Here is a 72,089-nt window from a genome sequence, read left to right as displayed (position 1 = left end):
TTTTCTGTATGTTTGTATATATTTGTGGTTTGTGCTTGTTGTGCATACATTTACATGTCGCTTAGGTACATGTGTGCTTGTGGTGTTTATGTTTGTGTGCACGTGGGAGAGTTATGTCTGGAATCTTCTTGATTGTTCTTCTACCTTCTTCATTGAAGCAGGGTCTCTCAATCAAACTCAACAACAGGGCCAGTTTTGCTATCTAGTTTGTCAAGGGAATCCCCTGTCTCATTCTGAAGCAGGAATCATATTTCAATCACATGACATTTACAAATGTTCTAGAGATTCTAATTTGTGACCTCATGGTACTGCAGCAAGCACTTTAACCCCTAAGCCGTCCACTCAGCTTAAATGGCTATGTTTGTGAATTGAAAATTAATGTGTATAACCTGTTTTGAAATCTCAGAAAGGAACCAGGACAAGGTCAAATAGGAAGAGGACAGCTTAATAAACATTACGTGACACATGATTGAACTATCTGAGAGTGGCCACTGTGACTTGAGTTTTTGTACTTCCTTTATGTATTTTCTTCCATTTGTGTGTGTGTGTGTTTGTTTGTGTGTGTGTGTGTGTATGTGTATGTATGTATATATATATATATATATGTTTTTACCTTTGTGTGCATATATGTGCATAGATTCCTGTGCACACATGGGCACATAAATGTAAACCTGAGGTCGATGTCAGAAATCATTCTCTGTACCTCTGCTACTTTATTCATTGGGGTGGCATCTCTCAATCAAACCTAAAGTCCACCCTCATGGCTAGTCTTGCTAGTTGGTTTACTCTGTGTTCCTCTTCCCAGGGTGCACTTACAGGAGTGCTGCCATGCAAACCCAACAATCACAAAGTGGTTCTGTGGATTCAAACCCCCACTCTAAAGCTTATGCAACAAATATTGAACCACTGACCTGTATCCCAGCCCTACTTCCCTTTTATTTCAATCACTTTTCGCAACTAAGCAAATAGATTCAGGCTTCCCTAAGTCATTGCTTTTTTGTTCTTCTGCAGACTTAATGTAGGAAACAAAAACTCATTTCTAAAGGAGATAAAATGATTCACACTAATGTGTTTTGGTGCCCGTTTAAATTGCATATGCATATCATGTTTTTGTTAGGAATTTTCAGATTCTAATTTAATATGATTTCACATCTTTTATCATGGCTCCCAAAACATATCTTAATATATTGTTTCCCTGTACTCCAGGTCAAATAATAAAGAAAATTTATTAGATATTAGCTTAGTTTGCTCATCTGTGTAACTATGCAAGAAAATTTTAATAATAAAGAAGTAACTGATGTAAGAATGTGATGAATCACTTTCTTACAGTGTAATATAAACCTTAACTGGGTTGATGAATGTTCCTGCATCACGGGGAAAGCTGGGATAGTAAAAATGGGTTAAATATGTGCTTTCTGATAAATGAAGACATTTGTCCACAAATATTCTAGACAAGGCGTGATATTACTTTCATACCGAGGTAAAAACTGGTTTTCACAGGATAAAATGACTTAAAGGAAGCTTTTTGTAAAAGAGAATATACATATGAGAACATTGGATGCCACCAGTGTGTTTTGTACAAACATCTTTAGAAAAATGTTTTGTTTGGGGTCTTTTAATCATTCCTTAATTTATTATTAATTGGTTTTCAAAATTATTCCTTAATGCTAATTTTCAGGACTGGTAGTGAAAGAAGGCCATTAACAACTGAAATCCCTGGGGTTGAGAATTCATTAACACATTGCACACATCTAAGTATTTTCTGAGCATACCTCACAAGGGTAGGAACAAATGACAAATAGACCAGTGGAAGGGTCACAGTGTTCACAGTGTTTATGTGTAAGGTCCATGGTAACACTGTACTGGGATCATATAAAACACAGGCAATGAACTAGAAGATTCAGATCCTGTTAGGAGACATTTTGTCTTCTCCATGGAAACTGAATTTCTTGTGTTCCTTTAATGGCATTTCATTTCATTAGCTTACTAACTTGTGATTTTTATTATTAATGCAACTTCTTATTTGATTTTTCCTTTGTTCTATCTTCTCAAATTACTTGAACCATAGGTTTAGGTCATGTATGCTTAATATTTTTCTGTTATTCTCATATGAATTTAAAATCTGGAATGTTTTTCTGAATGCTACTTTGTTTTTCTCTTTTATTACCCTAATTTGTAAATGTCTAAGTCATTTGCAAGCTCCAAATAATGCTTGATGCTGACGATACATCCTTTGCTCCAGCTTATTTACAGATTTATGCATGCCAAAAACCTTTTCAATTATCATGGTTTGTTCTACCTTAATTCTTCATCACTTAATTTTTCTTGATTTAATTATTTAGTCTATGGTATTTATTCTTTAAGATGACATTTGGATTATTCCTTTCAGCTTACAATAGATAGTTCCTTTGCTGAATGTTTCATATGCTTAAAATTATGTTTTATTTTCCCAGCTGTAGTACTATATTGTATTCCTAACAATTTGAGGTGAAGGTAAGGGGGCATTTGAGGGTAGCAAATATACAAACCAGTATAGCATAAATTATGTGCATAAATTAATATAGCATAAATTATAATGACAATGCAAGTTACTTTATATTTATGAATTACGTATTTTAATTTATAAATTTTGGTACAGTGACTCATATAGCACTATGAAGCTGAGGATAATCTTGAACTCCTGATCCTTCTCCTTCTACCATGGGAGTCTTGGAATTATAGGTGTGTGACATCATGTCTTATTTGTTTGGTGTTGGACGTTGGTACCAGGACTCTATGAAAGCTAAGCAAGCACTCTACTAATTGATATACATCCTAAGTCCCATATTAAACTTCTTAAGAAAATATATTTTTTAGTAACCTAATTCTACATTGAAGTATCACCACAAATTTGGTGTTACAAACAGCACATATTTCTTACCTTACAATTGTTGTAGGTGAAGAATCCATGCCAAGTTTGACTTCTCTCTTTCAGAGTCTCACAAGGGTGCGATGAAGGTTTTGTCCAAGCCCATGGACTTAACGTTATGCTCATCAATGAAGGATGTAATTTGGACACTTGCAACCTATTGAACCAAAGTCCAATTTTTTTCAGGTTGTGGGTAAAAGCCACAGTGTAACCTCCTGCACTGGGCATCGCAAATAATGGCTCCGCCAAAGCCAGTGAGGGAAAGAGGCTCCTAGCAGATGAGCGTAGCAATCTAGCACAACTCAGGAATTACATGGTCATGTCACAGCCTTTGTTTTGCCTTTTTTGAGAGGTCATATCCACCTATCCAAGGCAATTAAGACTAAAACATGAGGATCCTGGATAGGCCCTTAGATTTCTTTTTCCACAAAATGTTCCATAATTAAGAACATTTTGCATTCCTTTGAATCTTAAAAATAAAAGGAATTATGAGAGAATAAATGGCCTTGGGAAAGTACTCATTTAGACTAAACAGTCTGTGAAGGCTATTAAATGCCTAATGTGGCCCGTGAGAAGTTTAGGAAAGCTTATTCTTACATGATCTTGCCAGTGTGATATGACTTCCTTAAGATACTGTTGAGAACTTCTCTAGACTATTCTTCAGTATTATTAAAGACATTCACTGGAAATGAAAGTCTATTTTTAAAACACAAAGCAAAACTTATCAGTGAATACATACAATGTGTGTGAGGTGTTTTGCAAAACGAGGGATGGGGAACTGTTGGTAGCCACCAGAAAGTCCCAAATGCCAGGAAAACAAGAGGCTCCCAGGACCCAACACAGATGACATTAGCTGAAGTACTCAACAAAGGTGAGAGAGAACTTGTAGAGACCATAATCAAGAAGTTAAGCAGGGTCCTCAGCTGAGGGATGGGTTCACCCACTGATCTACAAAATTTTAACACAGAATTGCTACTGTCTAAAGGAAATACAGGAACAAAGAGAAGAGCAGAGACTGAAGAAAAGGCCATCTAAAGACTGCCACACCTGGGGATCCATCGCATATGCAGACACCATACTCAAATACTATTGCTGATGGGAAGAAGTGCTTACTGACAGAAGCCAGATATAGCTGTCTCCTGAGAGGATATGCCTGAGCCTGACAAATACAGAGGCAGATGCTCGCAGTCAACCACTAGACCGAGAAAGGGGTCCCCAGTGGAGGAGTTAGAGAAAGGACTAAAGTAGCTGAAAGGGTTTGCCACCCCATAGGAAGAACAACATCAACCAACCAGACACCCTAGAGCTTCCAGGGACTAAACTACCAACCAAAGAGTACACATGGAGGGACCCATGTCTCCAGCTGCATATATATCAGAGGATGGCTCTATCTGGCATCAATGGGAGTGAAGGCCTTTATTCCTGTGAAGGCTCAATGTCACAGTATAGGGGAATGCTACTGCAGTGAGGTGAGAGTGGGTGGGGGAAAACCCTCACAGAAGCAGGGGGAGTAGGGAATGGATAGGGGTCTGCAGAGGGGAAACCGGGAAAGGGGATAACATTTGAAATATAAATAAACTAAATGATGATGATGATGATGATGATGATGATGATGATGATAAACAAAGCAAAACAAATAGCACAAAAAATTTTGCAAGCTCGGAAACCACAGCTGTGGAAAAAAATAAGCTCTGATTGAAGAAAGTGAGTAGCTAGTTTACAGAAAGACTTCCTGCCTTGATTTCAACACTGTCTACTTCTGCAAAGGAAGACTTCAAGGCATCAATTCCTGATTACTCGATATTGAGATATGTTGTAGTTAACTAGGTAAGTCTGGATAGCAAAATTAATCCTGAAATAACACCTCAAGTTTGCTTTGCTGTGTGGTTCTGCCAAGAACACAGTAGTCTTGTGATGCCTACACCTCTTTTTAGTGAGCATGAAATGCCATCCTGATTTCGTGGGAGCTTTCTTGAAGCTTCAGCCTTTCAGCAGGTTCATACTTTTCCCACTGTGTACTTCAAGCAGACAAATTTTCAAGATTTTGTCATTTATAGGAAAAAAAAAGTCGTCTGGATGGTCAAATTTATACCCTCTACTATCATTACGTGGCTGTGCGATTTAAGCCTTTTTTAAGAAAAAAATCTACTGTTTTCTTTATAGTTTAGAGAAGATAATATACATGCAATGATAGAATGATATAGGTATGTAGTTGCAATAGAGAAGCTGCATGTATGTACTCACTGTGGTTTTACAGTATGCATAAGGCCTGCGGCAACTCAAACAAACCAAAATCTTAATGTAAGTATAGAGTGCGTGGTGGATCTTAGAATAAATGAGGTGTGGAAAACAATATGAACAGAATGCAATGTATGAATTCCTCAAGGAAATAACAAAAATACAAATAAAAAGACAGAATTAGTATCTATTCAGAAGTGATCTAAATGAGGTCTATAGTTGTGAGTCTGACAATTGCTATTCAATATTCCATATTCAGCAAATAATAATTGAGTTCATTAAATATTTATTGGAAACCTAACTTATTTTGCTGAAAATTAAGAATGAAGGCTTGGAGTAAAACTGGTGGAGGGCCTAACCTCTCGTTTGATAATTATTCTGACCCTGGGCAAGTTACATAATTATCTGTGCCTCAGTTTCATCATCTTTGAAAGTGAGGATAATAATATTATTCTTCAAATAGAGTTGTTTAAGGGATTAAACTAATTAATTACTATCATGCATTTACATGGCTCTGTCCAACATGTTTAACAAGTATAGGCTATTTTCATAATAAGTCTATGCAATAGAAATAGATTAAAGAGAGGCAAACTATGGCCTTTGAAAATTAAATAAGATTATGAAATGAAGACATTCTTGCACATTTAAATATAATTAGACATCATGAATTATTGCTTAGAATTTCCATGTTATCAGCTCCTTAATAATTTACAAAATATACAGAAAACTAGCCAGTTTCCATGTGTGTCTAGACTACAGTGTTGTTTATTCTTAATGAGAACCTGGGATGGAATTAAAATGTAAGAAAAGAGGTGCTTTTTGTAAATTTTGAAGGTAACTTGCTAATGAATGGAGCCTTTGCCGTTCAGTATAATTAATACATTACCCCCTTTTGATCCAAAAGCAATGATCACTTTTGGTAAATAATCCCTCCTGCCAACATGTGTCAAACATTTCACGTTAAATTGCTATCATTCAGATTACAGATGTCTGTAATTCGCAAGCCTTCCCTGGTGTTTTCCCAGCAGCAATATGCAACCAAATCAGAAGAGAACATGAGGATTTGGAAGAAGTAATTTGAATGTATTAGAAGACATTTCACAAAAGTCCTAGTTTACATTCGTGCTCTGGCTTGTGCTATGCTAATACATCGCCCAGACTCCAAAAAGCTATTCCCTTCCTTTCCCCTTCCCTTTGTATGTGGGAATTTATGGATGAAACCTTTTACATTGACTGATGGTGAGAGAGCTTCACAATTAAACCTCAGCTTGAGGGATGGGAGCTTTCTACAACACTTTCCAAATCTGCAGTTCCCTAGACCATCACAGGACCTTTTAACTTGTCCTTTGCATGCTAATTGCTACAACGGTATGGAAAGTATTGATACCAAAGGCCTTGGGCCTCACACATATTTTTGATAAGAACTGGTAAGTTATTATTATCTTCCAGGAGATGCGATGCCATCCACTTTCCTTGCTGTGCCAGTCTTTGTTTTAGAGATAAGGACAAAGCATTGTATAGTTTGAAAACTCAGAAGCTCAGAAAGCATTTAAGAAGGATGAAGGTAGTCTTTGGTACAGCAGACAGAGAGGGCATGATCACTAACCCATAACTTTAGACAACAGAGACCTCTGCTAAGGCTAAGGTATTCAATTCAGAGTGTTCTTACCTTATATCCCCTCTTCTCAGTGCCTGCTACCTGAAATGCACATTAAGTTGATACATCTGTTTATCTGTTATGTTAACACCCTTGTCTCAGTTACTAGAAACACATGCAGGCGTGCGCGCGCGTAAACACACACACACACACACACACACACACACACACACACACACACACACACATAGAGTTTGACAGTACATTGTGCATGTCCAACTGAAAATAAGAGAGGAGATAAATTTGAGAATGATAACAGAACACTTCTTTTCCAGAATGCCTTAGCTTGGGCTGGAGAGAAGTCTGAGCCGTTAATGGCTAGACTTAGCTCCCAGAATGTCTTACCTTTAATATGGTAAAGTGATACAGGATCAGTACATGCTGAATTAGGATTCAACTATCTGATATAATATCCCAGACTATTTATGGTATTTAGTGTCTTGGTTCTCAGCTTTTCATCCTTAAAATTTTAATAATGATGCATCTATCATAAAAGTACCATGAAAATTAAATTAATTGATAATTAAAGAGTAGCATCCTAATAAATAATTGGTTAGATGAAGCAACAATGTGTATGTGAAAAACAATAATGAGATTGAGACCATATTTTCCCAAGGCCTGTGAAAATTTATATATATGTATATCAAAATACTTCAAATCACAAGTTATTTTTATACCACTCCTAAAAATTAAAATACAACATTTTGTTTGTTTCAGTGCACATCTTTTATTTGACTTATCATAGTTGGAGCCATAATCTATACATGATAGAAAATATGCTATGGAAATGCTCTCAGCTGCATTGATTGGGAGGAAGTTTGCTTATGAGAACTTAATGCTTCAGTTTGTGTTCGAGTCACACATTCATTCTGGCAGAGATTGCCTGGCTTTGCATGCAGGCCCTTTCCAGAGAGCCATATTTGCCCCCTGCCAGGACGTGCATGTAGAAAGAGATTTTTATAATTAGCAATTCAGGTGCAATTCTATTATTACAACCTTTCTAATAAATTTGCCTCTGTTTTTACCTCATGAATATCATGCTTTCTCAAGGCCTTTTACAATGAAGAAAAGAAATCATCTATCTCTGCTTTTATTAAGACAAACAAAACCCCCAAAATATTAAAACCATAGGATAAAATGTACAATGTGATACATTAGGCAAAAATACTATTATTCTCTTAAAAATTAGGTTGACTTTATAGAGAGATAACATACTACAATTTCATTTAAGTGTAGATAATTCTATTTGTATAGCTAATTTTCATTGAGCTCTGTGGAGCAATAAAGAATGTTCTTAGGAGTACCTGTCTAATGACCCAGAAATTCTGTGAAGAAGGTAAAAGTGTAATTCTAGGGCTTTGTTTTGTCTGTTAACTTTGCAGTGGTAAGTTCCTCTGAATTTGGTGCATGCATGGTAGTCTACCACTGAGATACTTTTAAATTTGAAATGTTGTCTCACTAATTCGCACAGGACATCTTAGAATTTACTCTGCTGCCCAGGGAGAATTAGAACTAGTGATCTTCCTGCATCGGTCTCTCAAACAGCTGCTTAAGGAAGCCCAGAACATTCCTAGATTTACACATAAAACAGTGGAGGCCTTGAAGGGATTAGCAGTCCAACAATATCTTATTTGTTATAGTGCTACATTGGAGTTTGGATACTTGTAGTCTTGTTCTAAACCTTGTCAGTCGCTCTGTTAAGCAAACCTTATTCCGCCATCCAATACAACAGTTAACATTGTCTTTACACTTCCTATTCACTGAGTTTTTTTTTTAATTTGGGTGAAATAATTTGAGTTGCTATACCAGTTACTTTCTGTTACTGTTAAGAAACATCATGGCCAAGGCAACCTACAGAAGGTCTTACAGTCCAGAGAGATAACAGGATCTGGCATGATGGTTGGGATAGCCAGCTGAGGGCTCATATCTTGAACCAAAACCATGAACCAGTGACATCGCTTCAGTCTCTAACCTCACAAAGCCTACCTCCAGTGATATATTTCCTTCAGGAAGACCATGTCTCTCAAACCTCCCAAACAGTTCCATTAACTTGGAAAATTGATTAAAATGTCAAAAACTGTGGGAGATAGATACCAATTGTTTGTTTTGCTATACAAATGAATGAATGAATGAATGAATGAATGAATGAATGAATAAATAAATAAATAAATAAGAAAGCAGCGAGGGCTTAGAACCAGGGAATTAGGAGACTGTCTAGACTGACAATTACGTGTTCTGTTGAATGGAAACATGGCTCAGTTTTACCTGAAAGTTATTTTTCTGCTTGGACCACATTTCATATAGATAATAGACTTGATTCTTCTAGAAACATATTGTCTTCCATTTTCTATTCTCTTTACCATGACTCATGTCAATGTGCCTTATTACAGTGATTGTACAGCAAGGATTATGGTTCTCAAGCTGTGGGTCATGACCTCCTTTGGCAAACCAAATATATTTACATTATGATTAATAACAGTAACAAAATTATAGCTATGAAGTAGTAATAAATATTTTTATTTATAATATTTTATTAAAATGAGAAAATAATTTACAGCGTATCATTCAATTTAAGAACCTTAATCTAGTTAACAGTGAAATATTTTCAGGATACTGATTGTTTATTGAAAACTATTCATTATATTTTTAAGCTACATAACTGTCAGAGTCTGTTGCATTTTAGAAAAATACTATTTCTCTATAGATTGATACAAAGTGGTTGAATTAATGTCTTCAATCAGACATTTGCCCACTAAATATGTGCTGGGAACTTTTGTTTTAAACATTATACTGTTTACCGGGATTATGAAAATGAAGATACAGACATGATTCTTCCTCTTCCTGTCCATGGACAGTATTAAAGGAGATAAAGTCCAAGATCAATGTGGACGATGTGGAGTGCTTTGGTACCATGTTGGAAGGCAGCGAACCCTTACATTAGGGAACTAAGAGCCAAGCTGGGACTAGGCAAACAAATAGAAGCCTAATGATTACAGACATATTTGCTCTAGGAAAAGTTGCTGACAGGATGATGGCTAAGGCATAGGAAGGTTTTTGGGTATTAAACAAAGTGTCATACCTGGAACATTTCTGTGAGAAAGAAGGTGAGTGGTAGGAGCAGGAAGCAAGAGATGGAGCCAAAAACATTATCACAGAGAAAGCTCTGTGGTCTGTGTATAACCCTTTCTGTTCAACAAGCAGCAACGCCCCCATCTATTTTTTCATCTTTATTAAATTGTGTATTTCTTATTTACATTTCAAATGTTATTCGCTTTCCCTGTTTCCAAGCCTACATCCCCCTAACCCCTCCCCATCCCCTTCACTATGAGTGTTCCCCTCCCCAGCCTCCCCCCATTACCACCCTCCCCCCAAGAATCCCGTTCACTAGCGGTCCAGCCTTGGCAGGACGAAGGGCTTCCCCTTCCACTGGTGCTCTTACTAGGCTATTTATTGGCTACCTACGTAGTTGGAGCCCAGGGTCAGTCCATGTGCAGTCTTTGAGTAGTGGCTTAGTCCCTGGAAGCTCTGGTTGGTTGGCATTGTTGTTCATATGGGGTCTCAAGCCCCTTCACCTTGAGGCTTGAAGTTCTTATCATACAGATCTTTCACTTGCTTGGTTAAAGTCACACCGAGGTATTTTATATTATTTGAGACTATAATGAAGGGTGTCGTTTCCCTAATTTCTTTCTCAGCTTGTTTCTCTTTTGTGTAGAGGAGGGTTACTGATTTATTTGACTTAATTTCATACCCTGCCACTTTGCTGAAGGTGTTTATCAGGTTTAGTAGTTCTCTGGTGGCACTTTTAGGATCACTTAAATATACTATCATATCATCTGCAAATAGTAATATTTTGACTTCTTCCTTTCCAATATGTATCCCTTTGATCTCCTTTTGTTGTCTGATTGCTCTGGCTAGAACTTCAAGAACTATATTGAATAAATAGGGAGAGAGTGGGCAGCCTTGTCTAGTCCCTGATTTTAGTGGGACTGCTTCAAGTTTCTGTCCATTTAGTTTAATGTTAGCGACTGGTTTGCTGTAAATGGTTTTTACTATGTTTAGGTGTGGACCTTGAATTCCTGTTCTTTCAAGTACTTTTATCATGAAGGGGTGTTGAATTTTTGTCAAATACATTCTCAGCATCTAATGAAATGATCATGTGGTTTTTATCTTTCAGTTTGTTTACGTAGTGGATTACATGAATGGTTTTCTGTATATTAAACCCTCCCTGCATACCTGGGATGAAGCCTACTAGATCATCATGGATGGTTGTTTTGATATATTCTTGGATTCGGTTTGCAAGAATTTTATTGAGTATTTTTGCATCGATATTCATAAGTGAAATTGGTCTGAAGTTCTCTTTCTTTGTGTGGCCTTTTCGTGTTGTAGGTATAAGAGTAATTGTAACTTCATAGAAGGAATTCAGTAGTGCTCCGTCTGCTTCAATTTTGTGGAATAGTTTGGACAGTATTGGTATGAGGTGTTCTATGAAGGTCTGATAGAATTTTACACTGAACCCATCTGAACCTGGGCTCTATTTGGTTGGGAGACCTTTAATGACTGCTTCTATTTCCTTAGGAGTTATGCAGTTGTTTAAATGGTTTATCTGTTCCTGATTTAACTTCGATACCTGGTATCTGTCTAGGAAATTGTCCATTTCCTCTAGATTTTCAAGTTTTGTTGAATATAGGCTTTTGTAGTAGGATCTGATGATTTTTTGAATTTCCTCTGATTCTGTTGCTATGTCTCCCTTTTCATTTTTGATTTTGTTAATTTGGACACACTCTCTGTGTCCTCTCATTAGTTTGGCTAAGGGTTTATCTGTCTTGTTGATTTTCTCAAAGAACCAGCTTTTGGTTCTGTTGATTCTTTGTATAGTCCTTTTTGTTTCTACTTGGTTGATTTCAGCTCTGAGTTTGATTATTTCCTGCCTTCTTTTTCTCCTGGGTGTATTTGATTCTTTTTATTCTAGAGCTTTTAGGTGTTCTGTCAAGCTGATGACATATGCTCTCTCCTGTTTCTTTCTTCAGGCACTCAGAGCTATGAGTTTTCCTCTTAGAACAGTTTTCATTGTGTCCCAAAAATTTGAAATGTTGTACCTTAATTTTCATTAAATTCTAAGAAGTATTTAATTTCTTTCTTTATTTCATCCTTGACCAGGTTATCATTGAGTAGAGCATTGTTCAACTTTCATGTATATGTGGGAGTTTTTCCCTTATTGTTATTGAGGACTAGCTTTAGCCCGTGGTCTGATAGTCGGATGCATGGGATTATTTCTATCTTTCATTATCTGTTGAGGCCTGTTTTGTGCCTGATTATATGGTCAATTTTGGGGAAAATACCATGAGGTACTGAGAAGAAGGTATATCCTTTTCTATTGGTCTGTCTGTGTCTCTGTTTAATTTCTGTTTCCATGATCTGTCTATTGATGAGAGTGGGGTGTTGAAATCTCCTACAATTATTGTGTGAGGTACAATGTGTGCTTTGAACTTTAGTAAGGTGTCTTTTGTGTATGTAGGTTCCCTTGTATTTGGATCATAGATATTTAGGATTGAGAATTCATCTTAGTGGGTTTTTCTTTTGATGAATATGAGGTGTCCTTCCTTATCTTTTTTGATGACTTTTGGTTGAAAATCGATTTTATTCGATATTAGAATGGCTTCTCGAGCTTGCTTCTTTGGACCATTTGCTTGGAAAGCTGTTTTCCAGCCTTTTACTCTGAGGCAGTGTCTGTCTTTGTCTCTGAGGTGTGTTTCCTGTAGTCAGCAAAATGCTGGGTCCTCAATGTGTATCCAGTTTTTTTTTATTTATTCATTTATTATATATAAGTACACTGTAGCTGTCTTCAGATACACCATAAGAGGGCATCAGATTTCTTTACAGATGGTTGTGAGCCACCATGTGGTTGCTGGGAATTGAACTCATGACCTCTGGAAGAGCAGTCTGGTGCTCTTAACCACTGAGCCATCTCTCCAGCCCCGTGTATCCAGTTTTTTAATCTGTGTTTTTTTATTGGGGAATTGAGTCCATTGTTGTTGACAGATATTAAGGAATAGTGATTGTTGTTTCCTGTTATCTTTGTATTTGGAGGTGAGATTATGTTTGTGTGCTTGTCTTCTCTTTGTTTTGTTGCAAAACGATTAGTTTCTTGCTTTTTCTAGGGTGTAGCTTTCCACCTTGTGTTGGGCTTTACCATTTATTATCCTTTCTAGGGCTGGATTTGTAGAAAGATATTGTATAAATGTGTTTTTGTCATGGAATATCTTGGTTTCTCCCATCGATTTTAATAGAGATTTTTGCTGGATATAGTAACCTGGGCTGTCATTTGTGTTCTCTTACAGTCTGTATGACATCTGTTCATCATATTCTGGCTTTCATAGTCTCTGCTAAGAAGTCTGGTGTAATTTGGATAGGTCTGCCTTTTTTTGTTACTTGACTTTTTATCTTACTACTTTTAATATTCTTACTTTGTTTTGTGCATTCGGTGTTTTGACTGTTAGCTGACAGGAGGAGTTTCTTTTCTTGTCTAGTCTATTTGGAGTTCTGTAGGCTTCTTGCATGTTTATGGGCATCTTTTTCTTTAGGTTACAGAAGTTTTCTTCAATGATTTTGCTGAAGATATTTACTTTTCCTTTGAGCTGGGAGTCACTCTCTTCTATACCTATTATTCTTCTCATTGTTTCCTGGATTTCCTGTATGTTTTGGGCCGGTAGTTTTTCCAGTTTTACATTATCTTTGATAGTTGTGTCGATGATGTCTATGGAATCTTCTGCTCCTGAGATTCTCTTTTCTATCTCTTGTATTCTGTTGGTGATGCTTGTATCTATGGCTCCTTGTCTCTTCCTTTGGTTTTTTATATCCAGGGTCGTCTCCCTTTGTGCTTTCTTTGTTGTTTCTATTTCCATTTTCAATTCCTTTACCTGTTTGATTGTGTTTTCCTGGAATTCTTTCAGGGATTTTTGCATTTACTCTCTATAGGCTTCTTCTTGTGTTTTCTTGCATTTCTCTAAGGGAGTTCTTTATGTCTTTCTTGAAGTCCTCCATCATCATGATCTAATGTGATTTAAAAATCTAGATCTTGTTTATTGGTGTGTTTGGATTTTCAGTGTTTGCTTTGGTGGGAGAACTGGGGTCCGAAGATGTGATGTAGTCTTGGTTTCTGTTGCTTGAGTTCCTGCACTTGCCTCTCGCCATCAGGTTGTCTCTGATGCTACCTTGTTCTGCTATTTCTGGCAGTGTCTTGACTGTCCTATAGATTTGTGTGTCAGGAGTGCTGTAGACCTGTTTTCCTGTTTTCTTTCAGTCAGTTATGGGATCAGAGTGTTCTTCTTTCAGGCATGTAGTCATTACTGTCTACTGGCTTTTAGCTGTTCCTGTGGCCGTGTATCCTGAGTCCACAGGCAGGTCACTTGGAGGAGAAAAGTTTGTCTTACCTTGGTCTCAGGCCTGATGTCACTCCTCAGGGCTAGGTTTCAGCTCTTCATGAGGGCAGCAACCAGAAGGGCCTGCCCCTACTTCTGGTTCCCTGTGCACAGAGGGCCCTGATGGAGATAGGTGTTTTCCTCTAGAGTCAGAAATGTGAGCAGAGAGTAGTCTCCTCTGATTTCCCAGGCATGTCTGCCCCTCTGAAGGTCTAGCTCTCCCTCCAACTGGATTTGGGTGCAGCGAGCTGTTTGACCAGGTCCTTTTAGATCCAGGCACATTCTGGACTGCAGGGCTCCTGCAACTTGAGTGCCCCATCTTCCTGTTCCCAGAGGCCCTATACAGTTTCTTCTTAGGCCAGGGATGAGGGCAAAGGTGGGCAGAAGTGGCGGTGTCTCCTGCCCTGAAGTCTTAGGAGTGCCCACAGGTATGGGCAATCAGCTCTCTCTCTCCCCAGTGGTTTGGGAGCAGAGAGCTGTGGGCCGGGATAAGTGAAGTTCAAGTGCTAGCTAGAAACCGGAAGTGTCTGGCCCCAGAGGAATTTTGCCTTTGTGTGTCCTGAGTCCACCAGCAATGCCCCCATCTTATGCTGTCTTCTGACTGTCCACATCTCCCCTAGCACATATCACACACTTTTATCTCACCAGGAGGTGGTGTTGTCATTTCTTTTAGAAACAGTGAAGGCATCACCTATGCTTAGAACTAAAAGTCTCTGTCATACAGCACTGGATGAAAGACATGAAGAAAATTCTCTTCATTTCCTATACATTGTTCCCTCTTAAATTCTTTTCTTTCCTGAATGGCACTGATATACTAGGTACTTTTAGACTTGTACCAAGAAATACGTTGAGTCATCCTGATTGGCTAGTTTTCACAGTACTGAAAGGTGTGATGCTAGCAGCTGGGGAGAAAAAAATGTTAATGGTCTATCACTCTTGCATTTTTAGAACACTGCCCTGCAGGGAAAGATGTGCAATAGTGGCAGGACTGTAGGGAGGTTAACCAACTGCTTTCCTGATTGGCTTTGAGCCTTGCTCCATGGGAGAGAGCTCATAACTGTACTGTAATATAAACATGTTTAAAACCATTGCAAGATAAGTTATAGGTAGAAAGGCTGCATCTACTGATGTTGCTCTGCTAAACGGCCCCATATCAAATTGCCTTCTAAGTATTTTTGTTTTTATCTACAGGCTTTTGTTGTTCCAATTTTGATCGTAGAGGCCTTTTTTTGCTGTTGGTAAAATAATTTTATAGTTGGAGGACACCATAATATGAGGTGTATTAAACTGTTGCAGTATTTGAAAGGTTGTGAACCACTGCAGGCTAAAAGAGGACATTGAATTCCTTGCAGCAGAGTTATAAGTGCTGATGTGCTCCATGGTATACGTTATAGGAACTGAAAGCCAGTGCTGTGCAAAAGCTGCAAACATAACCCAAAAATCATCTCTATCATAGAACATCTTTTCACAAGACAAAACAATGTCAAAACAAAATAAAATGAATCAAGGAGAACACAAAAATGCTCTTTAGTTTTTTTTGTTTTAGCCAACTATTTGTTTTTGTATTTGTGTTTCTATCAGTCTCTCTCTCTCTCTCTCTCTCTCTCTCTCTCTCTCTCTCCCTCTTTTCCCTTCATTCTTTCTGAAAGAGATAAAAAATAACATGGATATTGAAGTGGGGAAGATTTGGGAGGAGCTAGGGAAGGAAAAAACATGAACCAATATTGTAAGGAAAAAGATATTTTAAATAAGAAGGAAACAAAAAATGCAGAATCATGACTATCATTAAAGTAGTTGCATGATAAATATTTTATTCAAACTGCTTCTAAAGGCAGGAACCAACAACATGTTCAGAAAAGTTCAAACAAGGTTGCACTGTAGAGAGGTAGTCTCACCTTTAGGCAGCAGAACCTGTTAGAAGAAGCAGGTCCCAGAATTCCAAACATCACAGAGTCACAGAAACTATGTGCAGCTGAAAAACCATGCCTCTGCTGAAGCACTAGGCAAATTATAGCCACCTGCTTTGAAGCAGTCCATAGCCTAACACCTAGCATTAAAACAAACCATATGTATATAATATTTTGTGGTTTTTAAAGAAGCCAAAATTTCAAAATTCTCATTACACAGGAGCTAGCCCTTTCCTTCATCTCCCTTTACTACCATTTCGTTTCCTCACTCCTGGCCCTTCTTCCTTTTTTTCTGATCTTCTTGAACAAGGCATTCTTAAGTAGTTAGAATTGCACAAAGGGAACATGTCTCAAAGATTTTGAAAGGCCAAAACAACACAGAGGAGGGAGTCAAGAAAGGTACTCAGGGAGGCATGATTCACAGTGATAAAAGAGAGGAGAATGTCTATGCTGAACAGTGACCTGGAGAATACCTAGGTTGGGGTGGTAATATTGATGATACTAAAGAGAAGGAAATATTGTCATATCAGGTGAGGTGACCATTGTCATGGAGCATAGGTTGGCAGAAGAGACAAGCTATAACTTACATATTTCATATTAATCTAAGCAGTAAATCAATTAAGAACCTTGGAATACAATTTTCTCAATAAATGAGGATACAAATAGTGAAAACTGATTCCAAAAATTATTTTCTCCCAAATGTTGTGAAACTGTCAGGAGGACACAAGAAAGTTTGACACAAAAGAGCATCAAAAAGCAAAATCATAAAACTAATAAAAGCTAAAGAAAAACCAAAACCCCAAACAGCAACTGATTGGAAATAACTGAATGAAATAGAAAACCATGAACCCATGTAAATATAAATAGATGGCCGGTTTAAATATGAGAATTTTTTTTATAAAATTTTACTTCCCAACAAAGTAATTAGTAGCTATGAAATAAAATGTACTTAGCTTTACAATGGAGAAAGTTGAACTATGGAGAGATAGCTAAGTAGGTAAATTGTTGTGCAAGGATAAAAACCTTATTTAGGATGCCTAACTTATGAAAAGACTGACACAGCAGCCTTATGCATGCCTAAAATCTCAATATTCTTAGAGGGAGATGGGAGTGGACACAGGAGAACCTCCAAAGCTCATTGGCCAGCAAGTCTGACATACACAACAATGATCAAAAGACCCTGCCTCAAGTAACGTAGATGATGAAGGCTGACGCCCAAGGCTGTCTTCTGATCCCTATATTCACACCTGTTCTCACAAATGTGAACACACACACACACACACACACACACACACACACGAATTAAAAGGTTAAAATCTGAATTTAATCATCAACAATAACAATCAAAATGAGAAACAACACGGCAGCTGAAGATGCACAGGAGGGACCCCTGAATCATTTTAGAATCATCAACTAAGAGTGGTCCTTAGACGCTGCTGCACAAACTCTAACTAAGGGATGGTTGTGATGGTAGCTTGGCTATGATTCTCAAAAGTGACAAGTCATAAATTAAATAGACAGAAAAGCTGCCCCAAGCCACAGATGTTAAAGAGAAACCAGAAAGAGTATGCTTGGTGTTTAAGAATGGAGGTCTTTGGCAGCAAAGGACATTGGCAAAATAGTCAGTGAACTTTGAATGCAATTTGATGACCCACATGGAAGAAATTCTAATTTCGAATTCTAATTCTAGCTCTAATTTCTTGATTGCACTGTGCCAATGTAGGGGTGTGTCTGTTTTTAAAGGCTGCTGGGTAGTAGTATGAAGATGAGTCAGAAATTTATGTTGAGATGGTTTAGGAAAAAGTTTTCTATTAGTATAATTATGGTTTTTATTTTTAATAATTCTTCCAAATTTTTTTGGCTATCAAAACCTGTCCTGTGCTATACCTGTTCTCTGTCAAGGTACTATAGCCACAGACCCTATCCCAATTGTTTTCAAGGATGCTGTTTCTTCTTTGCTTTTAGATAGTGTCTGATTCCCAACTGCCCTGAAACTAGCAAAAGCAATTTGGTTTCAAACTAACATGGATCTGTCTGCCTGCATCCCCCCAATGCTGGGATCAAATCGGTGTGCCAGTGTAGATAATTATATGTATATATACATATTATTATTTATATGTATGGGTTATTCATATGAGTGACCAAAGCCAATGGAACCTTGGGAATGAGAGTTTCAGGGCAGTTCAGAACTCCCAAAAGTAGTTTGGCAATTGAATTGTTGAGACATTTCTTTTGTACATGCTCCAATTAACAAATAAACAAGCAAACAAACAAATAACAAATGTTCACATTTCACACGTTCCCCAGAATACAACATATTTTATTATAGTGCCTGATTTCAGGCTCTAAAGAGACTGATTTCTTTGTCAATATCTGTATTCAAATGAATGTCATAGATCTTTTACTTTTGGTCAACTTTCATATGGATTTTGTCATAGATTTTTGCTCCCTTCGAGAATACCTATGTAACTCTATTATTTCTCTGCTCACTGTATATTTCACTGTGATCTATGTACACACCGTACCTTGAGACCTGAGGATAATATGGAAAATCAATTGTTTAGAAAATGGCATACAAGTCCTGAGCATACGCCATTCTCGCATTAGGTTTCAAATGTTCTGACTTAATTCTATTTTAGAGTAAAATCAGATAAAGCTAAAATTCTATTAATAATACCAAAGTAAACTGAGCCTCTAAAGTGATTAGCCACAAAGAAATTGTAATTAGTTTGATCAAATCTGCCTTTTAAGCAGTTGGGAATTTGGAGATCCAAGAAAATGTTGTCTTTAAGCTGCTTTGTCTGAGAGGAACGCAGGAGAAGCTCCCTGCCAGGAAAACACAATTTGTATGCAACTGTGTGTTCGTCCACAGTTATCTCCATCTTTGTGTGTGTGTGTGTGTGTGTGTGTGTGTGTGTGTGTGTGTTCACTAAGTTCAGCTAAGATAGACAGGATACTGAAAAGTGAATAATGGTATTAAGGCAAACAATATGGATTATGAACACTTTATTTTACATAAGCCTCATAAAACAATGGGTACTGCATAGCCAGTTTGTGCTGGAAAGGCACAGGCTTATCGAGTTACCATGGATTGGTGTGAGTTTAATTTTGCAAGCAGGGTACTGACTGCGGTTGGGAGCCAAGTTCTTTTCTAACTGTGTCTATGTGGAGACTTCATTTCAGGCACCTTGGGCTGGAGCAGCATGTAAATTGTCAGGAAAAAATATTGCTAGCCTGAAGCGACCGATAGAGCCAGTTGTACAGCCAAATGTGAAGATTTGGCAAACCAGCTGTTTTCTCTGCTTGAGAAATGATTGTGCTGTGTTCCTGCTAAAGCAAATTCAGCTAACATTCACATCTGAGCTCACACTGCAATGCAACCAGAGGCTTTTGTAGAAGTTTAAACAAAGGCTATTCAGTCTATTGTATGGTCTTTTGATAATAATTTTTCACCTGTTCCTTATGCACAATTTCCAAATATTGAGGACAAGGAAACACAAAGCCAACTCCCTTGTCCTTGTATCTAACTATTTTAAAATGGAGAGAAAAAAGAGAAGAATGAGAAGGTAATAAGAATAGTAGTAGGTCATTTATTATGTTTCTCAAACACAAGGTTGGCAAATACAGAAGCCCAATGTATTTCTGACGTATTTAGTTCACTACTTTTGCTTTCACCAGTCTGTAGAAAGGTGCTCAACAAATACCTGTCTTTAAAAGTGTCCGTGCATATAGTATCTCCATACTCCATGAACCAATTCATGGGTTAAAGCAATTACTCTTAACTTGGTTAAAGGCTCATCAAGTTAGGCTGGGAACCTGGGAAAGGAGAATGGAAATCCTCTGTCTTTATGACTCCTTTAAGAAAAGGGCTTTCATTGCATCTCAGCCTTTTGACTAAGATCAAATGAACAAAAGGGCTTTCAAGTTCATTTTCCAGTCATATCAAAAGAAAATCCAAACCAAGTGCTTCTTAGATTATCATTAATTCTTCTTTCTCCGTTAATTTTGCATTGTGTAAAAAATGGTAAGATATGATGGAAATATGACCACCAAGAAAGAACATTCCGGTCTCAAGGGTTATCTTGAGTATATTATTCTGTCGGGTGTTGCTATAGCAAAAGACCTGAGGCTGAGTGACGAATAAAAAATTAGTACTATCTGGCTCATGACTGTCTTGTCTTTAGGGTAAAAGTATCATAGCTATATCTTAGTGAGGGGTTACTCAAGCTGCATCACAACATAACAGGGAAGTAGAACAAGAACTGGCCAGATATAAGGAAGATCTATGTCCTTAGAGTGTCACTTTGTAACAATCTGTTATTTTTTGGGTATTTCTTATTTACATTTCGATTGTTATTCCCTTTCCTAGTTTCCGGGCCAACATCCCCCTAGCCCCTCCCCCTCCCCTTCTATATGTGTATTCCCTTCCCCATCCTCCCCCCATTACCGCCCTCCCCCCAAAAATCACGTTCACTGGGGGGTAGCAATCTGTTATTGAGCATCAGGTCACTCACCTGAAACCAAAACTTATCTGAGATTAACATTAATCCATGACCCAACTATCACTCTTCTTTGAAAGATTTTCTGCTGATTATCAACACACAGTGGGGGTGGGGGGGCATCTTTCTGAAGAAGAACTTGTCAGAAATAAATTGCATCCAGAGTGTAAACTGTACAGTAAATGCTAATCAATTAATTAATTAATTAATGTATTTATTAGAGAGGATATAGGGGTGTGTGTGTGTGTTTGTGTGTGTGTGTGTGTGTGTGTATTTGTGTACACATAGCCACGATGGTGAGTCTCAATTTTTCCATATTTTACTTTTTGAAATACAGTCTCTTGTGATTCTGGAGCTTACTTATGTATTTAGGCTGGTTGGCCATTGAGTCTCACAAATCCTCTTATTTCTGTCTCTCTAGCATTAGTGTTACAGATGCATAGAGTCCTACCCAGTCTGTTACATGGGCAATAGGAGTCTGAACTCAGGTCCAGAGCCTTCTCCCTGACACCCAGATAACTACTGTAAAATTTGAAGTCAGATATGCGTATTTTGACTTAAGTGGTCTAGGACTTAAAGAGAAGCAGACATCTATGGAAACTGTCCAATCATGAATCAGATAAAGGTGAGAAATCTGAATAGTGATGCTGCTCTGAGGATTAAAGCCCTCAGATGTGCTGGGGATGGAGACGGTTTCTGTATGTGAGTCATCAGTCTGTGATAACTGCCATGCTCTTTGTCTTCTGCCTGCCTGGAATCTTACTAATAAAAGCTCGTTTTGTGAAATTACCATTGCACTGGGCTAAGTGTTTCCTACACATGGCCCCATTAATCTTTTATAAAACATGCTGGCAGCTAGATATTTCTAGTCCTGCAATATGCAAAATGAAATATGGGATGGGAGTGCTTAAAGGTTAACTGTTTGTTTAGTGAGATTCAGACTCAGGTTCGTCTGTGCCCTGTGATTTTCAATATTAAACAAATGATATGGAAAAGTGACCTATTTTATTCTAGCTGTCTTAATACCAATGATTGCCTTAAAAACAATAATTAGTGTATTTTGCAATTTTTCAACCTTAGTAGTCTTTTTTGATTACTGTACTGCCCTTGTGGCCAATGAGCAGTAAGCTATTAAGTCATACCTGTTATTTTGTTGAACGTAAGAATCAAGTTAAATGGAACTTTCTGACTATCAAGATCTGCTAAGTGATAACAATGCACTAAGTGAGACTTTTACTAAAACAGCCAGTTAATTCTGATGCAATTGGACCATGCATGCATAGACATATTCATTAGACTATTTCGGTAGTCTTCAGAGTTACTCACACAGTGAGAAAGGAATCCTGCTTTGCCTGGGGTCTATTTAATAGCACAGGCACAAATATGTTAATCCACTTTAAGTCAAGCTTTTTAGACCAAAGTTAATGCAGTGTGTGCCTAAAATCATAGCACACAGAAGTGGCTAGAAAAGAAGCCAAGAGTTTGAGGACAGCCTATACTACAAGCTAGACTTTGTCACAAAACAACAAACAAACAGGATTTAGGAAGAATTTACTGAGTACTTATTTCTTTTCTTTTTATATTGGCTTACAAAATGATGGGATGTCATTTTGTAGCCCAGATTAGCCTCAGAGTCTATTTGTGATAAAGGATGATCTTTAACATCTGTCTCCACATTTAAGTGTGTACACCATGACTATTTTAAATTATTATACCTACACGTATTTACTGAATAACTACTGTGAGACAGATGTTAGCAAGGGGATTAAAATGGGGAGTAACTTAGTCCAAGCACCTGCTTACATAGAGCTTAAATATAGTCATGAAACCAAACTTTAACAAAAAATGTCAAGAAAACTGACAAGCATGATGTAGAATGCTTTATGAGGAGGGAATTCTTTTGATTGCGTTGTCAGAAAACAAAACAAAACAAAAACCTGGTTGGAAGAGGTGTCACTGAAGTAGAGTTCAATACAAGAATCCAGTCAAAGAAAGGGCCAGAAAGAATAGCAGATGGACACAAGGTTGGAAATGTGCTTCCCATTTATCAACATGGGATGTACTCAGTGTGTTTGAGGAAGGCACCAGGGAGAGCGGAAAGATAAAGACAGGGGAGATGGTGTGGGGTAAGGAGGAGAGAGAAGAAGGGAGAAGGAGAGGGAGAGGGAGAAAGTGAGAGAGGAAGAGAGGGAGAGAGGGAGATATGAGAGAGAGAGAGAGAGAGAGAGAGAGAGAGAGAGAGAGAGAGAGAGAGAGGGAGAGGGAGAGGGAGAGGGAGAGGGAGAGGGAGAGAGAGAGAGGAGTAATGTCAGAGAGCAGCAACAAGATTAACATTATCTAAATGTAAAGGACAGTGGAGAATTCAAAGCAGAGCAGCCATGTGTCTACCCTTGAAATAATGTAAAATAAATTACAGAAGGGTTTACTGTGTTGTCCAGCAGTGTAAGTCATCGTCATGTTCAAGGAGGTGGTGAGTTTATTTTCCTCTGTGCCTTTCTTACAGATCAGGTTGGTCTATTTCTTTCACTGATATAAAGTCCCAAAGCCTTCCCACATTGTTCTTGGCTTCGTTCTAATGCATCCGGAATTCAAATTCCCATTTCTAGAATTTGGGGATTTTTGTGTTGTATATGCAGTTCATAAGTCCATGGCTATCAACTGTGATAACTGACCTTCTGAGACTAATCCAAGTCATATATTTTGCTACCTGAATGTTTCTATGTGCACAAAACTACTATTGACTTTCTCTGATCTACAGGAAGGTGATTATTGGAAGTTTTTTTATGTCGATGACCTTGCTGTGCAAACCTGGGGCGGCCACACCAGGTTGTGGGACTAGTTTCGCCCAAAGATCAAGGTTGATAATATATACCTGGCTTTGACAGTCATGAGTTTCAAGTGTCACAGTCAGCGGCATAAGAGAAAATAAAGAGACCAGAGCCAATAGATGCCTCTGAGCTGGAGATTCATCTGGATATCCTCTGGCAGAAAAATTCCAGTTAATATTCTTGTAATTTCCTGTTAGAGAGAAAGTAGGTCATGTATGGCAGCACAAAAAGGACTCAGAACCTAACTCAGGAGTTGGCTTGATACCTTGATACCCCACTTTTACTGGGTAATGAACCTGAGTCATTGGGTCTTATGGAGCTTTCTGCCAACTCCCTGATTTTCGGACTATTGGAAAACTTCCCAACACTTACTTCAACTGCCAGAAAAAGCATAGCTTTTATGTCTGTAGATTGGGTTTGTTCCTCCCTTGGTGACTTTCTCCCTGCATTGTTTATTCTTTCTCCTGCTTTATTAACCTCAAGGTTTATAAAGAGTCATGAAGATGATGGTCACTACGCATACATTAAATGTGTTTATTTGTATTAATCAGGTTGCAATTTGCATTACATGGGGAAGAATGTGACTGGTTTTCATTCTTGGTGCCTAATGAGGATACTCTAAAACCCTAGAATTTCCAAATAGGTTCCTTCATGTTGAAGTGTCCTTTAGATGGCACTGGAGTTTATGGACAACAGGTGATTCATTGTGAGGAATGATGAGCAGAAAGTTCATGCGTTACATCAGAGAGTTGAGATTTTGAATGTGATGAAGGGTAGAAGAGCAGTAGATGCATCATAGCCTTATAAGTAATGAAGCAATCTGTCTTGCCCACATAAATAAGCTCCCAAACTTTGAGTGTCAAAGTTTGATAGAATGTTTTAGCAGATGAGTGGATTGATATGTCTAGAGGGTGAAGTGCTCTGATTCCAAAAAGAGATGCCTTTTCAATCCTCCTAACTGCATCCAAATGTTTCTTCATTCAGCTGGTTTTGTATATTTTGCTATAAATATTTCGTCAGACATGTGACACTTTCCCGAGTTCCATGATTTATTTTGAAAGATGGGTATCAGAAAGCTATTGATTTCCTCATCAGATTTTCAAACATACAGGTGGAGATTCTTCACATGTCATTTGCTTTGAACTTGGAGACTCTTGTTGAAAGATTGGTCTTTGATAATTTTGATGTTAGACCCTGGTGTTCAGTTCTAGAATGTAATTACAGAAACCAGAATACAAATACAACTGGTAAAGTCAGAAGAACCCATGCTGAATTCTTCACAAAAACATCCTCAGTGACACACATAAATTCATGATGGGCTTTAGGATGTGTCGGGGTGTTTTGATTACAGATACTGAAAGGTCTGCAGGGGGGCTGTCTGAAGGCTGGAAAACAAAGAAAAGAATAGTATCTATCGCTCAGCCTGAGTCCTGATCCTGAGAAAAGAAGAGCTGAATGAACGGTACAGCTTGGAAGGTCACAGGCATGAGGACCAAGGCTGCAGGGCACTGGATTAAGTCAGGGAGATTTGTTCCCTATGGATCCTCAGGAGAATGAATCGTGCCTGCTCACAATGAGGAATGTGAATGTTCTGTGTTCCATAGTCTAGCCATTAAAATGATGACCTCTTCCAGGAATACCCTCAAAGACACATCCAGAAATAAGGTCTCTAACTCTCTGGGCATCCCTGAACTTAATGAAGCTGACATAAAACTAATCATTACAGTCTGACAGCATGAAAGACACCCATCTTCTAAGGAATGATGGATAATAGCCAATATTTCCACATTAGTATTTTTAAAAGTTCCTTTGAGAACAATATACAATGAGGTCTAAATTGGTTTCATAGGTAGAAGAGATTTATAGCTAGAGATATTTATTTTCATTTGAATGCAATTGATGTCATTTTGTTTTATAATTAACATGTGTGTGAGAGAGAGACACACACAGAGACACATGGAGATAGAGAGACAGAGAGAGATAACAGACAGAGATAGAGATATTAAAATGGTGCTGTGAATATTTTGTGTTTAATTATAATTGGATTTTTTTTTTGCTAGCTTGACACGCCCTCCCCCTTCTCATTCATCTCTACTTCTCTCCATCTTATCACAGCGAGGGTTGGTCTAGAACTTGGTAGATAGTCTAGACTGAGTTTAAACTCATCCTCTTCCTGCCTCAGCTTGGTATCTGTCTAACATGAGGTGGCTTCAAAGCACCTTTTATAGCATATATTAGGAGAAGACAAATTCTCAGTGATGGAGAATGTTCTTCTTTGATTCCTGACTGGAAAACATAATCCCCTCAGAGAAGGACCCAATTAGAGCAGCAGAGGTGCTATAGGACAGGCACACCATATAAATAGATTTGTCTTCATTCTTTATTCTTTTTTCCTAATCTGCATTGCTCCACATCCAAGGGAAAACAAAGGCACTTTTGGAGCTAGGACTGGGGATTTTAGAAGCCATTCTATCAAATGATTAGTGTTGCACTGAAAATGAAAGGATGGGTGTTAGATACATGAGGTTTTGGCAACAGGAAGGAATTTGGGATTAACAAACATGAATAGGAAAAGAGCAGTCAATTATGAGTGATATCCAGGGAAAGGCCCTAACCATTATCTGGAATAAGTTCGCTTTGTTTTGAAAGACAATTCTTTCATGAACAAATACTTGAATTCTTTGGAAATCTACTTGCCCCGACTCCTTCCATCTTTGCTGCTTCGACTCATTTGCATGATTAGTCCAGAGAACAATTTATCATCCCTCTTTTACACATCTGATGTTCTAAAGGTCACCTGGCAAGTCAGAGATGACATTGGCCATATCCTCTGGGGTGCTTGCTAATCGCTGCACTTCCTCCCCTATGCTTTGGGTGTCTGGCACATTTGTAATTGACAGCAGGATAACAATGCAATCTGGCTGGCTTCCAAAGTCATTCTCAGAAGAGATGGGGTGGTGTGAGGTAGTTAAATTGCCCACATCTATCCCCTAGTCCTCAGGAAGGCAGACTGTGGTAGCGGGAAGGGTATATAAAATTGGAAATAACGAAATTATCTGATTGAGACCATTGTTTGTCTCTGTAAGTTAAAGAAGAAAAGGCACAGATAATTTACTTGAAGCTGGATAAGCAAGCTGTGTGTAGAAAGAGACACGGGTGCTTTGGAAATTCTATGTCTATCTTTAGAAATGCCTAGCCGGGCTCCTACCTTTGACACCCTTCCTTTTCACTAGCATGCTATACACAAGGAACTTTGCTTGTAGATAAAAGCTTTGAGAGCCTCTCAAATTTCTGAGTATTGCCTAACTGTACTGATCCAGGTGTCTGTCTCCAAGATGATATAGTTACTCCAGTGTGGAGAGAAATACCCCATCCTGACTACAATAAATTAGGAGTGCAGAATAATGTTTCTCTCCCTTTAAAATGTGGACAAAATAAGAAAGGATGGTATTTCTTCAGAGGCGGGTGTTAACAGGGTAAGTATTTAAGTGGTGTATCATATGCAGATGTCTATAAATCTGTTCACAACCTTGTATTCATTGACCTGCTAAAATCTTATATAAAGATCATGTCTTAATGCCAAGAAATTTTGTTGTTTCATAGAAACTCAAGGAGTTATGATCCTGAAATAATACTCCCTAAAGAGAACAGCAGTATCTTTCTAACTGCTAAAAGCATAGGTAAGTGTACCAACTTGATTATTATCCTGCAAAAGCTGATAAATGGCTGGGCATAGTCTTGCCAAATTAAGGAAGCACTTTTGCATTTCTATTTCTATTTGAAATGTGGTAGATTACTTTGGTGATATGAATTATTCATCCCTCTTTAGGGGACACATTCTGGGATGTATGGTCTTGGCGATCTCTCTTCATGGTGGTTCTGATTAGAGCTGCCACTTATCTCAACAAATATGGTTATGTTGATGTATACTACAACCTCAAAAGGAATTTTGCTATTTTTTGTGCTCTTGTCTTTCAGTCACTACCAAGAGAAAGTCATTTTTCCAGGTCTCAGGAAACAGATGAGGAAACATCTAGAAAATAACTATTCTAGAGATCTTGTCGTCCAAGCAAGACTTGCGTAGATTCCTTGGTTGTCTTGAAATTCTATAAGCTGTAACAACGAGTCATCACTGTGCTAGTGATGTTTTCTCTGCAGTAATAGCTAAAGGATTCCATGCTAGTGGTAAAACTTTGGTGTTGTATTGTTTAATAAAGATTTTGTGGAAGACCTGGGGTAATGGCTTACTGCTTTTTACAGGATCTAGGTTCAGTTCCCAGCACCCACCTTAGGTGATTCTTTCGAGTTTAAGCATTTCTCCATACACATAGTACACACATACTCACATATGCTCCCATATGTACACATAAATAAAATAAAATATTTTTTAAGATTCCATGGAAATTTTAAATGGACAAATGGATTAATTTCAGTTACATTCAAATTAGCACTACATCCCTGCTCAAACCATCTCTTCTTTCGAGTCTCATAGTTTTTATCTTCAAGAGTCCCTTCTTGGGCCTGAGTATAATGGTGTTTATTATGTGTTAAGATTAAGATAAAAAAGCAAAATGAAACAACAACAAAACTAGTTACTATGCTTCTGACCCTTCACTAGCTTCAACCATCTTGCTTTTGAGTCAAAGACATCTGCTTGATGTTTTGGGAATTGACTTCTGGTATTGTCTCAATGGTGTTCTACACTGTTCCCCATGAGTATCCAGAGACTCGGATCACTGCACACCACACAAAAACTGATCAGAACCTTAGCTCTTCAAGTGACTCAGAAAATAAGAGATTTGAACATTGTTATGCTTTTGTCCTGATTCAAAAATTAACTTGAGCTTAGAGTAAGAGTATTACAGAGAAAGCAAGGGCTTAGAAAGTTTCAAAGAGCTGGAAATATTAGGTTAGTCTGAATCTGTATAAAATGTCTCAATGCCACCTGCAAAGTTTTAAAAGTTGCAATCTAATATGGCCTAACATACAGAGTGAGGACAAAGTAATGTATTGAAGAAAGAAGAAATCCTTTCAAAGGAGTACTTGAAAACTACCAGATTTTAAAGTAGACACGGATATTCATTATATTTTGCAGAAGGGGATGCTTTATTTTTTACTTCTTATACTTTACTTCTACTTTTTACAGGCAGATAGGTGCCTTATTTCTTACTGAGATCTTTGGAGACACATTCAGAGATGGAAACCACTAGAATTATTTTGGCATACTGCAATAAATTTCTACAGACTCAGTTGAGATGGCTCCTGTGGAGGATTTTTCATAATTGGTATCCAGGAGTGTGCACACTGACAGATATTATGCATGCACGGAAATTTGACAGGAACAATTTTATTGTGCTGAAGTTTTAACTAACACCTCTACACTGGAGATTCTTAGCAGTTTAATCTAGCAGAGGTTTCTTTCTTGCCTAGGTCACAGAGTTCTATATTCAACTGGACATCTGTATATCTGCAAATGAGTGCCCCAGGGCACCTGAAATTAATATAAGCAAATCTACATCCATCCTATTCCCCTTTCGCTTTTTCCCCTTGAATCCCCTGTCTCAGTTAATGACTTCTCCATCCATCTAGTTATTTAAACTATCATCCTTAATACAGCTTGATGCATCTTCTGTCTACACTTTTCACTCTTCATTTGCACAATGGCCTGCCAATTTCACCCCACAAGTGCTTTGGAAATGAATGTCCTTATTAATAATCCCTGTTTTCCTAAGATCTCCCCATAGAAATGTAACTCTTCTAGGGAATATTTCTCTCAACCTCCTTAAGTAAAAGATAGCCAGGCCAGTGTGGCAAATAGGATATCATCTTAGACCAGACTTGCTAAGATTCTAATACCTTGGCCTGGACTTGGGCCTCACCTGTACATGTAGAACTTCCAGACTAATTATCCAGGATCATGTTTTGTTTTGTTTTGTTTGTTTTCCTTCACTCTTCTCTAGATTAATAACCTTGAGAAATTTTGTCAACATTCCTGAACTACAGTTTCCTCCTCACAAAAGATAGACTAACAAGCATTCTGTCTATCTCAAAAGGCCTCTGTGATTGTTAAAGAATTTAGCACCGTGAACCACATAAGGTACTTTCCAATATAGAATGAACAGACTGTGCATTCTTCTAAGATCCCATCTTTTTGCTTTGGTTACTTAGATACACATGTTCTTACCCTACAGCATTGTGCTGCTGTTTCTTACTAACATGTCTTATCTTAAGCTTTTTTCCTGTTGTCAATATGCAGGATACACTACTAGATTGACTCTAAAGCAGAGATTGTTTGTTTGTTTGTTTGTTTGTTTTGTCTTGTTTGTTTTCTTTTGGGGGGTGGCAGAGGCTGGCACCATGGGCAGTAGAAGTTAAGGCATGCCATGGGCTTTGTTTATAATGACTAGAACAGTGAAGAAATTACCAAGTGAAAATGGAAGCTGCAAGGCTGGAGAGACAGTGCAATGTTTAAGAGATCTTGGATGCTCTTCCAGAGGACCTGAGTTCAATTCCAGCACCCACGCAACAGCCCACGACTATTTGTAATCCAACTCTGAGTGATTTGATATCCTGTCACAGACAAGCATGTAGACAAAACATCAATCCACGTAAAAGTAAGCAATTAAAAAAAAGAAGCTGTTTTGAAACAAAACCATTGGTTAGCAGGACTTGATGCAAAGGGTAGTATCAGGTATTCGCTGATGACATTTCCTATCAGACTAATGGATCATTTAAAAGTAAAGTACTCACTACTGTTTTAGATTTGTTTTGTGTATATGTGAGGCAGAAAGCATGGGTAGGTACATGGGCATGCCTCCATGGGGAAGTCAGAGGTAGATGGTTACTCTCTTCCTCAATATTTATTTATTAAATTATTTATTTAAATATGTATGTATATATGTATATATGTATGTATGTATGCATGTAGTGAGTCAGTGTTTATTACAAAATCTTGAGATCACAGATTCTACCACAATGGCTGCTATTGAGACCCAGGAATCTTCCTGTCCCTATCTCTCCAGCTGTTGAATAACAAGTCTATGCTGCCACGCTTGGCTTTTTTATCTGCGTGCTGCAGATTGAACTTGGGTCTCTATGCCTGAGGTAATGTTAGCACAGTATTATTATACACATCAATGTATATGGTGTATGCTGAATTAACTGCACAAAGGAACTCTTTATATTCAGCCTGCTTTACTCACCTATAAGAACAAAGACCTTTGAGCAGGCGTGATTCCTTTCTACCTCTTCTACCCTGAAAATATGATTCCCCACATGCCTTCTGTCACTTAGCGTTCTTCTCATTGTTTCATCCACAGGTTCTCCTTCTAATTATTTTACCTCCTGAGGTGGTTGGCTTTTATTGTCAACGTGATATGACCTAGAGTCACCTGGGAAAAGGTCACATAAATTGATGAATTATCCAAATCACATTAGTCTATGGCCATGTCTTTGAGAGATTTGTCTTGACTGACAAGTGATGTGGGGGCCCATCCTATTGTGAATGGTACTTTCCCTTGACAGGTAGGCCGGGATGTATATGAATGCTAGCTGAGCATCAACAACTGAGTAAGCCAGTGCGCAGCCTTCTTCCATTGTTTCTGCTTCAGTCCCTGCCCTAACTTCCATTTGGTAATAAATTGTGACCTAAAACTAGCAGTAGACATGCCTCAAATAAATATTCTCTTCCCCTAAATTGATTCATTCTCTCTCTCTCTCTCTCTCTCTCTCTCTCTCTCTCTCTCTCTCTCTCTCTCTCTCTCTCTCTCCACAGCAACATAAAGCAAACTAGAATGCCACTGTTCCTCCTTATTTCCTGTTTCTTTCTGATCACTTTCTATTTCATCCCTGGGTGAGTTTCCCCACCCTTTGCATCCTTATCTGCTTTAACTCCCTGAGAATATGTCTAGAAATAGAAAGCAGAGGCCAAGTCTTCCTCCAACGCCCTTCTTTGTAACACAGAGCTGTCTAAGAACACAGCCAAGCTCATTCATCTTTGACTGTTTCAAACTACAATGGCAGGATTGAGTAGCTTTGGCAGAAATAATGCCAGCCCACAGGACTTGACATATCTGACTATTTATAGAACCAGTCTCCCAAACCTTGCCTTCAGTGACTGCCTTCTCTCTCACAGATTTAAAATGCCATGTATTATCCTCAATAATCATAGGTTAATGTTATTGACCGATTCCTCTCTTGAGCTTCAAACTGCTTTATATAGTGTTTGTGCTGCCACTTGATATTTAGAGGTATTTCTGAATAGAAGAGTGATTAAGTTAACAAGGTTGGTTCTCGTTTCCCAATTTGAACAGTACCTTTGCCTAAAAGTGAGAACTTAAGCAAGCTCTTAGTCTCTCTGTAACTTGGATTCCAGTTACAGCCCATGAAGCTGATGGCAACAGTAGTATTTCATAAGTTGCCAAGAAGACAGTGTTACTTAGATTTCACAGGCTCATTCAGTAGTTACCATGGTCTTTCTTTACTCTCCACTCTATATACTGTTTATCAAGAGCTCACTCTCAAGTATCGTTACAGAGCACACACCTGACCATCTCCATCCCTAATATTCTACAGGAAGCTTCCATGATATCACCTAAACAGTGCCTCTTCTAACTTTTTTTACTGCTTCATTTTTATACCTTCTGTGTTATTCAGTATTAAACCAGCAGCCAATCTTTCAAAAACACAATTGCATCAGGTCATTCTTCAGCATATAATCATACTCTGTCTTTTTGACAGGCTTAAAATAAAATCAAAACTTGTCACCATTGACTTGCAAAGCTCCCCTAGCCCTGTCTCCAGTATTCCTCCATGCTCTGCCGTCTGAACACAGTGTCATCATTTCCCCTTACAGTGGCTTTCTTCTTCACCGTGTATAAACAACTCGACTTTACCTAGAGCCTTTGAACTCAATGTCCTCTGTGTCTGATGGAGTTGCCTTTAAATGTTTCCATAGTCATTTCTTTTTCATTTAGATTTTGTTCCCAATGTCCCATTTTCAGTATCTTTTTCTTATTCTATTTAAGTTATCCTTTTTATTGCTCTCTACTCTCACAGCCATTGTCTGTCTGCTATAGCACCTTTGTAGCATTCTTCACTGTTCTACTTGATGTCTGTTGTTTCAATAAAACAAATCTGACCAAAAGTAACATAGGGAAGAGGAAAGAATTTATTTGGCTTTTACTTTCAGGTCACAGTCCATTCTTGAGAAAAGTCAGGGCAAGAACTCAGGGCAGGAACCAGAGAGGAAAGCTGTTTGTTGTTGTTGCTGCTGTTGTTGCTGCTGCTGTTGTTGTTGTTGTTTTTTTAGTCTTTCTCTATAGCACATTCTTTTCACCCCTCTTTCTTTTTAATTTAGTTGAATTTAATTCTTTACTCATTCACTTTATATCCCCGTCCACTGCTCCCATCCCAGTCATTTCCTTCCACAATCTTTTCCCTATTCTTCTTCCTCTTCTCCTCTTAGCGGGTTGGCGGCCTCCTGGGTATCACCCCTACTCTGGCACTTCAAGTTTTTGCTACGGTAGGTGCTTCTCTTCCCACTGAGACCAGATTTCATTCTTTCATAAAACATTAGAGAGCCTGCATAGGGATGTTACCCACACTCTCACAATAATTAATGGCCAGGTCAAGCTCTCACACACAAGGCTATAGACTAGTCTGATCTAGGCAACACATTAATTGAGACACCCCCTTTTAAGTGACTCTGTTGTGTAAAGTTGACAATTGAAGCTACCTAGGAAAATCATTTGTTCACAATTTTCTTTATTGCATCATTACTGATTTGTGTTTCCTCATTCTCATTTGCTGGTTCATGGACCCATCCGTCCTCGCTCTTCTCATAGTTTGAATCACACTGCATCCATTAAATGAAGCATCCTTATATCTTTCTAACAGAATCTTCTCTTTTCCCACACTTGGTTTCTAAAAGGTTTTCTATCCCTTCACTCCTTAGAAAGCCCTACTCTTCAATAGATAAGCACATGTTTAAGTATGATCTGCTTCATTACGTCTTCCCTAATTACCTCTGAGTTCTTCATTAGGTAGAAATGTCTGTGACAATACACTGAGTGGGCTTGCTACACCTATATTTCTCAAAAATAAAGGGGGGCTACAGGCATTGTCCATGGGGTATAGCTTGGCCTGGATTCTGCCACAGAATGGAACCTGATGCAATTGTTTGGGAAGTGATCCCAAGTTAATAGACACATTTTTGCATAATGTTTCCTTTTCTTGGGTCACTTTTCTTTGAACAGGAAACCTTTTTAACAATAATTCTTATCAAAGTTATATTGCTACCTTACATTGTTCACAGAAACTTGATAGATATTTCAGTATTATAAAAGGCATAGAGTAATTTATAAAGACAGAAATGATAGTTTCATGAATAATCATCATTTATTTTTTCACTTCAAATGGACCAGACCAGAACCAAGAGCACATGCATGGATCCCTTAAACTTTCCATTGTCATGTGTACTTGAAGGAGTTGTATAGCAATGAAAAGTTTTAGGCTCTATAAAACATGTCAAAAGGAAAAAATAGTTTGCATGCCAACTGCTCTCACAACTACCTTCTCAGAAAAGATAATTTCAGACCTCCAGCCAAAATATTAAACTTTAATCAGTGCATTTTCTTGTTTTATTTTCTCCATCTGTTTGTGTTTGTGTGCACTATATTTTGCTGAAATTGGGACTGCAAAGTGACAATAAGAACATCTTTGTTTTTATGGTTGAGTGAGTCTTAGGAAAATGGTTTGCTATCTACAATAATCTACATTGGAACAAGGCTTTGCTTGGCTTAGTACATCCAACTTTTCAACGGGGATAGAAATCAGCTTTTCTCATCATGTAGCTCCTGAGAGTTGTGAGAATCATGTTGAGAACTGTTGCTTGGGAGCAGATCAAAAGTCAGGAGCAAATATTCCCTGGTTCAGTGTATCGAGATTGACACACTTTTTTTTAGTGTACTCCAGAAAAGATATTGCACTGTGCATATTACACAAAGAATTTCTTTGGCAGAAGAATTTGAACCTATACATCCACATTTGAATGTGGGAGTTAATTTGTTTTGATTTCACAAATAACATATTTTACAGAGCTGGACAGATTGCTCAGTAGTTAAGAGTGCTTGTTCTTGTAGGAGACACAGGTTTAATTTCCAGCATTCACATTGTGTATCATGAGCATTCTACACTCTAATTCTAGAGAACTTGACACCCTCTTCTGATCTTCACAGGTACTAGTTTCACATGTGCTAAATACATACATACAAGAAAAACACTTAAATGCCTAAAAGAAACCTTAAAATTGACATACTGTACTCTGAAAAGGCATACTTTAGAGAAAAGTTAAAAAAATCAAGGATGGTCACACTTAACATGGTATTGTATTTGCCTATAAAAGTCCTTCTCAATACGCATCATATATGCATCATTCATCCTGTAATATTAATATGATATCCAACTAGGATGCTATATCTATTGCTTAAGAGACTAATTTTTAAAAATGTATCCATTCTTTATGAATATTTTCCACGATATGACATGCTATTCAGCAACAGAATCATGACATCTGCATAGGGTATTTTTTCCTCTTTATCACTCTGAGAAATCTCTAGCTTTTCTCAAAAGAAGCTACTTGCTGTGTGGGTCTACTAAGAGAAAAGAACAAAATCTGAATCACATATTAAATATAAGTTAGCTGAACGCTTCCAGCCATGAAGAATGTGGTGGGCATTATTTCTGGTATTTTGTCTCTAGAGTGTCCATGTAGACATTAGCTTTGCTCTTCATTTAGAAATATTGCAGTACATTTCCTTGGTTACCTTTTAGTTTCAATGGTCTTGGATTAGCTAATTTAATCTTTGGGAGAAATGTGAGTGATATAAAATTAAGACAGATGGCCCAGATATGAGTGAATTAAGAATATTTTTTGATATTCATATAGAATTCATGGGGGTGTGGGTGTTCTGATGCTTTAACTATTGTTGTACTCATGGTTGTTCAGTAAGGAGACACCAGGAGCTTGGGAGTTGGAGATATAAAGGGAAAGAAAGAGTGGATGTGGACGGAGATGTCAGAGGGAAGGGCAACATTCTAGATAGAACTGTGCCTTGACCTTTACTCACACTGGTATCTCAGAGTTCAACTAGACTGTCTATTTTTGCTTTCATTTGTTAGCTTTCATTCTTTAGAAAGTCTCACACAATGCACCAGGCTGATGATGATCTGGAGATATTAAACTGGCGATAAAAATTCTTGCTTCAATTTCCCAAATGCTGGAATTACATACATACACTGCAATGTCTGGTACCTAGTACATTCTTTGATGCTCTAATGCTATTGGTTTTACCTAAAGTAGTTTGGTCGAGATTTCTTGTTAGCTTCCAACTAATAATTGCAATAGACAAGCCTGTTAAATTTCCTCTAAATAAAATAAACTATCCATCACATATTTTACCATTACTATTTTAATGCACCATTAATAACTACACTTTTATAACACCATGACCTGATAGGAAGCTGGGAAATCAGTAGTTCATGAGTTTTATTTGCTTTGCATTTTCTCTCCACCAGGGAATAGGTTTTTATGCTGTAGACCATTATTTTAAGAGTCTATTTAGTTTCTTGAGATGAGCTCAGTGCATGGCAAATACAGAACAAAACTGTGATGAGCAGGTGAACAAATGATTGGATTTGCTGCATGAGGAGCCCCAAGAGTTTCTATTTAAAGACACATCATTCCCCCTCAGACTGCAAACGAATACCATATCAAACAAGGTGATACACACAGTGTTTTCCCTAGTCTTCCAGTTTTATACAGTAGCAAAAACTTTATTTTATTTATTGCACTTTTTTTAGAATGAAATGTAAGCAGAACTTTAAAAACATGAACTCAGTTTCCAGGAAGAAAACTTTAAAGTCCCACTGAAACTTAAATACTGATGATGGAATGGTTTAGTTAGTATCTACTTTTGAATTCCAGTTGTCTAATGAATCCTGGTAAGGCTCATGGAAACGAGTTTTGGAGTAGGAAAGATTTTCACCTCTTTTGGCTGAGAAAATTATATTTTATACCCCAGGAATAGTGTTTTAGACTTCAGATAAGGAAAGAGAGGGCTCTGTTTTAATACTTCAGCACAGAGTAGTACATTTCAAAAGTTTGCCCTGTCCATCAGCCTTTACTGCACAGATATCCTGAAAGAGACCCTCTCAAGCAGGGTTTAAAAGAGGAACTGAATGAATGAAAATTTATTGGTTTTATTATTTTTTATGTTTTGGTTTTGGTTTGGGAGGTTGTTTGTTTATTGGTTTGAAATAGGGTATCACTAGTATCCCAGAGTCCTGGTACTCACTATGTAGACCAGACTGGCCTTTGATTCATAGATATCTGCCTCCCTTTGCCTCCCAAGTACTAAAATTAAAGAACATAACACCACAAGCAGCAGGTTTATTTCTAATAATTAAGTTTAAGTCCATTTTGATGTCAAAAGGATTACAACTGTAACAGCTGTTTACTGATGAGGCAGGTATCGTAAAAGAAGTCATATATGTGGCTACAATAATATAGGGTATAGGACATCTTTTCCAGATAGCTGTTTATTTTAGCACACATTCCAACAGGACTTTTATTTTTAATACTCTTTTCTCTTCCTTGCATTGAAAATATTTGTATGTATTTATTTTCTTCTGATGATCTTCTACCATTGCTTCTACTGAATCAAATACATCATTACTAGCCATAGATGCCTTGAAGGCTCCCATGTGCCCAAGTCCAGAAAAGAGAAAAGAAGCCAATACACAAAGGGCTCAATTCAGTAGGGACATTCAATCTCAGAGGCAAATTATCCTTCAGGGTTATAATGTGAGTCAAGGGGAAGTCACAGAAATTGCTTTTGGAAAGACTTTCCTTGATTTTCTTTCCCATCAAGAAGAGCAAGCTCTTGATCCCATCTGTCTCCAAGTAATCATCATGTCTCATGCTTTGGGTAGGGTAATATATTTTCTGTTAATATATGATCTGAAATCACCTGGGAAGCAAAAGTTCAGACATACCAGTGAATGATTATTCATCATAGGTTAGCTTCTCATCATGCTTATGAATAAGTATCTTTTTCCTACTCAAGACAAGGTTTTACTTGTAACCCAGACTAAACTCCTAGAATGCTGGGATTAAAGGCATATGCAGCACGGCTATACCTAGCCATCAGGGAATATAAGGATTGAATTCATTGACGTGGGAAGATATACCCTAATAGCAATAACAGTTGGTATGATTCCATGGGCTTGGGTCCAGGACTGTGACAAACACCTCACTAAACATAAGCATTCATTGTTCTCTACTTCCTGTCTGTAGCTGCAACTTGACCAGCTATATCTAGCTACTCTCACTAGAACTAATGAGTCATGATGAACTATATCTTCAAACAGTAAGGCAACAATTTCACCTCACTGCCTTTTCTGACCCTTCGCAGTCCTTCTACATCCCAAGAAGCTACACATAGATCTCTATGAGTCTCCAGGTCTGTCATCAGCAATTTTTTTCTCAGCCTCATAGAGTCTTTGTTGCTTTAATTAGGCTTTATTCTCTTGCAATGGCACTCCATTTTCTGAATGAGTCTCAAGGGTTTGCCCTTCTTTCCTTCCATTGCTGTACCATAGCATCTGGAGACAGGATAGATGTCTCACTTCTTATCCTGCTCCTATATAAATGCTTCTTGCTGAATGATGAAATACTCTGCCTTGAGTTATTTCCCCAGTATCAGACTAGACCTCCTAATACTTCTTGCTTTCCATTTATCTCTGTCATCACATCTTCTTGAAGAATGCTTTCCCTGCTGACCTTCATGTTTTTAACCATGATTCTTGATAATTCCTGAAGCTACATAGGTTAGTTTTTTTAGGTTTCTCTTCCATATTTCTTGGACTTTTTTTTTTACTTGGATGTTAATACACCCTGGTGTTGGTTAGATTTGTCAACTTATATACACTAGTGTCATTTCAAAGAAGGGAAGCTCATTAAAGAAAATGCCTTAAGATTGGCTCTCAGGAAATTTTATAGAGTACTTTCCTGGTTAACACTTGATGCGAGAGATCTCAGCCTATTGCCGAAGGGGCCATCTATGGCCAGATATTCTTAAGTTGCTTTTGGTCATGGTGTCTTTATCACAGCAAGACCATAACTAACACAAGCCTGACTCAGAAACTCCATATCACATTCAAATGCTTGCCAGTTCTGTTTATGAATAGAGTATCACAGCTGGCTCCCAGAGTATAGTAGCCTTTCAGGCTTCTAGAAGGCCTAGTGCTTTGATCATATCAATTATTCATTAATTTTCACTACTCTGCTCCTAATTTTCATTACTCTACTCCTGTTCCTCAATCCTTCTCTTACTTACCTATGACTATGATCAACTATCCCTCTTGATATAATTCTTGTCAGGTATTGCTTTCACTATATTACCAAATCTGCAGTAGACATTACAGCTGCCATCTGAAGGATAATCACATGTCATTCTACCTATTGTTGAACTATGCCATACTTTAGCACATTTGATCACTTACTCCTTGCAAAGCTTATGTGGCTTCCAATCTCTGTCCTCAAATCTCACTTCTGCTATTTTCTAATCTCATATCCAATCTGTTAGACTAGTTCCCATCTATTTCTGACTTCTGCATGGTGGAGTCAGAGTGCAGATCTGGAACCTCTTCACTTTTAGTCAAACCTGGATGATATTAGCAAGAATCATTTTACATACTAGTTACTATTCTGGTGTCCTTCATTTTTTTCTCTGCATTACAACTTCTTCCTTGAAATCTACATTTGTATATCTAACTGTTTCTTATTCCCACATGAAAACTCAAGTGTCAATTCAAGTGTTCATAAACTTAGATCACTGTTTCTTCTTCTAATTCTCCTCTTTCCCCAGCAACCTTCTAACCCTGTTGGACTTGCTTTCTTGGAACATATTTATTGATTAACCACAGATCTAGCATCTTTTACTTTTCTTCATCTTCTCACACTTTATGTTTGCTTATCACTTTATGTTCAGCTCAAACTTAAAAACATAATCATTCTCTATGCTTTATCACACTAAAGGACTAAATCATTATGCCCAGATTACTCAATTACTACAGGTTTCTCTTAAGCAAGGGGAAAGGATCTATGCCTCTGGAACTTATTTTTTCTCCAACTTTATTAAATTGGGTATTTCTCATTTACATTTCAATTGTTATTCCCTTTCCCGGTTTCCAGGCCAACATCCCCATAACCCCTCCTACTCCCCTTCTATATGAGACTTGCCCTCCCCATCCTTCTGCCATTACCACCCTCCCCCCAACAATCACATTCACTGCGGGTTCAGTCTTTGCAGGACCAAGGGTTTCCCCTACCACTGGTGCTCTTACTAGGCTATTCATTGCTACCTATGCAGTTAGAGCCCAGGGTATAGTCCATGTATAGTCTTTGGGTAGTGGCTTAGTCCCTGGAAGCTCTGGTTGCTTGGCATTGTTGTTCATATGGGGTCTCAATCCCCTTCAAGGTCTTTCAGTCCTTTCTCTGAATCCTTCAACGGGGGTCCCATTCTCAGTTCAGTCGTTTGCTGCTGGCTTTTGCCTCTGTATTTGTTGTATTCTGGCTGTGTCTCTCAGAAGAGATCTATATCCAGTTCCTGTCAGTCTACACTTCCTTGCTTCATCCATCTTATCTAGTTTGGTGGCTGTATATGTATGGGCCACGTGTGGGGCAGGCTCTAAATGGGTGTTCCTTCAGCCTCTTTTCTAAACTTTGCCTCCCTATTCCCTCCCAAGGGTATGCTTGTTCCGCTTTTAAAGAATAAATGAGACTCTCTGCCCACATTTCATACCAAATGCAGCTTGACTCCTTGGTCTTATTTGTTTTCTTTCCTTGGAATGAAGCTTCTGCTTGGATCAAATTTTGCTCCATCAATTCCTTGGAAATCCCAGTTCTTCTTAAGGCATTTTACTATGATATTTCCAAAATTTCCTTCATGTTATAATTGAGGTTCATATTTCTGCTAACCAATCACACACAATGAGGGCACAATTACTTTCCTGTCATCTCTCTTATCTTCTGAAATGTATACTTCCTGGAATTGTGATCTTTGTTATTTTCTCTTTATTACTGTTGCTGTGTACTCTAGAGGCTTTTTAAATTAAAGGATAGATGGACAAAGACAGGGGAAGAGCTGAAATTTGTTAGCAGGTAAATTGGGGATGGAAGTGAATTTGCTGTTAGCTTATCTAAAATTCGTTGTGAGGACACGCTTACAGCATTGTCACCAAGGAAATCAAACTTGAACTCATCATGTGCTATCTACAGGTTTCATCCTATACCACGATAACTACTAATATTACTACTATCAAATAGAGATAGGCTCTGTTTTTTGCCCTGTTGTCATTGGTGTCCTCGTTCCCTGGACTCATTCTAGGAAAATGTGTTGAAGTATAGGTTCCACAGTTGAGTGACGCTTCCTAAACTTCCTTCCTTTGAACAAGCACCTTGTGTCCATGTCAGTTTCCCTTTCACAAGCCTCTGCATATGAAACATTTGCTGAAATTTGTCTAGTTTTTCCTTGTCTAAAATATTTCTTATTCTTTTTTTTTCTAGTTCAGCTCCTTAGCATCTCCATTATACCTTGTTAAGGAGACCACAGGGCTCCCAAATTCCTGCTGAGTGCATAGTGTTTGTGTAATAAACACCATCTGAATGCTTCCAGTGTGCGCTGAATCATGAACCTCAGGTTTTAAGGAGTCTTAAATCATCTGCCTCTGACATCCATCTACTGTTCTCTTTCGATAATGCTTCTTTTGTAACATCTCCTGAGATTGAACACACCGCCTCTTCGCAAACATCAGTACTGGTCAATTACACAGTTATTCTGGGTTGAACCAGAATCTCCACCTCTTCCATTACAAACACGGATCCTATTTCCATTGCATGGAAATTAACAGAGAAGAAAACACGTGGATTTAAAATGAGAAAAAATTGGTTTTAAGTCTGATTAAAGTACCTGTTGGGGTTTTTGTTTCTATCCTCTCCACACCTCCCAAATTTCACTTTCTGAATCTGTCAAATGGATTAGTATGTTAACTGTTTCATATCAGATTCCGTAGTAAAATGATTTCAACTCAGGAGAAGCTAAATTGTTGTTACATAACAGTGTAAGTGAACAAGTTTGTGGGACTGTTCTCCTCCACATAGTCAGCTATAGAACCAGGCCAATAGAGCCACCCTAGAATTAGCATGGTTTAGGCAATGCTAAATCTTGAATGTTTATCTGATTCTTTAACCTTCATTTGTGTTTCATTATCACTACAATCAACAAAATAGATTTACTCCGATACTTTACCTTATTGCTCCTGATACCTTACCTCCTGGACCCATCCCACTAAGAATTCTTCCATATTTAATTGACTTACCTGAAACTTTGATTCCAAGGTTCTATTGCAATTGTTTCTTCTGAACCAAAGATAGAAAAATAAGTGGAAGCATGTACACAGAGGTGTGTACCTCTGTGTGTAGGAGTATTATACATGGAAGCGACTTTCTATACTTTCACTGGTATTTGTTGACCAGATCACAGGAGGTCAGGAAATGTATCACTTCTAGGAGGCAACCTTGAAAAAACAAACAAACAAACAAAAATTTGGTCTTTGTCTGAATTGCCAGATAGAACAATGATTTCTTTTATTTTCTATAGAAAGTATGTATACATTTTATAGAATGTAGTTATTATTTTCTATACTTTGTACGCACACAGAACAAACCCACTCTGTTCCTTATATGGTAATGTTAAAATACGTAAGATCAGCCACTACTTGTCACATGAGTATTCATCTTCTTGACAAACTACTCTCTGCTCATTTGCTATTCGTTTCCTTCTGTGTTTCAAGCCCTGTGACAATCGGGCTTTGCTTCTTTGTGCAAGTTTTGAACCTGATCTATACTACAGAGTAATCCAGGTAGTGTGTACAGTGTCTACAGGAAAAGGTCTTTTTTTCCCTTGTTCAATATTCTATGTCTCTCATAATGTAATAAATGATGAAGATAGTTTTGCAGGGAGTCTCATTCTAGCTTTGATGTACTATGGCATTGCACTTAAATAGAGCCCTTAAGTCTTTCACTGCTACATTGCTTTGCATTTCAAAGATGTTTTACTGTCTTTCGTCTGAAATGTATCCAATTATTATGTCAATAAAAAGCCCACACAATTATCAAGTAAACTTAGACCTTACCCAATGAGTAGCACTTTGACAAAAATGTGCACTTATATACACAAAGATGTCCTTGGCATCCCACAGATTTTAAAATAGATTTTCTTTTGATTTTGTTATTAAGTGACAGTTTTTAACTACAGAGATATATTGATAGTATGGTATCATTTTACAGTGGTCAAGCTATACAGGCACAGAAAATGCCCTAATTCTATCCTAGAAGAACTTGGCTTCTACTTATATCCTTAGAAATGAATGTACATAGTTTGTAAAGATTTTGTACATCTTTCATATCTATATCAAATGTATTTTTTACCTGCCAAAGTATTTTGAAGGCCCATATATACATGATGCCTGAGTATATACAGGCATCAGCTTCTTTATATTACAAATGCTTGCTATATGTATATGAAAAGTCCATTTACTGGGTGATCATTTTAAAGGTATTTAAATGAGGTCTGTTTCTTTCCATTAGTACAAGCATGCTCTAGTGAGCTTCTGGAATCTACTTTAATGCCAAATCACTGTCATTTTCTTTTACACTTAAATATGTAATTATGAAGTTGCCCCAATGACACAATTTTAATTCTAAGAGACAATAGAAACATTTTTATTCTGAAAAGCTAAAGATGATTTTCATTTGATTTCTGTAAAAATGGCAGAAAATTATTTCCTCTCTGCAAACTCACTAATAACATGTGATAATGTATCTGTTTAAGGCTGCTAATAATTAGTAAAGCTTTTTTCAAATTCATATTATACGGTTGACTTTTACTATTGACCTTTCATTTTTACTGATAGTGTGAGGAAATGTTTACATCACTTTTACTTTTGTGTCTTCAACAGTGATTTTTAAACATTTTACATAATCAGTGGTGATCATTGTTTTCTATTTCCCCATTATAACAGGAAGTTTATGTCCACTCATAAATTTCCATGTCTCTACTGTCACCAAACATTGTCACTTAGGGAAAGTTTAATTACCACACTGTGCTCAGTATATCTAATTACAGTGTTCAGTGCTCTGCCACTACATTTAGGGTGTCCAAGTCATGATCTCTATCTCTCCCCCTAACTTACCCTGTATAGTTTCATATAGCTTCAAGAAAATTCTATAGGTTTTATTCTTGAAATATATCTCAATTTATTCTTCCATTGGTTTGTCTCCCTTCACTGAAAATTTAATTTGCTGTTAGGCAGTAATATCATATGGCTTTAATCCCAATACTAAGGAAGCTGAGGCAAGACAATCTCTGTAATTTTGAGGCCAACCTAGACTACAGAGATAATTCTAGAACAGCAAGGGCTACGATACATTTTCTTGAAAAGAAAAAACAAGACAAAACAAATGAAGAATTTAATTTTAATTTCCCCACAAATAGGAACTTTCCCATGACCATGTACTTGTTACTTGTATGTACTGATCTTATGGTTCTTTGCAATATTTTCTGTGTCTTTTGGTAATTTTCACTAATTTTCTTGTTCTAGTTTGGGAAAGACATGTCAGGTTGAAATTCTGAAAGTAATCTAGGCAAAGAAAAAAAACTGGAGAATTTTTCTAGCTAGCTTGCTTTCTTCTTTTATGATTTTGTCTTCCCCTCCACCCCAGGGCCAAGGACCTAACCCAAGACCTTGCGCTTGCTAGTCAAGCGCTCTACCACTGAGCTAAATCCCCACCCCCTTCTTTTATGATTAATACAATGACAAAAGCAATGTAGTGACCAAAGAGTGTATTTCAGCTTACACTCCTAACCATAGCCCATAACTGAGGAATGTCAAGACAGAAAGGAAAGCAGAAACTAAGCAGAAATCAAGGAAGGAAATGGTTTGCACTATAACTTGTTCAGTGAGTTTTCTTATACAGTCAAGAACCACCTGTTTAGGAATGGTACTACCCATCATGGGATGGACACTCTCACACTAATTACCAAGATAATCTCAGTTGAGATTCCCTTTTCCTGTAGACTCAACCTGTGTCAAGGTGACAATAAACTAACTATATTATCTATTTTCATAAAAATAAGATAGACAGTTATCCTTCTTTTAAATTAAACATCCTGGTAACCACATTTTGATATAGGAAAAATGTCCCTACAAATACATCCTCATCATAATACACATCACAAGAAAACACATTATCTTATAGAGCATTGAGCTTTTGCATTGAAAAGAATATTTTCCTTTAAGATGCTTGTGGATTCAATATAATTACAGGGTCCTTCTAAGTAGAATCCATGGGGTTGAAGTGATAGAGGGAGATGAGATTTATCACAGAAATAGAAGTATTAATATCAACAAGAGGAAGCCATGAACCAAGAAATTGTGGTAGTTTTAGAAACTAGGAAGGCAAAGAAAAGTCCTCTCAGATCTTCCAGAATCGAGTTTTCCTAGCATACTTCTCAGTCACATACACAAAGGGTAGGAATAGAAAACAAACTTCATGAAAGCTTTTGCTACTGGTTTCATTATCACTATTTTCCCTGATGGGTAGCTCTACCTTTAGTGATTTCTTTCCGGGTTTAGAGTGTCATGCCATACCCAGCCTTTTCTCTTCCATGTCATCAGCTCTATCAGACACCGTGCCTGTTGTGCAAATAGCATCCTGAGAGGTTTGCTGCATCATTTGCCAGTCATGCTCGGACATGTCTAAACTCTAGTAATGGTGTCAGCGTCCTTTTCCCTCTCAATAATATTTTGCCATTGCTCATGCTTGCCATTAAGCAGAGCAACCCAGAGGCACTGACACTCTTCGTTCTCAGTAGGAAGGTGGATGAACCGGACACTTTTATCTCTATTTTGTGGGCTCAGAGGCCACATCTTATTTAAGTTCACATAGCTTATATAAAGTAACCTTTTCGAACTTGGTTAATTTCAAACTCAATGCTTTATTCTATTGCTTAATATTCTTTAAAGGGAGGCCAGGACTAATTTATTTCACAAGAGAAATTATCATGACAGTGAATTACCAGATGACAAACAATGAGTGCTTCCTTTTTATTATGCAAGGGAGCAGGACATTTGGCTTGGTGAACAGCAGGACTTCAATTGTTGCTCATTTCAACAGCATAGTCATTACTTTTCCTGTTTTTGAAAAACAGTATTTATAATGTAGTATTCCTTGGTACACATATAGTGAAGTTTATTATTTTACCATTTTTAAAGAAAGTATTAAATCTAACTCATGCCATGGTAGAAGACCCTTAGACTACATTTTCTACAAAATCTAAGCCAAGATTTCTCTTGTGGATAACCAATGAATTCTAATAGGTAACATAACAAGATTATGTATTCTGCTATTCCCAGATGCACTGTGCCACCAGACCAAATAAAATTGACAGTGTTATCATTTTTATCTGCTAGCAAGAGCTCTAGGGTTACTGGAAAAAAATTTGAAATGATTCCAAAGTCTCAAGTTCATGCTGTTCCTGTATCATCATTTAAATTCCCATTTTAGAGCATGCACAAAGATGGCATGGCATTCAATATTTTTTCCCAATGATAATGCATATTAAATATATGCATATTTAGACTTGGACTTCTCATTGTATTTTATTAATGGTAAGAGAATCGGGAGATGTGGGCAAGGGCAAAGATTTCATGCAATTCTCATTGAATAACTGAGTCAATATGGTGAAGGCTGGAATCATGAAAAATGTATTGACATGCTGGAGTGATTTAATGAGTAAACTTTAGAAAATATTGTTTTCCACAGTTTTGCAAATGTTTATTAACATATTATTTTGGCTCCAAACTAAAATGATCTTCTTTATGTTTGGTTTTAAATGATACCAATTCCTACTTGTTCTATACTTTGACATTTTTCCTTTTCAAAAAATAATCACTTTTATTATTCACTTGGTGTGTTTGTTTGTGTGTGTGTGTGTGTGTGTGTGTGTGTGTGTGTGTGTGTGGTGTGTATATGTATGTATGAACACATGCACGCTGCACTGCTGTTATCGAGGTCAGAGAACAACTTGAAGAATTAGATTTCTCCCTCCATCATGTGAGACCTAGGGATGATACTCAGGTCATCAGGCTTGGGGACAAGTGCCTTTATCTGTTGAGCCACCATCCTGGCCCCAGTGCCTTTTAGAATAGAATTTCTTGGTTGTTTTCTTATATTTTTTCATAGTCCTGATGGTAGCTAGTAACTATCCCACTTAGGAATTTCTTGATTATTTCACACACTCTTTCTTAGTCTTGGTGATATCTGGGAATGATTCCACTTATGGGTATTGGACCTTTATTTCCTGTGTAGTCTATTTGTAATGTGCGTTAGAAGGAAATATCCACATATCATTGAGCTTAGATCATAAAACATACTAACAGAAGCTGCAACTAAAATTACATTTACACAATGCTTTCTGCACATAAGAAACTGTGTTCAACTCTCAGTAAATATGTTTCATTGTTATGGCAACCCAGTGAGTGAAGTTAAATTGCAGCAAGGCCATTTTTCAAGCCAAAAAAGCAAGCAAGCAAGAAAACAAACAAACAAACAAGACCTCTCCTTCTTATAGAAGTTACTTGGGGGCTGCCACCGCAGAGAGCCCTTGGGCAGCACCCCGCGAGAAATTGAGCCTCGGGACCACAGGTAAGACCAACTTGTCTGCTGCAAGAGAGCTGCCTGGTGAGATCGGGCCACACAGAGGCAGAGTTCATCTAGGACCAGGCACGTCCTGTATTTGCCGGAGGTCCCACGCCCGCGGATCCCGGGCCCGCAGCAGCTCTCTGCTCCCAGACCCCATGGGAAAGACACCTCACCGCCTGATCAGGTGGGCACTTCTGAGGCTGCAGAGCGGGAGAGACCACCAACACTGCCCACCCCTGCCCACATCCCTGGCCCAAGAGGAAACTGTATAAGGCCTCTGGGCTCCCGTGGGGGAGGGCCCAGGAGCGGCAGGACCCCTGCCTGAGACACCCCGAACCTGAAGGAAACAGACCTGATAAACAGTTCTCTGCACCCAAATCCCATTGGGAGGGAGAGCTAAACCTTCAGAGAGGCAGACAAGCCTGGGAAACCAGAAGAGACTGCTCTCTGTGCACACATCTCGGACGCCAGAGGAAAACACCAAAGGCCATCTGGAACCCTGGTGCACTGAAGCTCCCGGAAGGGGCAGCACAGGTCTTCCTGGTTGCTGCCGCCGCAGAGTGCCCTTGGGGAGGACCCCGCGAGCAAACTTGAGCCTCGGGACCACAGGTAAGACCAACTTGTCTGCTGCAAGAAAGCTGCCTGGTGAACTCAAGACACAGGCCCACAGGAACAGCTGAAGACCTGTACAGAGGAAAAACTACACGCCCGAAAGCAGAACACTCTGTCCCCATAACTGACTGAAAGAGAGGAAAACAGGTCTACAGCACTCCTGACACACAGGCTTATAGGACAGTCTAGCCACTGTCAGAAATGGCAGAACAAAGTAACACTAGAGATAATCTGATGGCGAGAGGCAAGCGCAGGAACCCAAGCAACAGAAACCAAGACTACATGCCATCATCGGAGCCCAATTCTCCCACCAAAACAAACATGGAATATCCAAACACACCAGAAAAGCAAGATCTAGTTTCAAAATCATATTTCATCATGATGCTGGAGGACTTCAAGAAAGACATGAACACACTTAGGGAATCACAGGAAAACATTAATAAACAAGTAGAAGCCTACAGAGAGGAATCGCAAAAATCCCTGAAAGAATTCCAGGAAAACACAATCAAACAGTTGAAGGAATTAAAAATGGAAATAGAAGCAATCAAGAAAGAACATATGGAAACAACCCTGGATATAGAAAACCAAAAGAAGAGACAAGGAGCTGTAGATACAAGCCTCACCAACAGAATTCAAGAGATGGAAGAGAGAATCTCAGGAGCAGAAGATTCCATAGAAATCATTGACTCAACTGTCAAAGATAATGTAAAGCGGAAAAAGCTACTGGTCCAAAACATACAGGAAATCCAGGACTCAATGAGAAGATCAAACCTAAGGATAATAGGTATAGAAGAGAGTGAAGACTCCCACTCAAAGGACCAGTAAATATCTTCAACAAAATCATAGAAGAAAACTTCCCTAACCTAAAAAAAGAGATACCCATAGGCATACAAGATGCCTACAGAACTCCAAATAGATTGGACCAGAAAAGAAACACCTCCCGTCACATAATAGTCAAAACAACAAATGCACAAAATAAAGAAAGAATACCTTTTACGAAGCCACAATTACTCCTATACCTAAACCACACAAAGACACAACAAAGAAAGAGAACTTCAGACCAATTTCCCTTATGAATATCGACGCAAAAATACTCAACAAAATTCTGGCAAACCGAATCCAAGAGCACATCAAAACAATCATCCACCATGATCAAGTAGGCTTCATCCCAGGCATGCAGGGATGGTTCAATATACGGAAAACCATCAACGTGATCAATTATATAAACAAACTGAAAGAACAAAACCACATGATCATTTCTTAGATGCTGAGAAAGCATTTGACAAAATTCAACACCCCTTCATGATAAAAGTCCTGGAAAGAATAGGAATTCAAGGCCCATACCTGAACATGGTAAAAGCCATATACAGCAAACCAGTTGCTAACATTAAACTAAATGGAGAGAAACTTGAAGCAATCCCACTAAAATCAGGGACTAGACAAGGCTGCCCACTCTCTCCCTACTTATTCAATATAGTTCTTGAAGTTCTAGCCAGAGCAATCAGACAACAAAAGGATGTCAAGGGGATACAGATCGGAAAAGAAGAAGTCAAAATATCACTGTTTCCAGATGATATGATAGTATATTTAAGTGATCCCAAAAGTTCCACCAGAGAACTACTAAAGCTGATAAACAACTTCAGCAAAGTGGCTGGGTATAAAATTAACTCAAATAAATCAGTTGCCTTCCTCTATACAAAAGAGAAACAAGCCGAGAAAGAAATTAGGGAAACGACACCCTTCATAATAGACCCAAATAATATAAAGTACCATGGAGTGACTTTAACAAAGCAAGTAAAAGATCTGTACAATAAGAACTTCAAGACACTGAAGAAGGAAATTGAAGAAGACCTCAGAAGATGGAAATATCTCCCATGCTCATGGATTGGCAGGATTAATATAGTAAAAATGGCCATTTTACCAAAAGCAATCTACAGATTCAATGCAATCCCCATCAAAATACCAATCCAATTCTTCAAAGAGTTAGACAGAACAATTTGCATATTCATCTGGAATAACAAAAAACCCAGGATAGCTAAAGCTATCCTCAACAATGAAAGGACTTCAGGGGGAATCACTATCCCTGAACTCAAGCAGTATTACAGAGCAATAGTGATAAAAACTGCATGGTATTGGTACAGAGACAGACAGATAGACCAATGGAATAGAATTGAAGACCCAGAAATGAACCCACACACATATGGTCACTTGATTTTTGACAAAGGAGCCAAAACCATCCAATGGAAAAAAGATAGCATTTTCAGCAAATGGTGCTGGTTCAACTGGAGGTCAACATGTAGAAGAATGCAGATCGATCCATGCTTATCACCCTGTACAAAGCTTAAGTCCAAGTGGATCAAGGACCTCCACATCAAAGCAGACACACTCAAACTAATAGAAGAAAAACTAGGGAAGCATCTGGAACACATGGGCACTGGAAAAAATTTCCTGAACAAAACACCAATGGCTTATGCTCTAAGATCAAGAATTGACAAATGGGATCTCATAAAACTGCAAAGCTTCTGTAAGGCAAAGGACACTGTGGTTAGGACAAAACGGCAACCAACAGATTGGGAAAAGATCTTTACCAATCCTACAACAGATAGAGGCCTTATATCCAAAATATACAAAGAACTCAAGAAGTTAGACCACAGGGAAACAAATAACCCTATTAAAAATGGGGCTCAGAGCTAAACAAAGAATTCACAGCTGAGGAATGCCGAATGGCGGAGAAACACCTAAAGAAATGTTCAACATCTTTAGTCATAAGGGAAATGCAAATCAAAACAACCCTGAGATTTCACCTCACACCAGTGAGAATGGCTAAGATCAAAAACTCAGGGGACAACAGATGCTGGCGAGGATGTGGAGAAAGAGGAACACTCCTCCATTGTTGGTGGGACTGCAAACTGGTACAACCATTCTGGAAATCAGTCTGGAGGATCCTCAGAAAATTGGACATTGAACTGCCTGAGGATCCAGCTATACCTCTCTTGGGCATATACCCAAAAGATGCCCCAACATATAAAAAAGACACGTGCTCCACTATGTTCATTGCAGACTTATTTATAATAGCCAGAAGCTGGAAAGAACCCAGATGCCCTTCAACAGAGGAATGGATACAGAAAATGTGGTACATCTACACAATGGAATATTACTCAGCTATCAAAAACAACGACTTTATGAAATTCGTAGGCAAATGGCTGGAACTGGAAAATATCATCCTGAGTGAGCTAACCCAAACACAGAAAGACATACATGGTATGCACTCACTGATAAGTGGCTATTAGCCCAAATGCTTGAATTACCCTAAATGCCTTAAACAAATGAAACTCAAGACGGATGATCAAAATGTGAATGGTTCACTCCTTCTTTAAAAGGGGAACAAGAATACCCTTGGCAGGGAATAGAGAGGCAAAGATTAAAACAGAGACTGAAGGAACACCCATTCAGAGTCTGCCCCACATGTGGCCCATGCATATACAGCCATCCAATTAGACAAGATGGATGAAGCAAAGAAGTGCAGACTGACAGGAGCCGGATGTAGATCGCTCCTGAGAGACACAGCCAGAATACAGCAAATACAGAGGCGAATACCAGCAGCAAACCACTGAACTGAGAATAGGACCCCCGTTGAAGGAATCAGAGAAAGAACTGGAAGAGCTTGAAGGGGCTCGAGACCCCATATGTACAACAATGCCAAGCAACCAGAGCTTCCAGGGACTAAGCCACTACCTAAAGACTATACATGGACTGACCCTGGACTCTGACCTCATAGGTAGCAATGAATATCCTAGTAAGAGCACCAGTGGAAGGGGAAGCCCTGGGTCCTGCTAAGACTGAACCCCCAGTGAACTAGACTGTTGGGGGGAGGGGGACAATGGGGGGAGGGTGGGGAGGGGAACACCGATAAGAAAGGGGAGGGGGGAGGGTGATGTTTGCCCGGAAACTGGGAAAGGGAATAACACTCGAAATGTATATAAGAAATACTCAAGTTAATAATAATAATAATAATAATAAAGAAGTTACTTGGGGAGAATTACCTGATCAAGACCACTTAGCTAGCAATTTGAGTGAAAGAACAAATATAGGCAATAAAACTATGTTCTGCACATTCAGGCATAATGTGTACTTTAAAGTTTACTCTTTAAACATATACCAGTCTTTGAACACAACAAACACTGTCTGGATAGGCAGAATCCCACTTCTTACGAGCCCAAAGGAATCAATCGCTACTTGGCCTGAGATTGGCGCACTTTCATTGCAGAAGCATTGGTTATTTCTATGAGTAAAAATGATACAAAGCTTGGGGACGTTCAGTAAAAGAAGATTGACATCCTCCTCCCATGGTGGAGACTGAGTTATGTTTGGTGGGCAGAAAAGACAAACGCCTACCAGTAAACATCAAACTTCAGCCATGGCGAATATCCAGTTGAATAATGGTGGGTACATCTTTACTTCTCACAATGTCTCAGAGTTTTACTTAAAAAATGAAAATGGTTCACATGTCATTTAGAGCCCCTTGCAAGCCTGTGCTTCTCTCTTGGTCAGTGCTGTTGGTTTGTCATCAAGTAGGCATTTTAGAGTAGAGATGTGACACTGTGCAGCTGCACTTTCCTTCCAGAGGACAGTTAACCATGTTTGTCCGTACTGGTGTGATGCTACTAGCAACAAGGGCCAGGTATGCAGCACATACATAATCAACAGCACGTGGCCCAGTCCCCTAATTAGGAAAATCTATCCAACCCAAAATGTCAACAGCGTGGCTATTGAGAAACTCTGGTAACTGAGAGTTTAATATCACTGCACATTGCAAAATGCTAATCTCTCATTGACGCACTATCTATGATTAATAACCTTAATGTCTCTTTCTGCTTTACTACTTGTAAGATGGTGCCAATGATGCTACATGATTTGATATTTCTATTTTCATTGCTAGTGTGTATGGCTTGATTATATATTGATCATTAATAATACAAGACTGAGAGAGGGTCAAGTCCATGCCTGCCAATTGTATTTTTCCTCTTAATGGTAAAAATGAAGTTATAATTCCCTCTGCAACTGCCATTTTCCCAACTCTATTTTGTTTGGAAATGGGAACTCGTGTTCAAAAACTATTGAGGCTTAAACATTCTCCATGTGAAATTTGATATTAGACAAAATCAAAAATGGCACTGATCTTAATGACAACCCATTTTCTGTATAGAAATGAGAATCCGAAGTATGAAATGCCATTAAAGCGAAATGACTCACACATTTCAAAGCGCCTCTCCATCGAAAATTGGCAACCGAAGCTTCTCTGTGGCTGGAGAATGAAGTAAAATTTCCTAACATGAAAACTCATTTGCAGCAAGGCTTGCTGTCCAGGAAAAGTATTCTGATAAAATAAAAATGTCTGATTACTGTTAATAAAAATGATCTCACAGTAGCCAGGAAAGCAAATGTTTGAAACATTGTCATGATGCTTACAGAGGAAAAAACATACTGAAGAAAAGCTGTCCTCACCCAGTGGACCAGATATGTTATCCTAGGATTTAAATTTGAATCCCAATTGATACAACAAGTGCTTGGTGGGACTTTTGTACAACCCTCATTTCTTCTGTATCATTCCTCTCCTCCACAAAGATGTTCTCCAGGTGGCACTCTGGCCATCAGCTCCTCTTTTTTATCCCTATGAATGACTAGAGTCAGGCTATCAAGGAAGGGATAACATTCAGTTGTGAGAAGTGTGTGCATAGAATTCCATATTGAATCACAGATTGAGAACTTTTTTTCCCTTAATGAAAATGGCAGAATTTAGAAGAGTACCAAAATAATCTATTATCACAGCAAACCTAGAGAGCAAACAAAGGAAAGAAGAGAAGGCAAATAAAAATCAAAAACATTTAAGTGAAGGGAGAATAAGAGAAATTAAAATAAAGCCTTCCTGATTATTTTCTCTGTTAAGACAAAGAAATCTAGAGTTCAATAAAACAGCAACCATGGGCCAAACCAATGATTCGAGCACTTGATATTGATTGTACCAGAGCTATCTTTAGCAAAATAAACCTAATTTTGAAAGTAGCCATATCTTATATCTTTCACTGAAGTTACCATTAGTCTTCATTTAAATGCAATTAAAGGAAATGAAGGAGTTTTCTTCAGCCACCCTGCTATTCATTAATACAGCCAATGAATGCTAATGGCCTGCCATCCAAAGACCTCTGCTTTAAGAACAAAAGTGAGCTGTTATCATTGTGTTGATGTTTTAGTATACTTTTTCCTGCAACTGACTCCCTAATCTAGCATCTTAGACCAAGTAGATGTCCAGAATCTCATATGAAGTATATGTGTAAAAAATCAGAAGAAATCTAATTATATGATGCTAGCACAGAGGCTCTTGTAATACTGGCATTAATTAATTATCTGTCAGAACTATAATTCTTGAAACCTCCATGGTAGTTAATTCAGTTTCCAAGGTGTTTTACTCCCCTGGCATTGTTTGTTTTAGTGCTTCCTCATGGTGTACCTGAGTGCATCCCTTAGAAGAAGGTTGCTGGCTTTACCTACAATGAGCCATCCAAAATAGAGGTAGGGTTGTAGACTGACCCTGGATGTTGTATGTTGTAATTTCCTAAACATCACAATTGAAACAATGGTCAAATCTAGAAAAATAACCCTGGAACTAATACTAAACAAGGATGAGCAGGCAATTTTGAAGTCCGACTACCCAGACAAACAAAGAAATTATTGTTATTTGTGATGTATGAGTGTTTCAAGTAAATAGTAAGAAAGGAGTCCCTTCCCTTGAAGATTCTACTATGGAAGAAAAAACAGATAATCAACTGGCATAAATACTACATACAAGCACTTACCACTATTAGGAGAGAGCAGGAGAGAGAATGTGGAGAGATTGAGATGTTCTAGAATATTCCCTCTGCAGTGCTGTCTAAAACTGAGGTCTTAACAGACAAGTAAATATTAACCATTTACAGCTCTCTATAGATGCACTACCAGCAAAGACAAAGCCTTTGAGGGACACAAGTGTGCCCTGACAATATCATTCTCCCCTTTTGGGTCCCAGACGCAGGTAGTCTTTAAAAATACTGCAGGTGGCATATTTCTATTAAGTCATTATATGTATATGTGTGTGTGTGTGTGTGTGTGTGTGTGTGATGTTTTAGCTTCTAATTCACAACAAAATGTTCCTTTTCCATATAATTTCCACTGTACATTGTCTTTAGAAAACAAGAAAGAACATATGTCATCTATGTATTTGAAAAATATTGTACCACTATAGATTACAAACACTGGGAATACTTTTTGAATGCATATTATAATCCAGTGAGTGAGTACATGCACGAAAGAGTAGCTTTTCCCTAGGACAATGAACCATAATTAAGGAGAAATTTGGACCACAGTAATATGAAAGCCAAATCCATTTTTACAAAACACAAGAAACATTTTTATTCATGATGCCTCCACTGCTTGTGCAAACCCTAAGAGAGCAGCTACAGATTTGGAACTGAGTATATTCACAGATGCAGTTATACACTCTGACTCTGTTGGTAAGCAACTGACACTACTCGATTCTGGGCGGTACAAGCTCTTTAAATCTCACAATCACTAGCACAGGGAAATATTGCCCATGGTGCAAATGTTTACACTCACTGCTTGTGTCTGATGGTAGATGAGCTGCTCTTTTCTGTTTCTTCATGGTTGATTGCTACGATTGTGTTTTTGCAGTGAACTTTATAATTGCTAACCCTCTCGTGCACCTCTGTTTCCTTCCAGCAACTCTGTTTTCCTTTTTAGCCTCTCCCTCCATACGACTATTTTCTTATTGACATTTCCTTCCCTCTGCACTTGAAAATGTGAATTTAAAAATATACCCATAATAAGAATCTTTCCCCCAAAGCATGCTCAACTCATCAGAGAAAAGGCATTTTGGAAACAATGGATTCATAGTAGAAATGCACACAATGCCCTTGCCAGGCAGATATATTAGTATCATTTATTTTAGATTTTAGCCATCTAAGCGATAAAGGTCACTGAAGGGTGGCTATGAAGACAATTAAGGTCATCGGGATTTACTAGGGATTATTAGTTCTCCTTAAAATGGCAGCAGACGTAATATTGAGCCAAGATTGCCAAGTGGCAAGAGCCATTTTTAATTATTAAAAGTAATTTCACATGTGGTTTAACAGTTATAATTGGAATTTTGAATTATGCTTTCCTTGGTAACAACCCATTTCCTTTGTTTGGATAAACCTCAGGCATAGAGAGATGAAATATGATGTACTTTAATATGTGGTACTCAAGAAATTGCATTTCACCAGCAGGCATTCAGCGTTTCCGCAGCTGAAATGGAATCTCAGTAAAACACAATAGAGCTCAGGTCTCATCATTAATACATCTACAACTCCAGCTTCTATGGCTTTAATAAACAAAGGCTATTGGTAAAAGAAGTCTGTATGATGCCCAGTGCACTTCACAAATACTTTCTGAAAGGTTGTCAGAACTTGGTTATCATATGCAAGGGGACAGTCACAGTTTTCCGGCAGAAGCAGTGTGTGGACGCTCCTAGTTGATTTTGAAAAGAAGTAGGTGTATCAGACTAGAGTACTAATGACCAATATAAAAATCAATGGCCCCATCCCTCCTCAAAAACATTAATCCAGAATTCCTCCTGTCAAAAGGAAATGCAGGGACAAAGAATGGAGCAGAGACTAAAGTAAAGACCATTCAGAGACTGCCCTACCCAGGGATCCACTCCATCTGCAGATATCATGCTCAGACACTATTGCTGATGCCAAGTAGTGCTTGCTGACAGGATTATGGTATAACTATCCCATGAGAGGCTCTGACAGAGCCTGACCAATGCAGATGCAGATGCATGCAGCCAAACATCAGACTGAGCATAGGGACCCCAAAGAAAAAGTTAGGGCAAGGACTGAAGGAGCTAAGGGGGTTTGAAACCCCATCGGAAGAACAACAATATTAAACAACCAGGATCCCTCCCCCGCCCCCCCCCAAAGCTCCCAGGGACTAAACTACCAACCAAAGAGTACACAGAGGGTACCCATGGCTCTAGCTGAATATGTACCAGAGGATGACCTTAGCAGGCATCGATGAGAGGAAAGGCCCTTGACCCACTGAAGGCTCAAGGTCCCTATGTAAGGGGAATGCTAGGGTGGGGAGATGGGAGGGAGTTGGTGGGTGGGTAGGGAAACACTCTCTGAGGCAGGGGAGGGGAACAGGATGGGAGTTTGTGAGGGGAAAATTGGGAAGGGGAATAACAATTTAAATGTCAATAAATAAAATAAGCAGTTAAATAAAAAAGAACTAATAGCAGTAATAAGACCAAAAACCAGTGCATCTATCCAGAAACAGCTTCTGCTTGCTGGGATTAGTGAACTCCTACTGAGGTTACAGACACACTTTTAATCTAATTTTTTCATTTGTCAAATATTCATCAGTGTACAATGCATTTAATTTTCTCCCTCTCTAGAGTCTTAGGACCATCTGCTTTAGACTGAAGTGATGTCGTTACTTGCCATTAACTCACTCATGTATTCAGAAAATTGCATAGAGCACCTACTATGCACTAGGTATCTACTATGCATTGAGCAATTGGCCTAAGCATTTCAATGTTTATCCTTCAAGAACCCTAGCTGATGAATTCTTCCACTAAGTAGATATATAAATTGGGATATTGGAGGATAAAATCACCACTGAATTACATAGTAGGTATCAACATTTAAAGTTATACTATTCTGATCCCTAAACCTAAACTTTTTATTGGTACATCATAGTATCATAATCACACTACATAATATTTAAATATTATATTGCACTATATAATTTTAAATAATATTAGTGTGTGTGTCTAGATGTTAATACAGTAGAATACATTCATGACAAAATATCATACAGTGGTCCCAAAATTTCTTGATGCTGTGATCCTTTAATACACTTCTTCATGTTGTAGTGACCCCAACAATAAAATCTTTATAAATATTATTAATAATTGCATAATAAAAATATTATTCTACTTCATAACTGTAATTTGCCATTGTTAACCATCATAATATAAATATCTGTGTTTTCCAATCTTAGGAGACCCCTGTGAAAAGATCATTTAACCCCCAAAGGGGTCATGACCCACAGGATGAGAACCAGCCACTGGCATAATACAAAGTGGCATGCATGTGGAGTTGGTTAGTACTGCTTATACTAGCTAGCTACATCCCAGCTGTACATTCATTGAAACAATGTTGACCTTGAAATCAGCTGTGGTAGGAATATTTATCCACAGCACAATAACAGCAAATGTTACAATTCTGTTCCTGTTTTACCTGAAGAGTTAGTTACTTGTTAAGCAAACCTACTGATTACATCATTTTATAGTCCATTGTGTGACAGTCCATCCTCAATCATTTTCTTCTGGAGAGAAGGGACTGTATCTTTTCCCAAGCCTATACTCATTACAACCCCTAGCACATAGTGGGTACTCGGTAAATTATTCTTACACGAAGGGGTGAATATTTTACCACATCTTTCACAGCTTTTACAATATTTACTTCCATTAGTCTAACAGCCTCGGTGTTGGTAATATCACGGCAGTAGGTTGCCAAGGGATAAAACGGATAAAGTCTGAAGTGCAGTTCTTCCCTGTTCAGCTGAATTGCCTCACAGAGAAGAGATACACTGCATAGCAAATACCTTGCACTTATTTTCACCTGCAAAGCCTGCGACCAGGCAGACTGCACAGAAGGTGAAAGTCTGTGCTTGCTCAAAACAAAGCGGCTGTAAATACAAATTCTTCCAGCTGCTGAACTCATCTTTTATTTTATTTTGTTCCCCTCTATTTCTTTTGTTCCATGTCTCCCCATATTCGATCTATTCTGATATTCAAGGAGAAAATCTTTAAAATTACAGGTTCTTGCTATAGCCAAGGTATTGTTTCGAATGTATACAAACACTATCTTTTGAAAAACATGCTTTTAATCGAAATATAACATTCCCCACTTACTTTTCTCCCTCTACCCCATCCCAGAGCCCAAACCATTTCCAGGTGCCCCCTAATGTCCATAGCTTCATATTCTTTCATTAATTTTGCTATATACATATGCATATTGTACAGTATATGTATGCACAGCTACATATAAATACAAATCCCTGAGTCCATTTTTGTTTTTTATGGTTATGTGGTTTCAGGGCTGACCACTCTGCATTGGACAACCAATAGCTCAACTGTGTCTAAACACTATCGTAATTACTTCTTATGATGGTGATGGAAACCACAAACTTAATTTTTGTAAGACTTATTTCACAAGCCATTTTTACCATAGAGTACCATAAACTTGGAAATCTGATGCACTCCTGCTCATCTCTGCCCCAAACAAATATGGGCTTTTCAGCATGTTTTCTCTTCTGTGAAATAGTTTGATACACCTTTTTTGGAGGAATTAGTCACAACATGAGAAGATCCCTGAATGATAGCTGACTTACAATACCTATTAGGTATATGGCTTATTTTTCTGCACTGCCTTCAAACTAATGTGTTTGAGTGGATGGATAAGGAATGGATGATTGGTTGGTTGATTGACTGACTGATTGATTGATTGATTGATTGATTGAAGGAAATGAAAATATTCTACCTGGTATGTAAAGTCACACCTATATTCCCAATCAATAATGCCATGCTCTCAAGGCCACCATCCAATATAATAAGATCCAAGGCAAATTGGGTTATAGAAGGAAAACCAGTGCCAAAGTGCAAAAATAAAGAAGAAAAATTAGTCAAGCCTACTGTTTTCCAGAGCAGTCAAGCAGATGTTTCTGTGATATCAATAATATTATGTGTCTGTCTTGTAAATGAAGCAGTCTACCCGGTAGCTTTGGGTCACATGTAACTACTGGGTATGTCAATGTGTCTAGAGTGGTAGGATGTTAAATCTTGAATTTTATACAAATTCAAGTCACTTGAATATAACGCTTGCAGGTGGCCTGTGGCTACTACATTAAAATGAGTTACATGAAGCTGTAGATATTATATTCTAAGCTCAGAATGAAAATTTCAAAAGCATTGCCTGTTTGGGAAAGGACAAATGAGCACTATACACACTCGTTACCCCAGGAAAAGCCTTGTTCCTTTCCTTGCTTATCCCATCCACAGAACTAGAATCCTGTGAGGAATTTTATGGGTTTGAGAGGCTCTGCATGCAGCCACTGTAGCCACCGATTCAAAAGCCCTCCCTCCCTGCTGGGATATATTTAAGCACCAAGGACTGCTGATAGACACCGGAGTCACTCACCAGGGCACAGTGGGAGGAGTAGAGGGTTAGAAGGTCATGGGTGACTGCTTCAGTAATGTCCAAACCCTTCCATGGCTCCCAACTGGCAGTGGTTAAAGGTTAGGGCAATTATGCTGTTATTTGCTGATAACGTGACCCAGCAGCACCAGCAGCTTCATTTGCTGCTGCCTATTCTATTAAGAGGAAATACATAAATTCATTTAAGATAGTACCCTGAGTATTGAGGACAAAAGAAGCTATATGTACTTAAAGTAGATTGTAATTCAAAGAGGCTAAGCTAAGCGGGGATGTATTTGGACACTTACACTACTAAATCATGAAGTGGAGGCCCTTTAGGAGCCATCTATTTCTGCCCACTTACGTTACAGCTACAAGTCTGAGAAGGGAATGGCTGAAGGATGTAAAAAAAGCTGCAATGCTAAAAGCTTGGCTTGTTTATCCCCCCACCCTGTTTCTAGTGCCCTGCCCAAGTAGTTATGGAGACAGGAGAAACAAACCAACAACAGAATGGATCTCAAAGTTTGTCTCCAAATACCGCTGGAATATCACTGTACTCAAAGAACAGAGCTATATGCAAATGAATTGCAATGTGACAGGTTGGAAAGACGATGGTGTCATTTCTAGATCTTCTCTAATTCCTCCCAGCACTCCCTTCTCTCCAGGCACTCGTACATTCTTGTTTCCCCCATAGGATATAATACCCTTTTGGAGTAAATTAGGCGGGCTGGAAAACAGCATTAACTCCTTCTGCTCCCTAGGGAATCTCTGGTAAATCCATGCTTCAAAACACCAATTTTCATCCTAGTGCATGGCTTGATGTACTGGGGAAGAGGGAATTATGGGGTATGCTGGTGAGGTCAGGGACCACATTATTATGACTTCATTGCCAGTGAGATGGGATGCAGTCTACTACATGTAAATCAAAGGGTTAATGGTGGGGCAGGTGGTTGCTCTGGCTTTGTCATCTCAAGTTCATAACTGGACAGGCTGCAATCTCTCATCCTTCAAACACTCAGGTTTAGCAGCCACCATGTTTTTCAAACAATAACTCTGTGTTTCTGAAAAAAAAAAATCGGCACCATATTACACTGTCCGAAATCACTCAATCCCTAAGAACTCATTCTATTTCTGCCAGCTAATCTTCTAGGGGATTGAAAAGCCTAGGTAAGCCCAGAAACCTCTGTGGTCAACATTTCTTCAGCTTTTGCAATTTCTTGTTTCGGGGGAGACACAACTAAATGTTCTAAACCTGCAATCTGCCCCATATTAAAGAGCAATGTGGTTTTAGCACCCTCTTACAAAACAGAATAGCTTAAAAACTGTAGGCATAACTAGTACATGCATTCTGGACACCTCATGTTTGCGTTTTTACACACACACACACACACACACACACACACACACACAAATTCTAATTTACTAGAAAAAAAAGAGGATACTAGTAGGGTTTTACCCCAAATTATTTTTAGAAAATGAAATAAGATTTTTATAGGTCTTTCAGAGGAATTATTCATATAGAAAACTGATGTTAAAAACGTGTCATTCTGTATAAACCTTCTGAAATCTTCTCCATTTTCCACTGGTAGCTGCAAGCTGACATGGAGGATTTCTGAGAGGCCTGAGCTTCTGAGAATTCAAGTTCATTAAGCATGCATCTCATTTTGGCAGGAAGCCACTCTCTTTAAGCAAAACCCAGTCACAGATAAACGGAAGCAATCACAGTTTTACTAATAAATGCAGGCTGCAGAGATGGGCTGCCAATCTTAGAGAATGGGGTGGAGGGAGTGTGTGTGTGTTGTGCTCGTATGAATCCCACTCCCTGCAATATAGCTGAAGCTAGGAACTCTATGCGGATTCTGAGAAGTGAAATCGCAACTGCGCATACAGACAGAAATGATACCATGTGTTTGGCTTGGGTTGTATGTGTTTTCCTGGGAGCCTGGACCATTCATCCAGCACAGGACCAAAGCTGACTCTTTGAAATTCTTGTGACTTTCTTGGGAAAATAAAAGAAGACAAAATTGTGCTACAAATTGACACACTGGCCACAGGAAAGTCCCAGAATTAGGCAGGGCTTAGTAATATAATGAAGGTTTACCAACACCTAAAAACAAACAAACAAACAAACAAAAAACCAAAAAACAGAAAAAGCAACTAGCTGATAAACCCATACTTTAGACAACAACCAATGAGAAAGGGCTAGAAAATAGTGACTGGCACATGACAGAATCACAGTAAGTGTTCACTCATTATAACCTTTACATAGCTCGAAGGAATGAGGCAGGATGATGTCCTCTCACCAGGAACAATGAAGTCTACTGTCAAGAACACCTAGAATCCAGCGGCTATACTTGGTGGCTTCTGACAAATTCTCTGCATGTTAGAAATTTATTCAGGAGTCCTGATAGATAGGGCAAGCCAAACAGAACATGACTTTTGTTCCATCACAATCAAGAGCCTAACGGTCTGAACCTTTACTCTAAGCAATGAACATTTATCAGCTAATGGTTCAAATCTCTGCTTTATCCTGCTTAACTAGACACAAGAACCCATTTCCTTTCCTCTTGTCCAGGATGATGGTGCTGTGTTTATCCTTTTGTATGTAACTAGTTGAACACTCAGTTCCAATGCTGTCGTCATGGTGCAACTCAGATCTCTGAAGGAGGGAATAGGGTCAGAGATACCTGGGAAAGAATCTTTTCAGAAAACAGGAAGTGGGCAAGCAGACCAACACACAGAAGAATAGTAGATAGGCTTTCTCTTCCTTTTCCTGTGATAAAATAGCTATCAAAACCAACCTAAAGGTTTATTTAGGCTCATGGTTTAAAAAGGAGCATCTTATTACGATAGAGAAGGCATGGTGGCAAGAACGTGAGGCAGCTGGTCACATTGCTTTTGTAGTCAAGAAGCTGAGAGAAACTGGTGCTTAATGTAGAACCACAAAACATTGGATGGTATCCCCCTAGTTCAAGGGGGAGGGGAGATCTCTTTCTTCAGTTAAAGCACTAGATGCCCTAATAAAAACACCCTAGATTTGTGTTTCTCAGGTGATTGATCTAGTACACTTGACAATGTAAATGAACCATTCCATGAAGGCATAGCCCATGAGGGCAATCCAAGGGGAAGGAAAACAATAGGAAACAAACAAACAAACAAACCAAAATATGTCAGAGAGGCTCAGAAGCCTCACAACCATCTGCAACTTCAGTTCTAGAGGATCTGACACCCTATTCTTTCCTTGGACACTGAATATACATGGTGCAGAGATACATATCCAGGAAAAACACTCATATACATACAGTAAACATAAATAAAAATGAATCAGTCTTTGTTAAAATTAATAAATAAAGATAATAAAAGTCTGTCCTATCTGGCTACTATCTTGCAGGTCTGTTTCAATGGCCAGTTCTTTTCACATACCACACTCCCTTATGTCAGGACTCGTACCTCAGCCATTTCTAGGAATCCCACAGTTTGTGTCATATCTTCCTAACAAGCAGCTATCTGGGTATTTACATCTCTGCTTATATCCTACAGAAACTAATCTCTGGGATTTTTTATAGGCCTCAGGGGTGAGAGGAGGGTAAGCCTACTGATGAAATCCCTTCTTTGTTAATGGGTGGTAAAGTAAAATCCAATCCCTAGGGCCTAGCACACAGAAACCCTCTGGTCCTGCTTTATGTGGATCATATATCTTAATAGATTTTCAAGCAATTTAGAAGACAAGACAAAGCAGCTGGTAAGGGCCAATTTACAAGGCCCTTGTTCCCAAGCTGCATATCCCCTGCCCCCACGACAGTTACAAAAGCCCAATTGACAGAAAGAAGCCTTCTCTAAACACAAGAGTACGCATGCATCTCAGAAGCCCCACTTCACACAACACAGATATGTCATATAAATGCTGTAGACTTTTTATGTTACAGCAGATTACATCTGGTTGGCGTTTAATTTTTTCTTCTTAGCTATTTCAAAATGGCCACTCCAAGTCAGGTAAACACTATTGTCAGTTGCCTGTTTAAAAGAAGAAAAAAAAAAGCCAAGAAAAAAAATCTGATTATCTGAATGAATACGTTATCCCTTTCATATTATTATTGCTTCTATAACAAAGGTTTCTCCCAATCTGAAGGTGAAAATTGATAACTGATCCGACATGTGATAACACTTTATCTCACCAATTTCACCTCATATAAATCTAAGGCAAGCTGTTCTTTGAGGGGGATCCTGTGGGGTTCAACTGCAAAAATCATGACAGGGTAATTCTCAGTGGGAGAAAAATGAGTCCTGCTCTTCAAGGTGCCTTCTGCTCTGGAATACATTCCGGAAAATAAATTAGCACCACTGTGTTACCTCGCTCATTACAAATCAGAGTAAACAATTACTGCATTAAGCACTCTCTGAGAGGCTCCAAAGGCCACTGGTGCTTACTGCTGATTTTCATAAATGATCTTCAAGGAGCTCCCCTGGGGATGAGAGATCAGGGAGGTCCAGGGAGAGGTTAGCAAGCCCTGCATCTCATTACCATGATGATGAGATGCAACATGTCTGTCTGGATATAGGACCAGTTGCCATGATTTGGGGCTATGGTTTTCTGGCTTTCTCGGGGACTGTCAAATCTAGTGGACAGCATTGTACCTGGGCACTCTATGTTTTGGGCAAGCACTTGAGAAAGAAGTTTGATTCCAACTTGGAAGAAAACCTGTGATCTTGGACTGAGTTGACATAAGACAGAAATCTGTTGTTTTTGATAGGGTTGCTGTGGGGCCTAAGGATATTTCAATGAGTGCCTACTCTGGATTCTGGAGTCAGCCCTCATTGCAAAGATAATTACTTAATTCATTTACTTGTTTTATGAAGTCTTCTTTCCCATTAAGGGACAAATTCAGGAAGTACATGAATAGCTGTGTTTCTTCTGAGTGATTATACTCAGGATACCTTGCAACGAGACAAGAACATAGTATTAATTCACTTGATATTTTCTGAGTTAATATTCAAGTAAATGGTGAATGCTTACAAAAAAGAACACATTGTCCAATTTATTCATAGAGGTTTACATAGGGATGCAAGTCTAATAAGTCTAGAATTCTCTTATTTGTAATCTACTGAGCTGTACAGTTACAAACAGGAGAAAATGAAAGCATGTCACTATTCTGAGTCACTGATGACCTGGGTGATTCTGGAGAAAGCAAATCTGTGATCCAAAAGAGAAAAGGGGATTTTTCAAAGAATTCACAGCCTTGAGTCCTTCATGGCTTCTTTGGTATAATTGATAAAGTCTGTCTACCACTCTCCAGGAACATGAAGTCATAGTGAAAAGAAACTGGGCCATTTGAATCCCCTTGTTGAAAGAAACCGCAAAATCAGCACCTTTTATACTGCTTCTATGGTTACAGTACAGACTTACTCCAGTTCCGGGTGCTTGCATGGAGACACAAAGGAATGAGTTTTCAAACATACCAGGTATTCTGAAGAGTCAGGTGTGGAGCAATTAGGAGATAGGAGAGAAAACTTCAGGTTGAAGAAAGAGTTTGGCTAGCAAAGGCAACAATCTTACATGGCAGGATAGAAGTTCTGTAGGGAGGCACACACTTTTCCACCTTCCATTACCAGAATCATAAAAGAGATATAGTTTCATACCGCAGACATGATGATGTCTTGAAGGGAGAGGATGTCTTCAGTTGCATAGGACAGAAAGATGTTTAGCTGTCCCTTTGCTTTTTCCAGTGTGTCTGCCCAGCTAGAAGAAGCACAGCTCAGATGAAACATTTCGATTTAAATTTGGAAACTGATTTTAGCCTTTTATGCTCCCAATGGTTAAGATGATACATTGTCATGCAGTATACAATAATTAACATAAGCATAATACCCACAGAAATCTTTGAGTTTTTTTGATCCCTTATTTTCACTTGGTATAACTGTGCTATCTTTTGTTTTGTTTCAAGACAGCATCTTACTGTACTTCCCAAGTTGTTTTGGAACTCAAAAGGCTCGTTGCTCTGGTTGTAATGGATTGGAATTGATGATGTATGCTGTCATACACAACTGCCTATTTTTATAGTAGCTACCCTATACAAAAGATATTCAAATAATGGACCTATGTTAACTGTCCACAGTATTTTACTTGATACTCAGGACATTTGATTGGACAGCAATAGGTATCCAGTAATGTTTATTACAGAATAATGCACCTAGACTGCCTCAAATATCAACTCCACTATATCCAAGCTCTGACTTAAATTGAGACTTATTATTTGGTTCACTTTCTTCGTCTGAAGCATATAAATAATAAGTTAACCTTCCTTGTAAGACAGTAGTAATAATAAGCTCATTGGCTGATATAAAGAGTTATAACACAGCCAAGCATGGTAGTATATGCCTTTATTCCCAGTTGGGAGACAGAGGCAGGTGGATCTCTAGATGGTCGAAGCCAGTCTGGTCTACATAGCAAGTTGCAGTACAGTGTTAGCTGCACAAGGAACCCTCCCCACGTCCCCAAAGAGTTAAAACTCATGTCCCACATATAATAAGCATTATGTAACAGACATTATTTCCTCTCAGTAAATGTATTAAACTGAAGCCTGGAAGGCTTGCTCTACTGGCAATGGTAACAGGAGTGGAATTAGGTTTATAAGACAATTTCAACTTACAAGAGCAATATGGGTCTCTTCAATTAATGCATCAATAAATTCATAATGTCAGAAATGGAACCTGTGGTAATACAAAGTAAGTAGGTAGCACTGAGATTTCTGAATGTCCTGTGACTTTGTTTAAAAGGGAAATGAATTTTGATATTAAGGAGAGGGAGAGCCACTGGTGTGACTTGTTAAGTCTACAGGCAGTGGCCAAATCACATCATAAATGGTATGTGGCAGTGCCAGGATGGCTTTATGCTACAAAGATGTTGGCATGAAAATTTTTACACATCTTGTGAGGGAACCTTGGGACAGAAAAGGTGTGATGAGAGAAAGGCGACACAGGGTCCTCCAACACCTTGAAGAGACCTGATTTGTTGCACGTGGCATTAGATCTAAGATGGCTCCCTGCACACCCGTGAGACAACAAAACAGACCCGGGGTCAGGGCAATGACTGCTTCCCCTGTCTTCCCGGAATTCCTCACTATAGTCCTGCCCCTACAACTTCTGAGATACCTCAGTAGGCAGGGCTTTCATTGGATCATTGGAGCGTGTGACTGATAGTGTAGAGAGATCCAATTGGCCAAAGTTTTAGGGGCTTCGGATTGGTTCAAACTCTGTATATAAGCTTATGAGCAGAGCAATAAACTCAGATCTGCACCTTGATGCTGGTCTCCAGAGTCGGATTTCCCAGGGTTTTGTCACTCTTTGATCTCTCACCCTGCATCCTCTGTCCTACACCCACACATTCTAAAATAATTCTTCACTGGAATTAAAACATATGCAGAAGCAACAAACATTAGAAGTGCAGATTGCATCATCCGCGAGGCTATGTGTTTCATTTTTAAGTGTTTCTTCATAGCAGAGATTCCGAAATCAGAATGGGTCAGGTTGTGGACTCCCAGTTACAGGCTTGATTTCACTGGATCTAGAATCAGGCTGCAAAACTGGCACTTAGTTTTAGGTGATGCTGGCAGCCAGGAGCCTGATCTTTTGCAATTATTTCCTCACTGCTTCCGTCCAAGAATACTTCCGAAAGACTCAAAAGGAATTTAATTGTCTCAATCTACCATCTCAGAGAATTGAAAGGGAAATCTTGTTTGAGTATTTGTAACAGCATGAAACCCATTAAAAGTACAAGAGTGAGAGAGGAAATCGGCTTTATTCAAGAAAGCTTTTGAAAGACTCGAGGACACCAAGGAAATGATTCTTAAGCAACAGCAATGTCTGACACTCAGTTTTTAATAGCAAGAAAAACAGGAACATTGTGTCCTATGCACATCACCCCACTGCATCTCATAAACCAGAGTTCCGATATCACATCCATCACTTTGTCCGCAGTAATGAGTGAGGGCTTAGGGTCTGTTTTTACAGATATTCTTGGTAGGCATTTTGTGTTAATATTTTAGTGAAGGAAAAGGGTGTGTGTGTGTGTGTGTGTGTGTGTGTGTGCGCGCGCGCGCACGCAGAATTCTGTGCAAAACATATGCCATTAGTAAATCACAGAAGTATCATTCCCAAAAGGTGCAAACTCACACTCCTCACCTGTCCATTGGATTGGTTGGGATTCTAAGCATTATCATTCAATAAAATCAGAGGACAAGAATAGGATGGATAAAGAGAGGAACCCTTATACAATCTTTTTATTTCATCTTGAAATTTCTCAGCAACTGCATAATACCTTTGAGCTCACATTTCCAAGTGAGTGAAATGAGTGATTAAGGGATTAATTTAAGATGATAAAATATTGAAGTACTTCTATTTAAGAAGAAAAAACAAGGAGTTTATCTCTGAGCAAAACTGAGATAAGTGAGTCTGACACATTAGTTGGGGGGGGGGGGCGGGAATGGATATATGGAGCTGTCCAGATCTGTCCTATTTAAAGCTAATCATTTCAAAATGCAGAAGAAATATATTTGAGAATGAGGATGGTAAGGCAATGTGGGACAACCATAAGAATTTAAATGTCTTCCAAAACCTCTTGATTATTAGTAACTGTCCTGACAGAGTCCATTGTTTTGAAGATTATTTTAAAAGCTAGTAAATAGCAAGCAGACATGGTGTCTCATTCCTTCGATCCTAACTCTCTAGAGGCTGTGGCAGGAGGGTTCATACCTAGTATGAGGCCAGCCTGGACTTCAGAGTGAGACTGTCACAGACAGACAGACAGACACATATAGGCAAGAGGGGGAAGGAGGGAAAAAGCAAAATCATATATTTCCCATTTAATTTTTACCTAGGTTTCTGAATTACTATCTTGGTGAAGAGGAAAAAAAGTGAGCGTGTGTGTGGGGGGGGTGTGGGTGTGTGCGGGTGTGTGTACTTCATGTGAAGCAGAGTCATTCAAGGTTTACTGAAAAAATATCAGAGCTCCTGGTTGTACTGACTTTACTCCATAACTAAGGGTATAGTCAGCTCTCTAAGAGTTACAAAGTAACATACATACATTTCCATAGAAACAAGAAGAAACGCTATAAACAAGAAGCTAGCAAGAAGCAGATTCTCAGCAGGAAAATTTCATACAATTTCCTGTAGTCACCACTGCCCTGAAAAATTCCTTTTTAGTTCTTTGAGAAATCTGTATGATATGCTTTGGTCATCTTCCCCACTCTTACAATTTCACCTAAATCCATCTGGTCTTCCCTACTTATCCAAAAAGGATGACCAAAGTACAGATGCTTCAGTCCTTCAGAAAAGGGGGAGCAAAATAATTCACAGAAGGAGATACAGAGACAAAGTTTGTAGCAGACACTGAAGAAATGGCCATTCAGAGCCTGCCCTCCCTGGGGATGCAGCCCATATACATTCAGTCACCAACTCCAGACAATATTGCTCAACCCTCATGCATGTTGACAGGAGCCTGATATAGCTGTCTCCTGAGAGGCTCTTCTAGAGCATGACAAATCCAGAAGTGGATGCTTGCAGCTAAGCATTGAACCGAGAAGGGGGTCCCCAATGGAGGAGTTAGAGAAAGTATTAACAGAGCTGAAGGGGTTTGCAACCGCATAAGAACAACAATACCAACCAAACAGAGCTCCCAAAGACTAAACCACCATCCAAAGGGTACACATGGACAGACCCATAGCTCCAGCTGCATATATAGCCGAGGATAGCCTTGTTGGGCACCAATGGGAAGAGAAGTCCTTGTTCCTTCCAAGAGTCAATGCCCCAGTGTAGGGGAATTTCAGGGTGGGGAGGCAAAGAGGGATGGATGGGTGGGCGGGAGAACATTCTCATAGAATCAAAAGTAGGGAGGAGGGGATAGGATGGGAAACCTAGAAAGGGGATAACATTTGAAATGTGAAATTTAAAAAATATCAAATTAAAAAAGATTAAATGAAGTCTAATTTGTGCTACACTGGGTATGCTCAGCCTTCTAGAGGCCACAAGCTTAAAGAAAACTGACTTTTCTCTTGCAGCAGCTATCTATTACCAATATATACTTGGGTAATGGTGGGACTTGAGACTAGACTACTTGCCTTCTCCATGCTGGCATCTTATGTGTCTTGAGCATGTTGAGTTCTTATGCAGACTAAAATATTTCTGCCACATGACCCAGCTACACCATGCTTGTGTTTATGCCCAAAGTTCTTTATATCCTCTTATAGAGACATCTGCTTATCCATGTTTATTGCTGCTCCATTCACAGTGGTCAAGAAATGGATTCAGCCTAGATGTCCATCAACTGATTAATTTCAAATGTTGTATATTTATACCCTGGCAAATTCTTAAGAGGAATAAAACCAGTTGTCACTTTGTTTATACCTTGAAAATGATGTAGCCAAGAATGGTTTATGGATTCAGTCTAAGTTTTTATTCCATATGTTCATATATTGGGAAATATCAGTTATCCATGTATAGAGGAATATAAGAGGAAAATCCCAGGTATGGCTTCTCTTACTTTATACACACATATGCTGGCTCTGTCCATGTGTAAAATCATATTTGTATTACCCACTCCTTATTATACTAAAGGCTGCTGCCATGTTTCACTTTGTGACTTTGAAGGAGTGACCATTATAAGTCTCCTTTTATATATGCTGTCTCTAAATGTCTTAAAATGTCAATGTATTCTACCTATATAGTAACTAAATAAAATAGGCATTATTTTTGTCTCCAGTTCACTGATGGAAAAACTAAGTCACAAAGAGGTGAATTATTAAAGGAAAAGAAGTTGAAACTACAGACAGTTCTCTATGTTCTTTTTTAGAAAGAGGAGTGCTTATCTCATGTATTTGTGAAGATTAAGTAAGAGATTCTTTGGTTTAGAACATGGCCTCCACTGTTGATCAAATTGTCTTAGTTACAAGTCACAGTATTCAATAAACTCTTAAAAATACATTTTCAGTGCGATGCTTTGATGTATTCAACGGTGAATTAAAACATTTTTAAAAGCAATTCAATGACGTTTAGCACACCATCACTTTCCCCGAAATGAAGCGATTCTCAGTACTTGCCAGTCATTTTAGTAATTGCCTGTTGAAAGTTCTGCATATGGATCACCCTAAGTAGTACACACATATAAAGGCGTCAATGATAGAAGCATTTTAAACATATTTCCTACTCCATTTGCAGTCTAGACTTCTGCCAAGCCTGAAAACAATATCGGAGATTGTCAAATGGACTTTGGAATGAGCTCCTCCAGGGATGGCAGTTTGCAGGTTGAAGCAAAAGCAATTAGTTACCCATCATGTGGTTATTGATCTTCCTGTCTTTTTTGTTATCAGGACTCTAAAGGCAAGATAAAAGGAACCACTTCAATGCATCACAATTTGGAATAAATATGAATAACATTTGGAACACAGGGGCTCTGGTTTTTCATGAGACACAGATAGTAAATAGCTCTGACCCCTGCAAAGGGGAAGTGATTGTCAACTTCAGATGACACCTTTCAATGAGGAGCAATGTAGAAAAGATCCTGGAAGAATAGATGGCCCTTGGCATAATTGAGTCAATTAGAAAAAAACAATAAATGTTCTCCTGCTGCCTCTCAATTGTATGAGACCTTTTAACTGCCATTTTCCATTAAGGTTTGATAACGAAAATCTTCAGCCAAATGGCTGCATCTAGTTTGCTTTGTTTGTTTGTTCGTTCATTTGTTTTTACTTACACCTTCTTTAATACATACTTCTCCTGCTGTCGTATTTTCTAAATGGACCCCATACCTCTATCTGCTACTTTCCAGTATCTGTTTTACCAGAGACATGCAAATTTAACATAAGCAAATATTATCATAATCTGTTTTATGAGTCTTTATTAATACTAC

General features: G+C 38.5%; 1 long non-coding RNA gene across 1 annotated transcript; it reads right to left on the bottom strand.

The window, feature by feature from the left end:
* Positions 1-39,861: 39,861 nt before the first annotated feature.
* Positions 39,862-61,009, bottom strand: LOC120102179 (uncharacterized). Its single transcript, XR_005503344.2, has 4 exons — positions 60,895-61,009; positions 60,194-60,366; positions 41,897-42,094; positions 39,862-41,401 (listed from the first exon to the last, which is right to left on the bottom strand). It is a non-coding gene; the product is annotated as an uncharacterized LOC120102179 (long non-coding RNA).
* Between the last annotated feature and the right edge of the window lie 11,080 nt (positions 61,010-72,089).

Source organism: Rattus norvegicus, chromosome 4 (assembly GCF_036323735.1).
Source record: "Rattus norvegicus strain BN/NHsdMcwi chromosome 4, GRCr8, whole genome shotgun sequence".
Taxonomy (NCBI): Eukaryota; Metazoa; Chordata; class Mammalia; order Rodentia; family Muridae; genus Rattus; species Rattus norvegicus.
This window is presented reverse-complemented; position numbering and strand designations above follow the sequence as displayed.